At 55.1% G+C, this 70,304-nt stretch overlaps 1 protein-coding gene across 3 annotated transcripts; it reads right to left on the bottom strand.

The window, feature by feature from the left end:
- Positions 1-14,312: 14,312 nt before the first annotated feature.
- On the bottom strand, positions 14,313-65,710 carry CD82 (CD82 molecule). Of its 3 annotated transcripts, none has more exons than XM_036861199.1 (9): positions 65,590-65,710; positions 38,905-38,987; positions 33,722-33,794; positions 28,687-28,811; positions 28,457-28,531; positions 19,446-19,547; positions 16,300-16,509; positions 15,912-15,995; positions 14,672-15,595 (listed from the first exon to the last, which is right to left on the bottom strand). In XM_036861199.1, the coding sequence occupies exons 2-9, from the start codon at positions 38,965-38,967 to the stop codon at positions 15,518-15,520; spliced, it is 810 nt and encodes a 269-aa protein (XP_036717094.1). In that variant the 5' UTR covers positions 38,968-38,987; positions 65,590-65,710; the 3' UTR covers positions 14,672-15,517. The 3 variants fall into 3 exon arrangements, with proteins under 3 accessions (XP_036717096.1, XP_036717094.1, XP_036717095.1); XM_036861200.1 differs by having other exon boundaries at positions 38,905-39,035; positions 65,590-65,706; XM_036861201.1 differs by lacking the exon at positions 15,912-15,995 and having other exon boundaries at positions 14,313-15,595; positions 65,590-65,706.
- Between the last annotated feature and the right edge of the window lie 4,594 nt (positions 65,711-70,304).

Raw genomic sequence — 70,304 nt, 5'->3', positions numbered from 1 at the left:
CATCCCAGATTTCCTGAATCAAAAATCATTTTTGGTCTCTGCTAGTTTTTGTTTTATAATATTTTATCTGGCTTGTTTTAGTTGATGTATTTAGGAGGGAATGTCAGAGTAGCTCACTCTTCATATGACTTGAAGAGCCCAAGCATTTTACATATATAAACTCACTTAATATTCTTAACAAACCTGTATATAGGTACTATTATTATCCCCTTTTACAGAAAAGAAAACTGAGGTGTAGGGAAGTTAATTAATGTGTCGACCATTGCACAGCTAGCAGTGCGGAAACGGAGATTTTAGCCCAGGGACTCTGGCTCCAGATCCATGCACTCAGCCACTGTGCTCCAGCTGCCTCTAAGTGCAAGGGAGGACGAAACCAGTGGCAGCATCCAGACGGAAAAGCTCAAATGGAAATTACTTGAGTCATCCTGAAGCTCACCTATACTGGCTGCCATTAGGTGACATGTTCTTTGGTAATAGCCACAATTAAACCCTCAATCCAAACTTCTCAATGATCCAGAGTTGATCAGGTTCATGGACGCTGATTCACACCTACCACCTCCCAAAGGATGATGTATAAATCAGAATGCCAGCTGGTAACGTACATAATCACAACTGCCTGTGTGTCACCTTCCCACTAGGAAAGCCAAGTCTCCAGACGTTAGCGTGGGGAAAGGGGAGCTAGATGTGTGATTTGAGTGTGCACTAGTTCCCAAAGTATACTCTGAAAGTCACCCCTTCTACAAGATTAGTGTTACGGATGTCAGAGGAGTTTGACAAATACCAAAGGAGAAGGAAAAAAGGTAAAGCCATTTTTTTTACTGAAGTATAGGTGATTTACAATGTTGTGCTGTTTTTTAATACCAGAGCTCATTCGTTCATTCATTTACCACTCAAAAATATTAACTGAGCATCTACTGTATGCCTGGCTCTGTACTAGACACTGGGGACACAGCGAAGAAGAGCAAAGCAGACAGAAATCCTTGCCCTCGTGAAGCTGCCAGTCTAGCGAAGTACAGACGACAAACCTATATGCTAAACGATCCATAGCACAGTGTCAGGTGGCGTTTTGTGCTATGAAGGAAAACGAAGCTGGGTGAGGACAGCAGAGCATAACGTGGGGTGGGGGACTATCTAATTAGGGCGGGCAGGGAAGGCATCCGAAGAGGGGACATGAGCTGAACCCTGAGTGAACGGAGGAACTTTATCTTCAGTTTATATTTGTCTCCATCGTGTGAGCTTTTTACTGTAACCATGTGTTATTTTTATAACAGAAACTTAAAGTGTTCACCATGAAAAGCTAAGGTGAGGTTGGGTAGATGGGGGGAGGTGGGGAAGGTTTTTTGCCTTGCTTGCCGAATTTACTCAACCACATACCCTCACTACCATTATTTTACTGGTGGTGGTGGTGGCGGTGGCATGTGTGGGTGTGTATCTGATGAAGCACCTTGCAGGACTAGCATCCTGGGGGACACAGCTGAGAGGTGCTGGCTGGTTGGCACCTGCTGGGGCAGCCTGGGGGATCTCCTCCCTGGAGAACTCCAGGGGCAGCCAGAGGATGCGACGTGGGAGAGCGATCTCCCAGCGGGAGGGACGGGGAGGCTCTCCCCTCTCCCTGCCAAGCCAGCCGCCCTCTGCATTCGAATTCTGGGTCCCAGGTGGCAGGGGGTGGGGATTAAGAGCCTCACTGTGTTTCAGGGTCATTCCTGAATAAAACCTCCATCCAGGTATTTGCTCGGGAGTCACAATCCCCTTGATGGGAAGGATGAAGAGCCAGTGCTGGTATTGTAGCCTTGGCTCCCATTGAGGAGCAGGAGCTCCTGCAACCAGAGTGGGTCCGGTGCCGGGAATTTGCACACGTGGCCGTGCCTCACACTGGGGACGGCTGCTGTGGTGCCAGGAGGTGGGTGTTGAAAGCATGGGTGGGAGGTCCTTGTCGCCCAGATGGCCATGACAGCAAAGGACCAGACATTTAACTTTGAAATGGACCTTGCGGACTTAGGAATAAACATCCCACTGGCAACCAAGATGGCCCAAAGTTCCCCTTCCCCCGGGCAGGACCTTGATGGACATGACCTCATTTAAGCCTCACAATCTTCCTGCGAGGCAAGTCTGATGACTATCCCCGTTTTAGAGATGAGGCTTAAGGAGATAAAGTTACTTGTCCAGGGCCGCCCAGCTGGTGAGTGTAGGAGCCTGAGTGTGTATTTGTATCTGATGGCTCTGCCTTCAGGACCATGACTGCTCCAGCCAGACAGAGAAGCCTCCAGCTCAGAGGGGAGACAAGGCAGCCTGAGCACGCTGAGCCCAGGGCTGAGGACCCAGGGGACAGCTCCCTCCCCCACCCACTCAGGATGTGTTATACTCTCAGGGGCAGCCAAGGGTGAAGGGTAAGCTGGCTGGGGTGGGGTGGGACTCGGGAGGGTGACGTCACCGCCCTCTCAGTAATGCTTTGGCAGACCTGAAGCTCCCACCTTGGGAGGGAGGGGGGAGGAGGGGCAGCAGTGGGGCCAGCGGCCAAGAGGCTGCCAAGCTGGTGATCGGGAATGGGGACCCTGCCACGAGCACCCAGGACCAGGCCTCCTGGGCAGGGGGTCTCCGGGAAAGGAGAATTCCCAGAGTCTTGTGAGGGGACTCCGGAAGGGAGTGTCCACATCGGATTGAGTGTGGAGTGATGGTCTGTCTGTCTGGCCAGGCTGGCAGCCAGACATCCCCTGATCGATGCTCTACTGTCTGATGGCCTGACCATTTCATTCTCTGCACTGTGTGATGGGCTGTCTGATTTATGTGACTGACACTTGAAGATGGCGGCAGGGATGGGCTGAATCTCTGTCTACTTTTTTTTTTTTTATTTTTTTATTTTTTTTTATTTTTAATTTTTTATTTTGCCATATAACATACAGTAAGATATATTTTTTTAATGCTTTTCTTTTTTTTTTTAAATTTATCTTATTTATTTATTTATTTTTGGCTGCGTTGGCTCTGTTGTTGCGCGCGGGCTTTTCCCTAGTTGTGGTGAGCAGGGGCTACTCTTCCTTGTGGTGGGTGGACTTCTCATTGCGGTGGCTTCTCTTGTTGCGGAGCACAGGCTCTAGGCACGTGGGCTTCAGTAGTTGTGGCACAAGGGCTCAGTAGTTGTGGTGCACGAGCTTAGTTGCTCCGCAGCATGTGGGATCTTCCCAGACCAGGGCTCGAACCTGTGTCCCCTGCATTAGCAGGCGGATTCTTAACCACTGTGCCACCAGGGAAGCCCTCTGTCTACTTTTATGAAGCCTTGGGCTAGCCTCTCACAGGTGCCAGATGCCATCCTTTCTGAGCGCTCAGGGTCAGGTGGAAGGCAGGGAGGAAGTTAACATCCAAGGGTGGCCAGGTGCCAGAGGAACGGAGGTGAATCCGACAAAGGGCCTGCCCACAAGCAGCTCGCATTCTGGGAGGGGAGACAAATTCATACCCATGAGGACAGAAGCCAGTGAGCACTTGGGACAAGCTGGACTCATGGGGCGGACGTGGGAAGCAGCTTTACTCTTGTCTCCTCATGTCTCTTTACAATCTCTTCATGGGAGCAAGTTCTTCCCCCGTGCCTGGATGAAAACTCAGGCAGTTCCTCTAGTTTTCTGTCTTCCGTTAGGGGACAAAAATTCTTAGGTCACTTTAAGTTGCAAACATGAAGTCAAGCGAGCAATTCAAAGCATCTGGTCCCAGTTAAGAGTCACACCTTTGAACTTGGTTTAGATTTAATACTCCTGCCCTTGCTGTCCCCCGCTGTCTGCGAGCTGGAGAGGGGTGTTAGACCCTCCTTTACCCCTGCATGGGCCCTTGCTCCTCCGCCCTCTTCCCTCATCTTGTTTTTGAGTTTCAGAGGCTGCCAGAGCCTAGAGAGGAAGAGGCAGAAGTCGAGGGAAGGAAAGGTTTTATTTCACTGGTCCCTTTCTGAGCTGGATTCTGCCCTGCAGAGGGTAGGACTGACTCTGAGGGTCCTCAGGCCCTGTTTCCACCTCTCACGACGTGGCCATGTGCCTTCTCCATATGGTTGCTCCCCAGTCAACCTCAGGCTCTCCAGGGCCACACAGACTCTCTGTTTATTGTTTCTCGAATTTACTAGACCACATAATGGTGATGATGATGATGATGGTGATGATGTGCCGTGTCTTGTAAAACACCTCGGCAGACCAGGCCCGTGTGTGGACCACAGAAAACACACGTGTGTCCTGGACAAGCTCTGGAGTCCTGGGCCATTCTGCTCATCCCTAGCAGGTAGCAGCCGTTTTCTGGCCCTTTTAGATTCCCCTGGTGGGAGCCAACTACGTCTGGGCCACTATGTGCCAACCTACTGGAGACACACGTGACCATCTTCGTATGGTCCCCTGGGAAGCCTCTCACTATGCTGGAAGGAGGGGTGAGTAGTCCCACCTCTCCCCCCTTCACAGGGGTCAGAAATTCAAGCACCCCCAGATCTCCCTCTAAAGAAGTCCTTTTGACAAAATCTCTCTCCTCCTCTCTAGCCACCTGACCCATATACACCCTCAACATGGCATGTTGAAAACCTGTTTTCTGCCCAAGTTCCTGTTCATCATGACCCCTTATCTGTTCCCAGTCATGCCCCTCCTCCAGGTTCCCAAGCTTGTAAATGTCCCTTCGTCATATTCAGTTGCCCAAGCTGGAATCTGGGAACCTTCTCTGACCCTTCCTCTCTAACCCCAATCGGCCCCCTTGCTCTGGGGACTCACCCATCTTGGAGTGACCAATGCATCCCGTTTGCCTGGGACTTTCCAGGTTTTAGCATTGACAATCCCACATCCCAGAGAATCCCTCAGTCCCAGGCAGACCAGGATGGTTGGTCACCCTCTTCCATCTCCCCTGCTCCAAATGGTCCAGGCTGCCGACACCTCTTATTCGGACTACTGGTCTCCCTGCCCCTACTCAAGCCCTTCCAACCTGCTTTCTACACAGCAACCAGAGTTATTCTTCAAGGTACAACTAGGATCATGGCTCCCTCCTCTGACACCCGCCCAAATCCTCAATCTCTTGGTCCTCACTCACCTCTCCTCCCTCCTCTCTCTCCTCTCCCTAGCTCTGTACCTTCTGCCCCAACCGTGGGGCCTGGAAATTTCCATCGCTAAGAAGAGACTCAGGTGATCGTTAAATCAGGCAAGTATGGGGCACTGCTCAAAGGATCATTGCCTGAGTTCTTTTTTGCATCACCCTATTTCATTCTGGCATGGAAATTACATTATATTCATTCATTCAACAAATATGCATCAAATGCCTGTCTGTACCAGGCATTGTGTTCCAAGCTGGGGGCACGGCAAAGAACAAGCCAGAAGCCCCCTGCCTTCCAAGAACTTAGAGTTCAACAGAAGATACAAACTTTAACCAGCAATTACAATTTACTGTCACCAGAGCTCCAATGGGGAAACAGTGCCCGTATCTGGCGCTGAGAGTCTGCTCCTTGTTGGGCAGCAGTTCTATGCCTGCACATGTGCTAACTCACTCAGTCCTTCCAGCAACCCTTTGAGGTGGGACTATTATTAAGCTCATTTTTCAGAGGAAGAAACAGAAGGTTAACCCACTCACTGAGGGTCACACAGCTCGGGAGGGCAGGGTCTGGATTTGAACCCGTGGCCCATGTGTGGGCAGCCAGGAGGCCGTGCTATCTAGCCTTGGGAGGAGAGGGCCGTGGGCGAGCAGAGCAAGGCCACCAATGTCATTAGGGGGTGTGGTCAGGGAAGCTCCCTGAAGGCTGACCTGAAGGAGGAGCAGGGCCCCACAGGAGACCAGAGAGAGATTGTTTCAGGCGAAGCGGACTCGTTTCTGAGCGCGCTAGCACAACAGAGGAATTCAGGGCGCTCAGGGAGTACAGGGTCAGCAACAGTCCAGAGCACCAGGCAAGTAAGCGTGGGAGGGCCACCTGCCCAGCAGCTGATGAATCTGGCAGGGTGTCCACGCATTTGCAAATGGTACCTCCCCCAGAAGGGAGGCCAGCGGCCATGCGGCCGAGCCCCTGTGCTGGAAATTGGGGTGGCTCAGTTCAAATGCCCTGTGGCCACCCATTTGCCAGCTGTGTGACTCTGGGCAAGCTACTTAACCTCGTCAAGCCTCCTCAGTTTTCTCACCCGTAAATGGGGAGGATGCTAAGAATTTTTCGGTCTTAGGGTTGTTTGGAAAAATAACTAAGATACTGTGCGTGAAGTTCTGAGCACTCGCTAAACGTTGGTTTTAGCTTCTGTGTGTATGCGGCTCTGAGCGCTCTCTGTCCAGTTTAAAGATGAAGAGATGGAGGACCAGAGAGAGTGACTTGTCGACGGTCTCTCAGCCAGTGGGGGCCCCTAGTGCAGGGATCTTCCCGGCACCCAAGTTGAGCCAGGGGAAGAGAGCCACGTGTAGTTGGGGGGTATGAAATCCCCGCCATCGCCGAGAAGACCCTCAGGCCTCCTAGCCTAGTATCTCTGTACCCTTCCTGCTCCTGCAGACACACCTGGGCCACGCGAAGGCTCCTTGTAGCTAGACTCTGATCGACCAGGGCAGCTAGGTGAGGCCTGCTGCCAGCCTGGAGGAGACAGCCTTGGTGGGAACAGGGCTCTGGCAAACTTTGAAGGCCTACGGCTAAGCCCCCAGCCTGGGAGTGTAATCACCCTGGGGGGAGGAGACAGCCTGGACCGTCCCTGAATTCCCTGTTTGTAAACAGTTCAGCCAGGAGGAACAGGGCATTGTGCCCGGTGCCTGGTGCTGGAAGATGACTGCGGTCCAGCAGCTAAGCAGAGGGGAGGGGCTGGTGGGCGGGGGATGAAGGAGGGCTGGGACTTGTCAGCTGTGGACACAGGGGAGCAAGATGGAGGCTGTGGTTGTCTCTCCACCCCACCAGCACATGCTCCCTCCTTCCTGGCCGGCTACCGCTCACAGGGTTACCTGGGCCTGAGCATTGTGGCAGGGTGCCTGGCAGCTCTTGGAGTTAGGGAACTTTTTCCAGCACCCCACTATGCTTTCTTTCTCGTCTCAGCCTCCCAGTCCCCTATCTGCCATACTCAGAGCCCAGGGTAAATTTCAAAAAAGTCTTTTTAAAAAAAGCCACAGCTATGGTGATAGAGTAAGAAGAGGACCATCCTGAACTCAGCCAAATCTGGAATAAAATCATGTCCCAGCCACTTACTAGTTAGGTGGCCTCAGGGTGGCCACTTTACTTCTCTGGAACCTCAGCTTTCCCATCTGTAAAGTGGGGATGACCTTAACTACCCCAGTGTTGCTGTAAGGATTACATATACTAAGTGAGGGCCTGCCACACAATAGGGGTCCAGGAAATGTCATGAGAAAAAGAATGCTATGGAAATAGGCACATGACAGACCCTCAATAAATATTTTCTGATTAAATAGGAGGTTGAATAAAAAAGAAATAAATGACCCCAACATCTGTACCTTTGTCTTTCTAAAACACATGGGAATTAGAGGTATTGGCTGGGGTGAGAGAGGAGCAGGGTGAGACATGGCATAATTCTGGGGGAATGGAAGGCTGAGAACATTCTTAATGATGTCAGCTCCTGTGTGCAGAATACATTATGGTCTCAAGGGCTACTGGCTTGCTCTGACACTGAGGTTCGTCTAGGAAGGAGATTCAGAACTGAGTCCATGAAAACAGACTTTAGGTTCCAATCTTGCTTCTGCCACCGGCCGTTCAGGCAGGCTTGGATGAGGCCCATGTCTTCCCCGAGTCTCAGTTTTCTTGTCTGTAAAGCAAAGATCTGAATACCAATGCTCAGAGTTGCTAGGAGGATTAAATGAGGTGATCTATGTTGAGAGCTTGGTACTGGGCCTGGTGTACAGTAGGCTCAACAAATGGTAGCCATCATTATTATTACCTAAGCTCATCACTGTATCAGTTAGCTATTGCCGTGTAATAACTACCCCCAAATTTAGGGGCCTAAAACAACCACCATTTAGTTAGCTCACGATTCTGTTTAGCACATTAACAATTTAGGTGGGCTCAGCTGGGTGATTCTTTGGCTCTCCTCTTGCATCTGTGGCTGGCCAGAGGTGAGCTGGGCAGCTCTGCTTCCAAGGGGATGCTGGCTACCAGCTGGGGTTATGAGGTGACTGAGAGGATGCTTCTCATCCTCCAGCAGGCCAACCTGGGCTTCTTCACTGGGCAGTGGCAGGGTTTTGAGAGAGAGAGAGTGGCAGTGTTCAAAACTTCTTGAGGCTTGGGCTCAGATCTGGCCTGCTGTCCCTTCCCCAACATCCCATTCACCATAGCAATTCTCAAGGCCAGTCAAGATTCGGGGGCAGGGCAGGGGGGGAGCTAGCTGCACGGTCATGGTACAAAGGGCATTGACACAGGAAGGGGGAGAGCGTGACCATTTCTGGAAACAACTGACCACACAGTGCAGCCTATGAGGGGACCTCTGGGACAGGAACCAGGTCTCTTGATTCGCAGCGCAGTGACCCCACCTCAGCTACCTGCTCTGCCCTGCGACACCAGCAGCAAAGTCTGGTGCTTTCTCAGATGGCTCCACTGCTCCATGCCCCAGCCCCGGTCAGAGCCAGGTTGCCACCTTCAAATGCCTGCACCCTTAGGAGGTGGAGCCCAGGCTCTGCACAGGGCCAGCCGCATGCATCCCATTCATGGAGTCACGGGAACCTGATGACCTGCATCCCCCATGGAAACTCCATGGAGTCCCTGTCCCCTCAGTCCTCAGGGGAAGGAAATATACACAGCACACCTGGACATGCATGTGTCCTCTGTCCCTCCCCACAGGGCAGACCCAGCTGTATGCTAAATAAACTCATTGAACTTATCTCTGACGAGGTGTTTTAGACCATCGTAAGCTACCGATAGCTCCTCCTGCCCACGTTGCCAGGACAGGAGGGCATGTCAGTTCCCCTTGGGGGTAGGTGGTACCTGGTTCTCATTTGCATTCACATTTTGATTGGTTCCTGTGCATCCTCTCAGGTCGGCCAGCTTCCTGGTAGAGTGGCAGCCCTGCAGTGCTCCAGGCAATGAGGACGTCAGGTCAGATGGGCAGTCTGGGGACAGGCTTCTTCCATCCTCTGTGCATTTACTGGCAGGCAGAGACAGTGTCTTGGTCATATGTCCCCGATAGGGGGCACATTTTCCAGTTTATGTTTGTATTTATGGCCTGTGCCCCACCCTAGACTGTAAGCTCCACCATATCAGGGATGATGGCGAACCCCGATTCCTTCCACAGAGCCTAGCACATAGTGGGTGCCCAATAGTTATTGCACAGATGGATGGATGAAAAGTTGGATTTAATTGCATTGAGCCTCCTCACAGAAGGCTTACCTCCTCTACTCTTTTTCTGAACCAGGGGTCTTTATTCCCATTGGCCTTGAGGCCTAGTAGAAAGAGCCATGAACACAGAGCCACAGGCCTGGGGGCCAATCCCAGCTCCTCTGCTTACCGTGTGACCGTGGACATGAGGTGGTCATGTGCAGTGGTACTGGCTGTCCACTGCCACCTCCAGGGGGAGCCATTTATTTAGACTACAATGTGAATGACTCCTCCTGGGTTCGTGCAGTGGGGCAGGCCTGCAGCAAGCGACTTAGGTTTTCCACGTCTCAGTTTCCACAACCATAGGGTGCGTCTACTGTGCTGGGGTGTGAAGGGTAAAGGTTGACACTGAGTACATGGCGGCTGCTGTGACGGTGATGTTGACTGGGAAGGAAGCAGGTGCCAGGGAGATGCGCCTGGTCCGCACACCTGCTGGCTGCCCGCCCTCTCTCCTCTTGCCTCCCCGCCTGCCCCCTGTCAAGTCATGCCTTGCCCTGCAGAGTTGGCCCAGCTCTTATTCCCAGCTCCGCCGCCGGCCGGGGTCCTGTTCACAGCATCCTTCTCACCCTCGCCCTCCCGACCTCCTCTCTGCGGCTCCCCGGGTGAGCCTGGCCCTGTCCTCTCATCCTAGCAGACTCCAGGACAGGGACACCTCTGGGCCCCCAAGACCCTGAGTCCCCCAGGGACCATCACCAAGAGGGTCGCTGTCCCCCTGGAAGCCCCAGAGTGGGCTCACCCAGGTGTGTGATGCAGGGCAGAGGCCAGACCGCTCCACTCCTGTCAGCTGCCATCAGCCCCTTCCCGCCCCCGCTCCCCCCGAACCCCGGAGGCTGCTGGGGCCTCTCCAGCTCCCACCTTGCATCCTTCCCTCGCGCCAGCCCCTCTGTACTTGCAGCTGTTCCTGCCGATGCCCCTACGCCCCCAGCATCCTGCAGGAAGCCCACTCTTGTTCCCAGAGGGCGCTGCTTGAGGCATCTGAGGTAACGTTAGTGAGCGAGCAGGGAGCTTGGCTCTGGGCCTGACGTTCCCCCAGCCCAGAAGGCAGGTGCTGGGGAAGTGACTTCAGAGGGGGCAGCTGGGGTGGGGGGCGCTCATAGCTCACTGCCCTCTAGCGGCCCCTCCTACCCGCTGCACCTTCCCCAGAAGCTGGGAGGCTCCGCCCCACCGGGCAGGGGTCTGGACACAGATTCCTTCCTGCTGGCAGCACCTCTTGGACCAACCAGCAGTTCCTGGGCCGGAGGCTGCAACCTGCCTGTTCCGGTCCAAGGAGGCCCACCCCAAGGGGATGAGGAATCCCACTGAGGCCAAGGACAGTCATGGGAATAGGCGGCACGGGAAGTAGCTCATTATGTACCTTACATCATTTGATTCCCACGATAACCCTGGGAGTTAGGAATTATAGTCCCCATTTCACAGATGAGACTAAGAGAGGTGAAGTCACTGGGCCCATCACCCCTCAAGACCAGGAGGTGTTTTGCTTTTATTTGGTTTCAGCTGGAAAGGGGGCTGCCAGGGGAATGGCTGACTCCTGTGAAGTGTGACTGGAGCGGAGGGGGCTGAGTGATGAGCCTTCCACCCCCTTTCCTGTTTGTTCCACTCGCTGTTCATTATTCTACTTCCTTCCACAGGATGCCAGAGGCCTTGGATGGGCCCCAGGGGTCCCAAGCAACACTCAGCAGGGACCGTGCTGTCAGCAGCTGGCGGTTGTGTGCATGCACATGTAGGTGTGTGCAGGTGAGTGTACAAGACTCCCTACATTCACCAGAACACAAGTGCCATGTAGGTGTCTTCACAGCCGTGTTCTCAAGAGCCTAGAACAGTGCCTGGCACATAGCAGGTGGCCATTAAGTATTCATGGCATGAATAAATGAATGAATGAATGAGCCTTAGCCCACAGGTTCCAAAGACCCCGGGGAGCAGCGGGATATTTTCCCTGAGGCAGTGTGGTAACTTAGGTCTCTGTCCCTCTGCAGGGGAAGGAGGTGGTGGCAGTCCTGGCCCACAAGAAGGGCTGGTTGCTGGCCACTCCAGTGTCACGGTGACCCCCTTCACTGCTTCTTGGCCTGGGGGACTTGCTCACCTTGAAGACCCCAGGGCAGGGCCTGGAGGAGGCTCTGCCCTGAAACAGGCAGGATTGGGGTCGGCGGTGGGTTGCTCTGCCTGTCCTGGAATGTTCCAGGCTGGCAGACATTTGGCCTTTCCTGCCTACCACTGGCTGGCCACCCACAGCTTAGTCTGAGCAGAGAAGAGCTGGGAGTCTTCCCAGCCGGGAATGGACTGAGCTCAGGGGGTTTCAGGGCCCGTGTGTGTGTGTGTGTGTGTGTGTGTGTGTGTGTGTGCACACGCACGCGCACACAGGGGTGACGTCCAGCAGTACTCACCCATACAGCCATGCCAGTTATTAAAACACTGAAATAGTTCTCTACTGGTGGATGACAATCCCCCCGGGCCAGCCCCTAGGTGGCCCTGCACCGCCCGCCAATCCACACAGAAGGACCCTATTCCAGCTCAAGTCGGGCTTCCATTCCCATTGGTCAGTGTCCCTGCCACACAGCTCCAGCCTCCTGGACACTTCCTGGGCACTGCCATTGGCTCCCCCAAAACCCAGAGAGCAAGCTGGCGCCCACCTAGGTCTCCTGCCTGGCCCCAGGGGCTCAGCAGCCAGGCACCGTGGAACCCTTGGCCAGTCCTCAGAATGGCATGTGCCCTGGCCTGGACCCTGGTGGGAGAGACAGCGGCCCGGGGGTGGCCCCGCCCCACAGAAGGCCTGGCAGCAGCTCAGCTGGCCCAGCCGCCAGGGAGGGAGTTCAGAGGCTGGAAGCCCTAGGCCCCTGTGGACACATGACCAGCTCTCGGGGCCAGCTGGGAATTAGAGAAGTCGGTCCACAGCACCTCCCTGTGGAATTTCACAGGCCTGGGGCAGAAGCGGGTGGAGAAACTCGGTCCTCCCAGGAGGTAGGAGTGAGCGGCCAGCAGGTTCAGGGCGATGGTGACCAGGTTTCACAACACAACCCTGGGGTCATGCCAGGAAATCTGGGGCAGAGGGAGGCTGTGGAGGCAGGAGGAGGTCCTTAGAGTCCGCTCCATGCTGTTCCAGGCCTGGTTCTGGCACTTTCCAGCTGCCAGGCCAGCACGTGCCTCAGGAGGTGGGCATGCCAGAGGAAGCCGGCTGCGGGATTTAGCCCACCCCCTAATCACTTATGACATCTTCTCTGTCTTCTCTAAAATATTTTCAGGCACAGTTGTGAACCCACTCCTACTCTCTGTGGCACAGGGCCCGTGAGGAGAGGCCAGGTAGAACCTTCTATACTCCCCCATCCCTCCCCTTCACCCACTCGAGAGGGAGGTAGCCAAGGTCCCATTTAGGTCGGAGGTCAGCAGGTGGCCGGGACAGGAGTTAGCTCAGGTCTCGCTTGACCCCGCACCTTCTTGAGACTCCCCGCCTCGGCCCCAGAGCCCCAGGCATCGGGGCCTGACCCGCCCAGATGTCACGCTGTGTTCTAAGCCAGCTAACATCTGCTGTGGCTCTTTGGGGAAGGGGCTCTGGGCTTCCTGGACCATCCTGGCTCCCCCATTCTTCCACCCAGGACGAGGAGGGTGGAGGAGGGTTGTGCATGGGGAAGAAAGGGGCCCGAGGTTTCCTTGTGCCCATCTGATTGCTCGCCCCACCCTGGTGTCGTCCCCAACTCCTGGGTCCTGATGGATCCTGAGAAAGCGCCCGGGCAGAGACCCCTGTCTGCAACACCCAACACCCTCACACCTACTTTTCCAGGTGTCCCACTAGGGGCCCCATCCACAGGCGTCACTGAGGGGCAGGGAAGCGCTGCCGTCTGGCCACCTAGACTCTCCCGCCACTGCCTACAGGGACCCGGGCTCCTTAGCGCCCACCTCCTGCAGCCCCTCACTGTGCGTTGCCATCAACAGGTTGGGCAAATCAAATAAACTTGTGTTTATTTCACCCAAGTCCATACTTCTTCATAAATTTATTTTTCTCTAAGTTTTTATATTTTATTAGATGTACTTCCTTTGTGGAATGAGGCAGATCATAAATAAAATAAGCTGGAACAGCTTCACTCAGAGCCCTCAGTCCTCTTGAGCTTGGTAAGAGCTCCAGGGAGAGTCCCTGACTGCGGTGAACAGCCCCTTGGAGTTTGTTTTTTCAGCCCAGGGCTGTGCCCGGCACCTCCCACAGGCCAGAAAGCGGGTTTGCCCTGGATTTTAGCCGCAGAAAGCCTCTTGCAAGAAGTTAATTGGGTTCAGATCAAGAATTAGACTGTCTCTAAGGTGTACCCCCTCCCTCCTTCCTGTATAGACAAGGGCTATCTTTCCCAGGTCCACCCTCCAGCCCATCTCTCTTTGGGGAGCATCTGTAGCTACATCTTTTCAGAGCCTGAGAAACTAAAGCAACTTGATTCAGGAATTACCTTGGAGGGCTGCTAAAGATGCAGTTTCCTTCTCCCCAGCCCAGATCTGTTGAGCCCTGGAATCTGCACTTTCACCAACCCACCCGACTGAGAGACCCACAGGCCTGGAGCTGGTGAGGCACCTGGAGTGACCTGGCAACAACTCTGGGTTCCACCAGCTCCAAGGCTGGGGCAGCAGCGCCACCTGGTGGGTCCCGCTGAAACACCTCCACCACACTTCTCGCCCCACTTCAGGGAGACAAGTCCCCCACCGGCCCCTTCCTCTGCCTCCAGGGCCCCGGAGAAGTCGGAGATGGCAGAACAAGTGCCACCCTAGACTGGCCGTTCTGCCAGCCTTCCTTACCCACCACACATCCCCCCTCCCCACCCCAGGGAACTTCCTCCATCACACGTCCTAAAGTCGCCGTGATGGCAGAGCATCTGAACACCTCCTCTGGGCTTCGTGATGCCGGGCAGGGGGTGTGCTGGGGCTCACCCCTGTGCACAAGTAAGAGCTTCCTTTAAAGTCTCATCTTGCATCTTTAAAAACCTCCTGAATTCTGCACATCTTACTCCATCACATTTCTTTAATATGAAAATGTTTCCTTCCTTTGTGAAAAACAGATGCTCTAGAAAGAGGCGGAGTTTATTCTGTGGATTCACTGATCCACCCCCGCGGCCAGCCCAGGGGCACCTGTACCCTGGTCTCGGAGGCCGGAACCTAGGGGTACCATCTACACCTGTTTGAACACACAAATCAAACCCCAGCCACGCCGGCAGCCAGGCAAATGGACAAGAGCCAGGCGTCACACTTCTCATGGTCCCAGCTTGAACAGGGGACCAGAGATGCCCCAAAAGGGCCCCCGGCCCTGGAGACAGCAGTGAGGCGCCCACAACTCTCTCCTGCAGACCCAGCCACTCTGTTAACATTACCTCTGCCCTTTGGTCCTCCCCCAACCCAGGGAAGCAGCATCCCCACCATGGCAGGCTGGATTGTTACAAATCCTCTTTAATAATCAGTCATCTCTGTTTTACAGAACTGTACACAGGGCCCCTCCCCACTCCCCTACAAGGCACAGCCTTACCCACCCATTCCCCCGGGGGGACAGAGGACAGGAAAAAGCATCCTCTAGCTTCCCTGGACAGCTCAGGGTCCTGGAGAATGCAGGGCCAGCTCTGCGCCACACCCGGAGGGTTCACCCCTCTGATTCCCTAAGTGGCCCAGGGCCAGTCCAGACCCTCTGGCCCAGGCAGCCCCGCTCCAGCCCAGCTCACCTAGGCACTGCTCGCACAGCACGGCCCAGACTGATCTGAGCTGCCTGGGTGGGGCTGGCTCAGGCTGGGGAAGGGGTGCTGCTCCTCATGTCAGCTAAAGCCCCCCTCTCCCGCTACCTCAACGAAACTGTGAAAAGCGAGGACAGAAGCATCGCAGTGGAAACAAAGTTGACCCACGCAGTGGGCAGTCACCTGACAGCCCAGGGTGCCTTATCCACCCCACCCCCAAGTTTTTAATACACTTTCTCCCGTACAATGTACACAGCCCCCGAGGCAGGTAGAAGCCCAGCCCACCTGTGCAGGGAGCGTTTTCTCGGAGTTGCTAAGACAACCCTGGCGGACAGTGAGTGGAGGAGCCACAGAAGAGCTGGGGCTTAAGGCTGGCGGCAGAGAAGCAAAGGAGAGGGGTCCAGGCCCCAGGACGCCCCCCACTTCCAGCCAGCACAGGACGGACAAGGGGTCTTGGCAGTGAGGTGGGAGGCAGGCCTGGAGGGGGAGCCAGGGAGACCCCTAGGAGCCCTGAGGTTGGGGGACAGGCAGGGAGGTGGGGACAGCGGCCGCTTCAGTACTTGGGGACCTTGCTGTAGTCTTCGGAATGGACGTGCCGGCACAAGAATATGGAGAGGAGCATCCCCAGGAGCTGTCGAGGGAGAGGGCGAGAGTCAGAGTCAGGCAGGGCTGCCCAGGTCCCCAGAGGCCCCAGAGCAGCATCCCGCTGTCCAGGTCAACACACGGGACTTGACCTGGATGAAGCTGATCCTCAACTAGAGCCTCGGGACCAGCCTGTGGTTCAGGCGGCAGAGGGGCCGGCGAGGGGCAGTGGTCAGGCCAGGCTAGCCGCAGGGCCTCTAGAAGCTGATGAGCCTCAACCCGCCCCTCCCCGCACCGGGCGTCTGCGGAGCAGGGACGATCTGGGAGGGCAGCATGGGGAGGGTTGGAGGGGATGGGACCCAGACCTCGATGACAGCAATGCCCACACACACGCCAAGGATGATGCCCAGGTTCTCCTGCAGCCAGGCCTGCACCTTCTCCATGCAGCCCTACAAGTGGACAACACAGCCACGTCACCCCACGATGGGCCGCTTCACCCCATCACTCAGAATCACCAGGAGGGGCCACCCCCAGCCTGGAGGGCCGGCGGAGAGGGGTCTGGGTGTTCCTTGAATGGATACATTGATGAAAACATAGATGAAGGTGCAAATGACAAGCAAACAAATGAATCAAAGGCAGGTACAGCTCAGTGAAGAAAGGTCGATGGAGCAACAGCCCCGGCGAGCCGGGGGGACTGAGGGTCTGAACCCACTGCGCCCCGAGCCCAGCCCTACCCGAAGGCCATGCACGCACCTCCTTGTACACAGGCCAGTCATCGGGGTTGTTGCTGCTCTGGGTCCCATTGCCAACGGGGGCCTCGCAGAAGCCCATCTGCGGCAAAAGGCTGTTGTTGTCCTCCTTGCTCTTGTTCTCGCAGGAACAGGGGTAGGTGATGTTGATGCGACTCATGAGCTCGGCGTTTTCTGTCCAGTTGTAGAAGCTGACCCAGCCGCAGCACTGCACCTGGGCAGAGAAGGGGACAGGCTGTTCGAGCCCATCGCCCACTCAACTGGGGTCTCCCCGGACAGGAGCTCAGATCTGCCCCTTCTAGCTCCCCCCAACCCCGGTCTCAGCCAAACCACCAGGATTAGAGTTTAGGTTTCACTTTGGCATTTGTGAGCCACAAGGAATTTAAAGGGGCTCTCAGGATATACCATAAACTATGAAAACAGTAGGAAACAAAATCAGCAAAAATATAAAGCAGAGCAGGAGGGATGGTCAAGTTGAAAGAAGATGGTCAAGGTATACGGGACGTGAGGAGGGCAGGTGGCATACGGCTAAGAGTTTGGGGGCTGGAGTCAGGCTACCGGGTTCAAATCCCATTTCTGCCACCTACCAGCTACTCAACTCTGATCAAAGTGCTGACCTCAACTTCCCCATCTGCAAAATGGAGGGAACAAAGGTTCCTAACTCTGTCTGTTATAAGGACTAAGTGAGACGAGGCAGGCAAGGCATCCAGCCCAGGTTGGAGAGCACAGTAATTTCCCAGGTAAGGCCAGTTCCACTTTTAGGCTCTGAGAACATGCTGGAGCTGAGGTTTGGCTCTGAGCCTCCTGGTTGCCAGAGTGAAAGGGGAGACACAGTACATCTGCCTTTTTAGAGGAGAAAATGCTCAGAAAGCCTTTCTGGGCTCCATGGGGCTCATGAAGAGGACCCCGAGAGGCTTCAGATCACATGTGGGCTTGAATTCCCGACAGGACTGGGACCTCAGGGACTAAGCCTGTGCCGGGAAATGCCCAGGAAGGCAGAGCAGAGTCGGGGGAGGGCCCTTTCAATTTCTGGCCCTGCCCTGTGCACAGGCAAGCCGCTGCACTTCTCTGAGCCCCGGTTTCCTCACCGGAGAATGGGGTGATGACAGCCACTCTGCTAGGGCCCCCGGGAGGCTGAAGGGCTAGCATGGGAGAGCTGTGTGCCACCTTGCCCAGCACGAGGTCACTTCCCCACCTGCTTCCTTCCTATCTCAGCTGGGAAGTCCCTGACCAGCAGCCCGGTGGCCAGCAGGGGGCGTGCCAGGCACGCTCAGGCGTTCTCCGGCTCTAGACAGTTTCTAGTCTAGGATTTATTTTTTATGTTGCAGGTTCCTGGCTGCCTCCTCTCCAGCAAGAAAGGTTGGCACCTCAAACCTCTGAGGGGCACCCACAGGCCCTCCCACACCCGATCCAAATGAGGCAGCTCTCCTTGGTCCTTCGACTGTACCAGGCAGAGCCCCGCTCGCCAGGACCCCCCGCACTGACGCCCCCGGTGCCCCAGTGGTTGTGCCTGATGATTAAACATCACCACCCACATGCCACATGGTAAGTGCCTCGGGCTTTATAAGCTCATCTCACGTGAGCATGGGTCAACAGTCCCATTTTATACACGAGGAAACTGAGGCTCAGAGAAGGCCTGGCCAGGAAGTAGCTGAGTTTTGTATTTCAGCCCTGGGAGCCTGACTCACCGTCTGTTTTCTTACCACCATCCCAAGCAGCATCTGACAGACATCAAATCACCTAGAGGCCCTGCGTACTGCAGGAATCCCCAAGTCAGTCCACCACCTCCCATGACGGGGTGCTCATCACCTCCCCGGGGACCCACCTCTGCCCCCAGGCTCCTTGAAGGGTGACACCTGTTCATCCTGGGACATCCTGCTCCCTCTAATCTTAGCAAAGGGTCTCAGCCACTGCGGATCAAACCAAAGGTGGCACGAAAAAAGTCTTCCTGTGCGCCTGGAGCCCTCCAGATGACACAGGCCCCCTGTGTCACCAAAACTCTGTGAAGCACGCAGGCCAGAAAGTGTCACCCTCCCTTCTTCACAGCTCAGATGATGGACATGCCCATGTTGCCGGGACAGAGACCCATCTCTAGTCTCCATGCTCTCCTGGTGTCAGGCTTTCTGGTGCTGTCCTGTCCCCGCCCCTCACATCCCACAGGCCTCCCCAAAGGCAGCCGGCAGGCAGTGCCGGCAGGTCCTAAGTGATTGTTGTGTGCAGGGCCCTCTTGTGACAGAGCGGGAGGCTGCAGCCTGGAGAGAGCGGCTCCTGGCCAAGGGCACACAACATCTGCGACCACCAAAGGGGGGCAGCCGGGATCCCATCACTGAGGGCGCTTTGTGTGTGTGCTGATTGGTTCATCATCGAGGCAGGCTGGGAACCCAGTCAGTCAGTCAGTCAGTCAGTCGTCAGTTGTTTCATCCATCAGTCTGTCATTCATTCATTTAGATAATCAGTCAGTCATTCTGTCAGCCGGTTTGTCAGTCATTCTGTCAGTCAGTCTGCTTGTTGGTCAGTCAGCCAATCAGTCATTCTGTTAGTCAGTCATTCTATCAACTAGTCAGTCTGTTATTTTGTCAGTCAGTCAGTCAGTCAGTAAGTCAGTCAGTCAATCAGTCAGTCAGTCAGTCTCTCTCTTTTGCTTTAATTGAGGTGGAATACACACACACACCAAAGTGTACAAATTCAGCTTGATGAACTTTTCCACCCATATTGGCATAACCACCACCTGGATCAAGATTTGACTAGAACATTCCTTTCACCCCTGAAGGTTCCCACGGCTCCTCCCCAAAGGCAGCCTCCACTCAGACCTGCGTCAGCATCTCAGCTCTGGCACCCAGCTTCTTAACCTCCAGGGGGAGCTGCCAGCACGCCCCAGTCCGGCTTGAGAGGAGAGGGTCGAGGGCTACCCCTGCTTCTGGCCACGTGGGGAGTACTGTGAGCCCTGGAGCAGCCTCCAGGGCCCGGGGCCCCTGGGCGAGGAACTGCTGGGGGTGGCAGGAAGCAGCGCTGCTCAGGAACCTGCCCCCAACAGATACACACTGACACTCAAACCGCTAACATCTTCTGTCTGTCAGGCACACCCAGGCCCACAGATGACCAGCCACAGACACACAGACGCACAGAGCCCAGTCTCCCATGTCCCCTCACCTGAGCTTGCACGTAGTCCCAGGCCTCCTGAAGGCTGTCCTCGTGACCATCCGTGTAGTTCTGGATGAGCTTGGTCACGATGCTGCCCATCTCCTGCTTCAGCTGCAGAGGGGAGAGTGAGGACCGAGGTCAGATTCCCTGAAACCCGCACCCCAGCTCTGGTCACAAGTGCTTAAGCTGCCTCTCCCCCACTCCCCCCAAACACTGGGGACACGCTCACAGCTCAAAAACGTTTCGTCGCCCATTCCAACCAACTTCCACTTCCCTGGTACTTCCTGGGTACCTCCTCCCCCGGTCACCATGCTAAGCCCAGTGTGGTCAGGGTCAACCACTCCCACCTGACCGTCTCCTCAGCACTCAGCAGCACATGACCCTTTAGATGGGAATCTGTCCACGCCACTGCTAAAACCCATCCAGGGGCCTCTCACCACGCTCTGGAGAAACACCACCGTCTTCTCAACAGCCCATAAGGCCCTACACCATCTGGCCCTGCTCTTCCCAGACCTTGTTTCCTCTGCTCGTCCTCCCTCTATTTCAGTTACACAGGTCTTGCTGTCTTTGTGCGAGGCATACTCCTGCCTCAGGGCCTTTGCACTTGCTGTCCCCTCCGCCTAGGATGCTCTTTCCCCAGATATGAATGTAGCTCACTCTTCCACTTTCTTTAGAGCTCTACTCAAATGGCACCTCCTCAGAAAGGCCTTCCTGGACCACCCAGAAAATGTCAGCCCTTCTCTATCTCCTCCAAGACCCTCCTTATCCTACAAGGGGAAGCATGATATATTTTTCTTCATAGTCTCGTCATTACCTGCTCCTCTGTTTCCAGGATTTATGGTCTCTCTCCCCCACTGGAACATCAGCTCTGTGGGGGCAGGGACTGGGTCTGACCCAGACTGGCCAGAGTAAGTGTGTGGCGAGCACGGATAAGGAACGCGTGCGTAACCCCGCCACCTGCCCCGCACCAGGGCCCCACAAAGTTCACCTGTGCTGGGACTCCAGGGACCCCATGGAGGAAGAGAGAAGCACCTGCTTTCCACTAACCCCACAGAGAAAACAGTCATTTACAGTGAAGGCAGGCGAGGGGTGCAGGGATCAAAGGGCTTCGGCCCCCAAGGCCTCTTACTGGGGCTCTGAATAGAGGATCTCACCACGGCAGCTTTTCAGGAACAAGTCAGCTGTGCAAGGGAGGCAAACCTGAAACCAGCCTAAGAGCTGCAGACACGCTTTCCTCGGCCTAGAGGCTGGGCCCCACCTGCCGACTTTGCCCAGGGGCCTCCCCGGGTGCCCCAGCAGGGATAGGCTGGTCGTGGTCACCTGCTGTCCCTGCAGAACCCCGGGGCGAGGTGCCCGAGAGGGGTAGGGGCACCGAGGGGACAGCCCCGCACCTGGTCCTCTGCTGCTGAGAAAGAGGAATTGGGGAGATGGGATGGGTGCCTCCAGGCGGGGGCCTTCAGAGCCTGGCTCAGAAGCCCGTGAACGGGGCTTCCACCAGCTCCTCACGAATGCAGCGCTCAGAGAACCCACATCCTCCAGACCGACCTTCGAGCTGCGGGCCTGGCTCCCCGCCCCCACTCCCTTCACCAACCCTTCGAGACCAACCCCACCCCCAGGCAGCCCCACCCTTTGGAACTGCTCTCTGCCCCTCTCCCTTTCCATAAAACTCTTAGCGAAGCATCAATACTTCTTTGATATCACTCACACGGAGCTCTACAATTTGCAAAGCTTGCCTGTCAGTAACTAATCACAACAGCAGTAGCAGCTAACTTTGATCAAATGCTTACTATTACCAGCACCATGCTAAGGACTTTTAATGCAGTATTTCACTTGAATCCTCTGAGCAGACCTATGGCCTAGGTACTGACCTCGTTCCCTCATTATGGAGATGCAGAAAACGAGGCCCAGAGAGGTTAATTAACTTGCCCAAGGACTCACAGCCAACATGTGAAGAGCTGGGGTTTGGACCCAGGCTTGTCTGATTCCGGAACTCAAGTTTTTACCCATTAAGCTCTATCGGCATTTAAACCACATGGCCGTACCTTGCAGCAGGTCAGAGCAGTTTTAAGGAGGGCCCAGAGAAGCTCTGTGGTTTGCCCATGTCACACAGCGGGGGCTGTCTGCCTGCAGAATCTCAGTCTTTTTGCCCCAACTGTCTCTGCTCCACCTCCACTCCCCGGTGAGCAGATGATCCCTGAGCAGATGATCCCTGAGGCGTGGAAAGGAGGGGGTCCCCAGAGGCATGTGCATAGACAGCCATCTCCCCACATCCTCCCACCCACCCTCCTCCACCGACCTGGGCTCTATTTATACCCGGCATGGTTGCCACAGCAGCACAGACTTCCCTGTTTCAGGCCCCAGAAATGAGAAGGTCATGGAAGCTGGGTGGTTTCCACTGAGGCTGGGTGGTTTCCATGGAAACACCACATCCATCCTCCAGCCCAGAATGGGGCTGAGAGACACAACTGGGCCACGATGGGGACCATGGCTGCAGGGGCTGGTTCAGCTTGGAGCTGAAGCAAATGCCCAAGAGGCGGTGTCAGGAGCCCAGGGAAGTTACCCTGGCAACCAGGCCATTCCTGAAACAAGAAGGAGCAGGGAGGGAGAGTGAGAAGGCACTCACCATCTCACTTCAGCCCTGCAGCGGCCTCTCTGTGGTTTCTGCCTGCCCCACAGCTACTCTCCCTTCTTGAAACAGCAGTTCCCTTGCTTAGCAGTAAGCACCCCTCAATCCCTCCCTGTGGCTGGGAAGCCCTGCCCCCTTGCTGCCATGGGCAAAGACCCAGGCTGCCACTTAGTGCCTTCCACACCCTGACCACAGCAAGCGGTCCAGGGATGGGCATGTGACCCGAGGTCACACACATGGGCCCTCTATTTCTGCTAATCTGGTGGGATGAGGACCTGAGCTGTTGGTGGCCACCCCAAGAGCCACTGGGGATAGCTGACCTGAGGAGGGAGCCAACGGAGGAGAGCAGGGCCGAGGATGGAGAGGGACGGTCTTGGTGGCAGCCTTTAGAAACCTGGATCCAGCTGAGCCTGCAGCCAGATCTGGCCAGATCTGGGTTACTTTCACATGTAATAAAGAGTCTTGCCCAGGAATGGCCGCATAATTTACAGCCCAGCGCAAAATGAAAATGCAGGACTCCTTATTTCAAAGTGATTACGAATTTCAAGACATCAAACCAAGCACGGGACCCTTCTAAGTGTGGGACACTGTGTGGCTGCTCAGGGTACACACCTAGGAAGCCAGTCCTGGTCCTGCCCAATACCATCCTCCCCACTTCCCAGAAGAGAAAACCAAGGCTCAGACAGTGAGAACAACTTCCCAAGATTAGACAGCCGGAAAGCAGATGAGATATGACCATAACCTGCCATATGCAGCTCTGGAACCCTGAGATTCTAATCATAGCAAGCCACCCACCATCTCCACCTGGCCTGAGATCCTGCCATCCTCTGGCATGACTCTCTTCCCCCCCAACCCCATGCTGTGCTTTTATGTCACCTTGTAGTGTGACTTTTCGCAGAGAGGTAGAATTAGAAGACACCTTTGAGCCCAACATATCATCCAAATGTAAGAGTCCTCCCCATACTTTTCCAGGCTCTGCTTAAATGCTCCCTGTGATGGGGAATTCAGTACCACACAAAATAGCACATTGCAGGTTGGGGAGGCTCTTGATACAAGCAATTCATTTTAAGTTGAGCCTAAATGACTTCTACCCATTAGTTTTTATCCTCCCTCTCCCTCCCAAGTCCCAGCTGGGACCACAGAAAACAAATCAAATTGTTCTCTCCCAGGACAAACATCATTCAGATATTTGAGACTCAACCACGTCTCCCTTTACCCCCTCCTCCCCAGGGTAAGTCTCCAGGCTTTGATGGCTCTTTGGGATGGTGTTCAGCCCTCTCTCCATGCTCTAATGTGTCAAATTGCCTCTTACAGTGAGGTGCCCCCGTGCAATGTAAGGGACCCACACCTTCCTGTCCCCTCCCCGGTTTCCCACAGAAGGTGTTGCCAATGCTTTGAGGCTTCATCCTGGGATCCTGGCAAGAAATAAGGACCCTTCGCCCTGGTGAATGTGGAGGGGGTGGCATGTTTACTTTTAGTGACCATCCAAGTCTTTTCTGAGAGTCCGGCTGCAATCTACATAACCAGCTACCCCAGATTTCAGCAGGAGGACCACGTCGTGTGCTCCCTGCCCCGCCCCCATAGGCTCCCTGAGGGTGGGGCCTGAGTCAGGTATGGGAGCCAGGCACGCAGGTGCTTGAGAGTCTCTGCCCATTGCTCTCCACATTCCTTTCCAGAAGGACAGCCTGGACTCCTTCTTCCCCCTTCCCAAAAGGGAAGAGAAAGATCACCATCGCCTCCCCCTGTCCTGGCTCCAGCTGCCTCCCTATGGCAGTAGAAACCCACGCTAGTGGATCAGGAAGTTTCCATCGCAGGGAAACAGACATCTCAGATGTCTCACAGAGCAGCGCTGTCCTCAAGGAACACGTTTTACCACCTGTGCGCTCAGTCCTATGCGCATGGCTATTTGGCTACTTTGGGCTTCTTAGGTGGGAGAGGGAAGGAGGAGGGAGGGAATCACAGTTCTCCTGGCTGGCCACCCTCTCTGGGGAGCACACAGCAGTCCGGCCCAGCCAAGGTCACCACCCCCAACCCCAGGCTCCCACCCAGACTCTGCGAGCCCTTTCCCTCCACGCTCTCAGCCCTCAGACCTTCTGCACAAGCCCCTGATATAACCTTTCAGAGCCTCAGCAGTCTCACACGTGCAGGTCAGCAGTGCAGCCTGCGTCACCAAACCCAGCTCCCAGCACATCCTGGGAAACAGTTACAAGTTCACCTCCTTCCTCACTGACCTCCCACCCTTCACTGCCTGGAGAGAACAAGTCAGAATCTCAGAGTGTCAGAGCTGGGAATGGCCCAAGAGGTCACCTGAGGCTCAGAGAGGCTGGGTAACATGTCCAAGGTCACACAGCAAATAGCGGCAGAGCTCCCCCCCCCCCAACCAAGAACACAGGGCCCTGAATCCCAGACCTGTCCTTTTCCCACTAAACGGGGGCTAGATAATGATCAGATGAGGAAACAGCCAGAGGAATCTTAACTCCACACCTAAATCCTGGTTCCCACAGCCCTTGCTAATACGAACATTAATACTGGTGACAACAGGAACAGCTGCCATTTACTGGGCCCTTACTAGGCATTAGCGAAGTTAGTAATGGTGACAGTAATAAACTCTTGCAACGATGCCAGCAAACATCTGCTCTGCACCAGGCGGACACTATGCCCTTCCCATCTGTCAATGCTCTCCATCCTTGCCACCACGCTATCAGGTGGCCTTTGGGGCCAGTGGGCTCTGGCACTGAGAAACGTTCAGATTTTAGGAAGGGCTGGGAGCTATGTGTCACACCCCCACAATCTCTCCCATTCATATTTCCCAAGGGGCACGTAAAGGGGGTAAACCATGGCCATCAACAAGCTCATTTCCATTCAGTTTCCATTTTGCCACCAAATGAGTTGCAAATGGTATTTTTGTTTTTCAAACTGTTTTTTGGACTTTGGAATCGCAGATAAGTGAGAGCAGACCTGTAGGATTACTGCCATTTGACAAAGGAGGAAACTGAGGCACAGAGAGGCTGAGTAACTTGCCGAGGGTGTCAGAGCAGGGCTCCAGCATGGGCAGTTTGGTTCTGGGGTCCAGGCGCTGGGCCACCACTCTATATTTTCTACAAGCCTTGCAGTCTGGGTTCCCTGCAACCCTGGCAGGGGTGGGGGCCAGCCAGGCCTATTCTCCTCCATTGACAGACGCAGAACCCACGGCTTGGAAGGCCTGTGCTTTGCCCAAGGCACCCAGCCTCCCCTGTTGCAGCCCTGGGAACAGTGGCTGCTGGGAGGAAGGACAGATGGTCGCCCTGGAGACCACTTCAGGGAGAGCCCAGAGGCTCAGTCCCTCCCACCCGCCCAGGAGGCCTGGAGAGAGAAGGAAGATTGGACCCATCGCCTTCCAGAAAGCCTTTTTCCTTTAGGCTCACACAAGTCCCACCTCCCCAACTGGGCCTCATCTGCAGGAATAAACACCACCAGGGCATGTTTAGTCTTCCACTGGGATTTACAATGCGCGAGGAAAGAAAAAATAAATCATTCATTCCAACTCGGGCGATCGAGTGGCGCCAGAACTTCCCCAGCAAAGCCAGGAAATTTCCCCCTGCTTTCCAGAAAAGGAGGTGGGCCAAGGTGAGGCCAGCTGGGACTGGGGGCGGGAGGTGTGAGGTGTGGAGCCTGGGGGTTGCGGGGAAGCAGAGGAGGGGACGGTGAGGTACCACGACAGACACAGCCTGGACTGGAGTCAGGAGAGTTGATTCTCCAAACAAGCCCTGCTCTGGGGCCGGGGGGCGCCTCTAAGGCATGGCTCTCTGTCAGCAGCCAGGCAGATTATACCAGCTCCAGGGGAGGAGCATAGAGTAGAGGAAGGCGCGGGCCTTGGGTCGGAGGGATGGAGATGGAAACCTCTGCTCTGACGCATCTGAGCTGCGTGTGACCATGGCCCAAAGTCACTGTTTCTCTGGGCCTCAGTTTCTTAAACTTGAAAACGCTCTCAAAACTAAAACATGCATCAAGTGACTAGCTCAGCTCCTGGGACACGGTTGGTGCTCATAGATGGGCACCGTCTTTATTACTGTGAGATGGGGAAACACAGGGGTGAAAAGGTGGACTGCCTGACACCACTGCCATGTTGACCAGCTTCTGATTCACAGGAACCCGCTCACTGGGGCCCACTTCTTAACCACTTTCTTTGTAATGTACCACTGACTGGGTCCCAGAGAAGCCCCAGGTGCCACAGGGTGGAAATGAAGACCTAATCCCATAGTCCTTGCACTGGAAAAGTAGTTTCCCTTCCCTAAACACTGGCTTTCTGTCTGGCACCAAGCGAACTTCCTTTCACCTACTAAACTGCTATTTCCCCTTTTGCCTTGGCTGCCAGGAAGCTCAGTGTTCAAGTTAGCTCTCAGCTGCTGTGAGTATGTTGTCCCCTAGCTTCAGGAACAATGGCCTTCTTCTGTCTCAGTGTGCATTCTGATCTTTCTCAGACTGATTTTAGTTGCTCTATGCCTATGTTGGAAGCCAGCTCCAATTCTCCTGGGAAACAGGCTGGGTGGATTATAAATAAGTAAAGCAGATTCAGGTAGGAACCACGACAACGAAAATTTCACCAGCATGAACCCAGAAGCCAGGCTGCCAGGGTTCAAATCCTGGCTTTGCCACTTACTAGCTGTGTGACCTTTGGCCCAGTGACTTAACCTCTCTGTGCCTCAGCTTCCACATCTGAAAATGAGGGTATTCATACCCGTGACCTCAAAGGCTTGCTGTGAGGAACGAATAATTAAATGCAGTATACGCAAAGCATTTAGTGCCAGGCTTGTTCTAAATTCTTTTAAGTATTAGTTGTTGATGTTGCTGTAACGTTTTCTCAGCTTCCTTCTAAGAGAGATCTGTGGCAACTTGACCTTCAAGTGGTAAAATGTAGGAGATCACCTGGCCGCTGGTTCTGCCAGCCCAGTCAGTAGACAAGAACTGTAGCCCTGGAGGAAGGCAGGGTCCCAGCCTCAGCTGAGCCATGGGTGAACTCCGACTGGCCTCAGGGAGCCTGGGCTCTCACCTGGTCGGGCCACTGACCACTGTGTGCCCTCACCCCTCACCTGCAGGATGAGGAGGTGAGGCTCAGGGAAAGAAGGAACGTAAAGGGGCTAACACTGCACCCAGTATCTGGTATGTGCCGAATAGGGATTAGGGATGAAGGGTTATCGTCACTACTACTGATGCTGTCGTTGTTATTCATCTCTCCGGGCAGCTGCTTCTCTGCCCGTCAACATAACACTTACACGGCAGAGCTGCTGGGAGGACGAGACAATGTGCGTAAAGCTTCTAGAAAATACCACGTGCACGGAGTAGGTGCTCCACAATGATAACTGTGACAGCCACAGTCGACTGGCAGGCCCAATAGCCATCGCCAGCTCCCTTCTCTCTTATGTCTCTGTCTTTAGAGCCTGAAGGCTGGATACTCACTTTCTCAGCCTCCCTTGAAGCTAGGGGTGTCTTAATAACCCAGACTGGGGGAGACTGTTGGGAGGCTTGCTTTTCTGATAAAAGGGGTGGCCATGGCTGGCACTACCCCACTCCCTTTCTTCAGGCCACAGCAGCACAGATGTTGTACCTGGTGCTGTGGCAGCCATCTCGTGGCCATGAGGTGAGTGGCAAGATGAAGGAAAGCCGTCGCAATAAGGATGCTGTACAGACAGCCAGAACCAGGGCCTCTGAGCTTCCAAACCTGACTTCTGGTTAAGTCAACAACAAATGTCCTTAGAGTTGAATCCCCAGTATGTCTGATTTTTTACTCCTCAACGCTGAGTGTCTTCCCTCTGACACGGGAATAATGTTTTCATTGACGGTCTCCTCCCTGGGCCTCATCTGTGGATGAGGTGCCGAGAACTGTGCTAAGTGTTTTGCTGAGATAAAGATCATCTCACTGAATCATCACAGAAACCCCGAGAGTTAAATTTACTAATGTCCCCAGTTTACAGAAGATGAAACAGGCACAGAGAGGAAAGCAGCTTGCCCACGGCCACACAGCTAGAAAGTGGTGGGATCGAGCCAAGATTTGGGCCCAGCAGCGACTCCACCGACCTGTACTGTCCTCTCCTCTAATATTCTGCCATGTGACCACAGGGAGCTGGAGGCCTGGGAGGCTGACCTGGCACCTATGGGTTTCCGGTTCTTTTTTTTTTTCGGCTGCAACGCATGGCTTGCGGGGTCCTAGTTCCCTGACCAGGGATTGAACCCGCACCCTTGGCCGTGAAAGTGTGGAGTCCTAACCACTGCACCGCCAGGAAATTCCCCACCTATGGGTTTCTCTGTGACAACTAAGAGGCCTCTTGTCCAGCCCCCATCCCCAGGCCAACCCTGCCCCCAACCCCGCGTGGCTGGTCCAGCCCAGGTCGGGGGGTGGGGACGAGGGGGTGCTTACCTTGCCCATGTTGAAGTAGAATAAGACCCCAGCAGTCACCTGGGCGATGAGGATCAGGAGGAGGAAGGCAAAGTACTGGGAACACAGAGCAGGCACAGAGTCAGCTGGGGGCTCCCACCAAGTCCTACGCGCCTCAGACGCCCTCACCCAGGCTGGGCCGGGGCAGTACTCAGGCCCCTCTGGGCGGGATGAGGCGGGCTGGGTGGGCGGTGGTGGAGGACCATACTCACCATCCCCAGCAGGCAGCGGACCTCATTGACAGCACCAATGCAGCCCAGGAAGCCCATGAGCATGGTGAAGCCCCCCACGCCGATGAAGACATAGGCCCCCGCCTTGAGCGAGGTGGACGAGGTCTCTGCGGGTGGACAAGGGCATCCGATTCAGCCTGCCTATCTCGCCCTTATTAAGTACAAAACCGGGGCAGGGCTGCTACCAAATCCCTGCCTTGGGGTCAGGGCACCGGGGTCAGCCATCCAGCCGGAAGCCTACTCCTTCACCAGCTTTGGAAGCCGCCTCCCCTAGATGTGCGCCCCACCCCCATCTATCCTATCCCCACCTCCCACCCGTCCCCGCTTTAGTTTTTCTCCTTAGCACTTACCAGGATTGAAAAGACTCTCGTTCTACTGGCCTATCTTGCTCATTGTCTGCTGCCTCCACAAGCCTGTGAGCTGCACGAAGGCAGGGACTCTGGTCCCTGCTGAAGCCCCTGCCCCCAGAACTGTGTCTGGCACAGCAAAGTGCTGTATGAATAACTGTTGAATTAACGAACCACAGTCTGGCAGGCTCCGCTGAGGCCCCAGACGCTGAGGGCCTGCCTTCCTCCTTGTCCGTGAACAAATGCCGGCCTCCCTTGCCCACTCCCTATGCCTCAGGGGCTTCACATGTGCCGTCTCCCCTCTGCCAGAACTCTACCCGGTAGGGACCAGCATGGCCATCTCACAGATGAGAAAACTGAGGCTGAGAGAGGCACACCAGCATGGGCCAGAGCTGGGATTTGGAGATAGGCAAACCCCCAGTGCCACACTCTTTGCACTGAAGCACCGGGCACGTGTACTGACACAGGCGTGACACTCATTCATGTGTTCAGCCCCCAAAGATTTACCAGGGGCCCACCGTATGCCAGGCGCTGTGCCGCCTGCTGGGGGTACAGCCGTCAGCCTGCCGAGGGCCCCACGCCATGAAGCTGGTGGGGTGAGGAGTGGATCTTCTGGTTGTGTGAAGGGTCGGGAAGCTACTGAAGCCGGCTAAGGTCAAGGACATGGGCAGGGAGGGGCCGGGGTGGTTGGGGAAGGCTGGTCTGAGCAGGTGACATGATCGCTCAGGTGAAAATGAAGAAGTCAGCTGAGCGAAGATCTGAGGAAAAGCATTCCAGGCAGTGGGAACAGCAGGTGCAAAGGCCTGAGGAAGGAGTAAGCGCAGCGTGTTTGAAAAATAAAAAGAAGGTGAGAAAGAATGGATCAGTGTGAGTGAGAGAGGAGTCTGACAGGCGACACGCCTGAGGCGGAGAGACAGGGGCCTAAAGGCAATGACAGAGCCCCCGGGTAGGTGGAGGTCAGAAGTTTCGTCGGGGCACTTGACCAGCATTTCCCGAGAATCCCAATCGATCACACAGGGAGAAGCTCATGTCCTTCTCCAGCTCCCCGGTGTGGGATGTGTGGGGTCCCCTCTACCCTGAGGCTGTGACACGCTAGGAGGACCAGGGTGGACACGCCCCCCGGCAGGCAGGGCACTGCGGGCTCTCTCCCCTGACAGCCCAGGCACTCCCGGGAGGCTGGCGCGGCACTCTCAGGGTGTGGGGTGTTTCCAGAAAGGTGCAGAACATCCCGGAGAGCCTCAGCAGATCAGGAGGACGTCTCAGGGATGCAGACTCCCGGGTCTGTCAGAGCCAGGCAGACTTTCCAGGAGACGGTCTGGAATCTGCATGTTGAATGTGCTTCCCTGATGACTCGGGCACAGCCAGGGCTGCCACAGTTGCCCGTCAATAGGCTGACTGACCACCATTTCCTGGGGGCACCTCAGAGGGGCTGAGATCCCCACCTCGACCACGGAGGGGGCGTTAGGGCCCTTAAGGAATAACGACAAAGTTGGAGTGTGGGTGGGTAGGAGAGTGTGATCCAGCTCCATCCACTTCCTGGGCACAGACAGAATGTTCTGGAGCTCAGGAAAAGCCCTGGCCAGACCACTCCACTCTCAGGCACCAGGGCAGGGAGGCCCCCGCTCAGGTCCTCACAGGAGTCCCCAGGAGCCGGACAGAGGCCCCGAGGGGGTGAGTGAGGGGGCTTCCTTTTTACTCCAGGCCCTCAGCACCGTGGCTCTCAGCCAACAACAACAGCAGCGGAAGGCCATCAAAATTTGCTTTTCTTAAACTTCCTGGGTTTGGGTTCCAACAAGCCCTCCCAGCAAATACTCCCCCCATCAAAAAGCAAGTGGCACTTCCTGGAAATGCACTGTGTGCCAGCCCTGAAAAAGGCCCTTTATCCAAACCATCCTGCTGAATTTCTGCCGTGGCCCAATGAGGGTGGATCTGCACCCTGATCTGTCTGTAAGGGCCCAGAGGCCCAGAGCAGGCAAGAGGCCGCAGATGGGGCCCAAGGGGCAAGGCTGGAGGCTGAGACCCCCCCAGTCGGGTCCTTCTCTTGGGAGGCCAGCCAAGCTGCGGTGTGGCGTCTCTCTTTTCTCAGAAAATTTCATCAATACCAGTCCCTGGCCTCCTGGGTCTCAGGCTGGCCCTGATCTGAGCAACCTGACTTAGGAAGGAGTGGGGTAGCCCGCCCACTGTGTACCAAGACCAGCATCTTCCTGGTTTTATCGGGCCTCGGAGGTACCAGCGAGGTGGGGAGGAAGTGGCCCAAACTGAAAGTGACTGAGGAGCACGAGAAGAGGGTGTCACTTCATCCCAGCTTTGCTGCTAACAGGCTCTGACCCCGGGCAAGCCATTTTCTGGGCCTCTATTTTTGGCTCCGTGAAATAAAACTAATTCCTACTTCTTAAAGATGTCCTAAGGTTCAGATGGTATTATAAACTAATTTAACAATCACTTACGTAGGGTTTACTACTTACTAGAAACTGTTCTAAACTCTCTTCACATATTAACTCGCCTCATTTCTCACGATAGCCTTATGCCATACTGTCTATTACTGTCTGCATTTCACAGATGAGGAGACACAGAGGGTGGAGTAACTTGCCCAGGATCACACAGCCAGTAGAGAGCAGAGCCAGGATGGGAACCGTGGCTGCCCAGGTCCACGGTTTGTGCTCTTAACCACTGTGCTTGCTTCCGCTCGTTACGGTGTGCATGCGTGGCGTGCTGCGGAGCCCTGTGGTACAGGGGATGGGGGCTCAGGAGCCATGCCCCCTGGTTCACGTCCCAGCTCCCTCACCCTCTAGCTGTGTGTGTCCCCTTGGACAAGTTCCTCCCCTTCCCTTCCATTTCCTCCATTGTAAAATGGGGTTAGTAATGCCTAGCCCCACGGACTCACGGAGAGGATTCAGTTGGTAAGGGAAGAGCCGTGTCACGCAGGCCTGGCACACAATAGGCCCTGGGTTCCCAGTTCTGACCCTCACTTGCTGTGTGACTCTTAGCAAGTCTTTTTCCTCCCCTTCTCTGAGCCTCAGTTTACCCAAGGGTATAGTGACCGGGCTAGCAGATTGGGGTTTTGGAACTCTGGCTGCCCGGGGAACCCCTGGGAAGATTCTTAAAAACCTCAGTGCTGATCTGGAGTCAGATCCCTTAGGGTGGGGCGAGGCCTTGGTATTTGTAAAAGCACTCGGGTGCATCCAGGGGGCCTCTAAAGCTTGGCCAGCTTGAGATTCTCAGCCCCGAACAGGGAGGAGCAGCAGGAGGTCCCCGGAGCCCCAGTCGGGGTGCAGAGGGCAAAAATGCAGTGGGCGGGCTGGGCCTTGAGACTTTGCTCCGAGATGCAATGCCCGCTGGGTGTGGGCCACAGCCCAGGAAGCAGGAGCCTGGGCCGAGCAGGGCCAAGGAGGATGTGTCGCATGGGGGGAGGGCGTGGGGCTGGAAACCTAAACCTTAGCCCCAGAATGAGGAGCAGCCCGTGCCCACCACCCCCCTGCCCCCCCCCCCCCCCCCCGCCCCGAGCAGGAGTCAGGACTGACAGCCCCAGACGGCAACGGAAGTGGCTGGAGGGCGGATCATCCTTGCTTCCCTTCGTGTGTGAGGGGAGGCCTAGCCCCCAGGGCCCCTCCATCACCCATCCTAGCCTGGTTCCGTTTCATTCAAATCAAGCAGCTGTCACCGGCCAGAGTCCAAACCTGCTGCCTCAGGCAGGGCAGCTGCTGGGAGGGGAAGTGAGCCAAGGTCGCACTTGCTGAGGGGAGTGGCATCTCTGTGCTCTGCCCTGCTTCCCTCCCTCCTCAGGACGTGTCCACTAGAGGCTAGCGCAGCAAGCCTGGCAGCCTTCCTGGAGGTGACTGTGAGTAGATCAGAAAGGCCTCTCATCATCATCATCGGGCTTCTTTTCCTCCAGCTTCAAGAGTGAGACAAGGGGCTTCCCCTACCATGTGCAGCATTTAGGACCAAAGCTCTGGGGGTTCGAGTCCCACACCTATCACTCAGAGGCTGGGTGAACTTGAGCGAGGGACATTACTTCTCTGAGCCTCATTTCTTCATTTGTAAGGCAGGAAGTTCCTACTGCACAGGGCTGTTGTGAGATTAAGACAGTTTATCTACGCCAAATGCTTGGCCCCATGCCTGGCACATCATGACCACAAACGATAGACACTGGGCCCGGCACCTCCTCGTCAGCACACTTGCCTGACCCACCTGGTTGGTGCCAGGCACGCAGTAGGCGCTTCACGCATACTTGACGATCTGCCATTCCTGGCCCTTTTTCTGAACTAGGAAGGGGAGGGGCTGTTGGCCATGTTTTGCTGAGCAGGCAAATGGAAGAACTGAGGATGTAAGAGGCTTTCTCAGGTCAGGGCAGAGGGAGGGGGCCAGGATGGAGAACAAGCCTCTCTCATCCCCCACCCAGTGTTCTCCAGACAACAGCAGCTTTGTTTGGGGAGCGAGAGAAAATTCCTTCTGGAAAGCCCTGCAGAGAGGCCCAAGGCGGAGCGGTCAGCATGCAGGACCTGGGCGAGGCCCAAGGCGGAATGGTCAGCATGCAGGACCTAAGCAAGGCCCTGAGGGCAGCTGGAAAAGGGACCGGTGTTGAGGTTCAAGTACTTGTGGGAGCAGCCCTGCCTGCTGCCCCGGCCCCCTTTCAGAGGCAGCTGGGGCAGGCGGCGCAGAGGGGTCCTTACGCAGGACAGAGATGAAACTGCTCCTGTCGGCCAGGATCCACACCCCGAAGCCCAGGATCACCGCCCCCAGGACCTGGAAGGAGAAAGGGGCAGTTAGTGGGGGGCCGCTCCCAGCTGCCCCTGCAGCCTGGCCTGGGGGACACAGGGGAGCTGCCTCCATCCCTGTCCAGCCCAGGGATGTCAGGGTGGCCTCAGGCCCCGCACCTCAAGTCCAGCCAATTCCAGCAACCCAGACAGCAGGGCCACGAGTGCGGAGGCCCTCTTGCCTCCCCTCTCCCCTACCCTATGCCCACGCGTGGTCAACCTGAGCATACCGGCTCTGGGGGTGCAGCCTCCTGCCAGGGGTACCCTCCTACTTACCTCCTGGCCCTGCCCCAGCCTGGGGGCTGGGAGCTTCCCCAACAAGCCAGGCTCAGGGTGGGGAAACCCTCAAGGGACATGACCGTCAGAGCCCAACCCGTCTTCCAGATCTCTCGGCTCCAAGGCCATCTTCCGCAGGAGGCTTCCTGACCCCCAGGCAGACTAAGGGGCCTCTACTGTGTGGCAACCTCCGTGGGACCCTTCTTTAATAGCCTTTCTTTAATAGCCTTTCCCTCTGGGTTTAACTCTGCCGCCTGTCTCTCTGGCTAGACTGTGAGCTCCCTGAGGGCAGGGCTGGGTTGCATGCAGCTCTGTGGGCCTGGGCGCACCAGGTGCTGAGGGCCCCGCGGATGAGTGAGTTCATGAACCAAACTGTGTAAAGGCAGGATTAGAAAAGCAAATGAATGGTGGTGGGGACGGGGTGGGGTGGCTGGCATAGGCCCAGGTATTCCCTGCCTCTCTTCCCTCCACCAGGGGGCAGACCCACAACTGGAGCCCACCTCCCCCAGCCAGGATCAGCCCAGCAAGATCCCATTAAGCCAGCCAAGGCTGGGGAAGGGCCTGTAGTCTGGGCAAAAGCACAGATTCCCTTGAGGGGATGGAGGTGGGGAAGCTTGCATCACCCCATAAGTTTGGCCTTTCCCTGGGGCCTGGCCTGGGTCTACCTGGGGGATAACCCACCTTCAGGGTCCCAGCATGTCACCACCCACCTTTACTACCAGCCCTGGGTCCCTGCCTCAGCCATCATCCCGGAAGCTCAGGTGCAAGCGCAGCAGCTACTGATAAAGCCCTCAGCCTGGGATGAGCCGCTCGGTCCCAGGGGTTTATCAGCCTTGCTCTATAGATCTTAAAATCCAGAGCTGGGACGCTGGGTAAGGTGAATGGGGCATTTGCCTCACATGTGAAAATTCAGGGGACACCAAAAACACTCAGGAACCAAGATAAATGAGTTTATGGCAATCATTTTTAAGAAATGAAAATTAATGGGGAAAAAAAATCCATCACGATGAACAAAATATCAAGCTTTTACATAAAGACAGGCTTGGTGTTCCTGATTTTTCCTTTTGAAAAGGAGCGGGGCCCCGATGTGATGCAGTGCCGTGCTGTTTCTGATCCCAAAGTGAGTGCCTCACTCGCCTCACCCTGGCCCAGGTTCCTTAAAGACGACAGCAGCTGACGACAAGGAAGAGGAAGGCACGAGGACCTCCCCGCATTTGTCCCCAGCAACTCACTTGTCCCCTCCTCTCTCCTTGTCAGATGGGCCCTGTTATTGTCCTCACTTGACAGATGGGGAAACTGAGGTCCTAACCTCACCCGAGGTCACCCAATTCACTCATCAGGGGCTCCAAGTCAGGTCTGACTATACAGCTACGCCAGATGGTGGCACATCAGCTGCAGGGATACTTCGGGTCTGTCCCGGGCCTTAGCCTAGAAAGCCAGTCCCTGGGGAGAGGAAGTGCCCACCCGCAAGTGGGGGCACCTCAGACTACACAGCTTGCTGGGAGGAAGGTGGGCTCTACAGGACCTGGCAGTTAGGTTCCCAAAGACTCCTGAACCCCTGCTCACCCCAGCCTCACACCTCACAGCACAGCTGGCCCGTGGTCTGCCCCTGCCACCTCAGACCCACGTGGCGGAGCCCCTGTCTGCTCACCTCCTGCGCTCACGGGGCAGGGCTGCAGGGAGAACAGTCCTCCCAAGTAGAGAATTCAAGACAGGGCAGAAAATTCCCTCCGGGCAAATATAATCCCAAAGAGAGTAAAATCCCAGACTGCCCGGCCAAGCTCCTCGGCTCGCCTCCTGGAACCCAGGGAGCGAAGTACCTGGCGCTGCCATTTCAGCTGCCCTGCACGTCTGATGACTGTGGCCTGAGCGCCAGGTACGGCTGGATCAGCGCCAGGCCAAGGGTCAGCCAGAAACGAGGCCAGGGCAGGGGGCCGACCAGACTCGGGGAGGAACCCCGAAACCCCCTTTCTCTGTGAACCACGACTGGGGCCGCGGGACGCACCCCACATTAACCCCCCCCCCCCCCCCGCCCAGACCCACCAGAATCTCCCGACAGGAGCCAGGAGTCTCACAGCCAGCGTCCTACCCCCAGAACGGCCACGGCAGCCATGGCCTCAGAGTCTCCTAGGATCTGAGAAAAGCTGACAACAGGGCAATTTTCTGGGGAGTTTGGGGTCCGGAGGGAGTGAAGGCGAGGATGTACATGTGTACCCGAGCGCATGCATGAACACACACGGCAACCAGAGTGATTCTGCCAGACCACGAGTTCAATCATGTAACCGCCTCCCACTGTGCATGAAACAAAGACCCAGATCCTTCCTGGAAGGGCTACGCGGCCCAAGCCCCGGAGAGGCACGGTCTGGCCCACTCCCCCTGTGCTGGACTTCCGCTCCTGCCGCCGGGACCCCGCTCTCCCCAGCCTCACGCACAATTCCAGGCAGCTCTTGCTGACCACCCTGACAAGGTCAAGTGCCTTATTATCTGCTCTCTCTTAGGGGCCATATCCTTCATTCCCAAGACCTCCTACAACTGCAATTTTATCATCCATTTGAGTAAGCATTTGATCGAAGCCCATCACCCCCCAGAACATAAGCCCTGTGAGTGAAGAAATCACGGCTCTTCTGCTGGTGAATGTCTAGCTGGCACCCAGGACGGGGTCTGAATACACAGGGGTGTCAAATACACATTTGGTGGATAAGTATTTGTGAATGAACACACACACACACACACACACACACACACACTGTCTCCTCTCACTCTCTCCTTTCCCTCTCACCCTCCTATAATAAAAGCTTCCCCTCTCCCCCACTACATCCCCTCCACCACCATCATGATGGGCCCCGTCCTGGGCCCCAGCACACAGGGAGTGAACACCTGCCCCCCAGGGCCCTGGAGTGGCTGGGAGGAGGCCAAGCGAGACCAGTCCCCAGAGCTCGGGTCCAAGGGAAGCTCTTCTAGGCTCCGGCTCCATAGGGGAGACTGGGAGAGGAAGGGACACCTTGGCCCCAAACCATCAACCCCTCTCCCTTTCTCCATGAAGTCTCTACCTCCCTCCCTCTCACTGCATGGGAGGAGAGGGGGTGTCTGTGCCCTTGAACCCCAAGCCCTGCCACCTCCTAGGCTATAGCCCAGACTCCTCCCTCCAGTCCCTAGAGCCCCAGGGACAGAACCACAGGGCTCCCACACTCCCCACCCCACTCTGGCCAGCTGGCCCTTAAAGCTGGACTTCAGCCTGGGAGCCAAGTGCCTGCCAGGAAAGGCGTGCCTGTGTGGGCAGCCGCTTTTCTCCAGAAGCCTGGCCCAGCTGGGAGGGACCTGACCTCCAAGCTGGGAAACCCAGGTGCCCAGGCCCGGCTGTCGTCAGTGGAGGGCTGGAGCTGCAGTGGGGCCCCAGCGCCATCCTTGAGGGGGGAGCTGGGGCCGGAGCCAAGGTGGACGACCAGTAGGGCAAGCAACAACAGGGCTGTCCACGTGCATGTGCGTGTGTGTGTTTGTGTGTGTGTGTGCACGTGGGCGTACTTGTGTGTGCCAGGAGCATACTTGTAAGTATCCGTGTGTTGGGTTAAAGTTATGAGGGGGAGTTTAGATTCTTTATTTTCCAAACTTTCTATAATCCTATGTAACTTGTAATGTAAAACTTTTTTTTTTCTACGAGAAACTCATGTCTGTTGTAGAAAATTTGGAAACTGCACAGAAGCAAAAAGAATAAAACCCAAATTCCCAGGAATCCCAACACTAACATTCGGAGGTATTTTCTTCTCCTCTCAAAAATATTCATGTATGTGTACATTTTTAAAAATAAAATTGAATCATAATAAATATCCTATTAAAAAATCTGATGTTTTTAACAGTATAGGGTGAACCAACACCATGAGAGGCCACAGTCCCCAGCAGCACTCCTTTGAAGGTCTCTCCAGGCCACTCTCCCCACAGCCCCACCCCCATCACACACACTCACACTCTCACACATGCACACTCATACACTCACACACACACTCGCTCACACCCCCACACCCATATACACTCACACATACACACACACACACACTCACACATAACCTCACATATACTCACACACATATATCTCACACACACACACACGCACACACACACACACACTCATTCCATCATCTTGGCAACTCCAAGGCAGGAGTCTGCCTTGCCAAACCAGAGAGGAAAATTGGGGCCCCAGGAAAAGCAGCTCCAGATGTGCACAGAGCTTATAGCTGGGCGGCCCCGGGGCTCATGACTGGGTGAGGCCTGCCAGGATGGGTCTGGGGAAGGGCCACTGTGTCCTCACCCTGGCCCAGAGCCCAGCCTCCTCTTGCCCACCCTCTGGGAGCTCGAGGGACACCCCCCACTGTGTAGGCGGGAGTGTGATGGGGGCAGTTGAGACCCAGACCTGTAACAGGCAAATTCTTCAGAGCCGGCGGAGGAGGATGGGGAGTCGGGATAGGACGAGAAAGATCCCAGAGGCTCCCCCTACAACTTCCTGATGAGGAGTCAGGGGATGCCCCGGGGGTTCTCCTCTCCCCACGCCCACCTCCACCTCCGGCCCTGATAGCCCGGGTGCTGCGGCCTCGACGCTCCAGGAGGGGGGAAGGCTGGGGGAGCCATCCAGTGCTCTGCCATCCAGCCAGCTGGGAACGCTGGGAATCTCCTCACCGCTCCCACCTGCTTCCATGTCCAACAGTCTGGCCTCAGCCCCTTGACCCCAGCCACACCCCACCATCATCCCCAGGCTGGAGGGTCTTGGACTGGGACGTGCCCGGGAGGAGCATCTCTTTTGGAGGCATCTGGGTAGCATGGGTCATACTTACAAAGAAGAGCAAGTTGAAGAGGAAGAGGAAGTACTTGGTGACTTTGATACAGGCTGACCCCATCGTGCTGGTCCAGGAGCTCCCTGGGGAGAAGGCAGGTTGGTCAGAGCAGGGCAGGACCTGGCTGGGGGCTGGGGGGAGGAGAGGGAATCGATGCTGGTGGGTACCCCAGACCCACCGGCCCCAAATCATCCCAGCTCACCCTCCCAACAACCTCATGAGGTAGGTACTAAGGTCAGGTCCTGTTTCAGGGGACCTGATCTAAGCCCAGAGAGCTTAGATGACTGACCCAAAGCCATGCAGCAGGGTGTGGGTGGTAGGTGGCAGCTGGGGTCCGGGTCAGCCACTCCACCAGGGCTCAGCCTAGAGGAAAATTATGGAGGAGACCCTCAGGCTCCCTGAGGCCAGAAAACCCAGGAATGGCCACAGCCCTCAGGTCCCACGGGGCTAAGGGAGCCAGCACAGGCAGCTGGGGCCGAGACAGCTGGACTGGGGCAGCTGTGTGGGCAGAGCTGGGCTGGGGGGTGGGGAGGAGCAGGCCACTGAGTAGAGGGAACGGAGGGCCCAAGGCATGGGCTTTATCCCTTCTTCCTCCTGCAAGGGTGAACGGCAGTCCTAAGCCTTGTGACTCTCCCCTGTCCACACGGAGGTCCCCTCACCCTTCTCGTATCATTTTTGCCAAGTGGGAGCCCAGCTTCGACTTTACACCTCCAGTGACCGGGGTAGGGGAGTTAAGGGGGAGATTGGGGCACAGCATGAAGCAAAGCCTCCAACGAAGGAAAAGACTGCCTGGAAAAGAGCACCCCGTCACAGGTGGCATGGAAGCAACATCTGACCGAAGACTTATGGGGGATTCAAGTGCTACGTGGGGAGATGAGACTGAACACTCATCCAGGCTCCAGGGTCCAAGGCCTGGGTCTGAGAAATGCGGGGACAGCAGTGACTCAGAACCAGGGAAGTCCGGCCTCAGCAACTCCACCTGGGGCTTCCCCCAGGCCCAGAGGGGGAGAAAACAAGGGCTTCCCCCCCGCCCCCCCGGGCCAGGAGATCCAGAGATCTGAGATCCTGAACCCAGGCCTGGCCCCAGGAAGGCCTGCTGGGGATGGTCCACAAGAAGGAGAGCTATTGTTTCCTCCCTCCCCTCCCAGCGCAGCGCCTGACAACCACAGGCTCTTCGTAAACCGGCGCGGAGCGAAACAGCAAGAGAGGAAAGAGTCTCTCACCAAAGGACGCCTGTTTTTCTTTCCTATCAGGGACCTGCTTGAGTCTCTCAGCCCCAAGCAGCTTATAGATAAATCATCATTTCCCCAGAAGAACTCCACCACAGCATTTGAGCGGGGTGCCCCAGGAGCGGGACGCTGGCTGCATTCTTGTGAAATTGGAGAAGTGTTGAAACAGTCCTTTGGCAACTGATGTCCGCCAGCAGCGTTGCACAGGCAAGGGAGTGTCTCCACTCTGCGGCTCCCACATCCTCCGCTCAGGCTGGGTGTCCAGGGCAGCCTTGCCGGGTGGCGGGTGCTCAGAAAGGGGCAGTTCTTAGGCAACAGTGAACACCTGGCCTCCCCATCAACAGCATCTGCTCTGGACAGCCCCTGGCACGTGTCATCCCTTTAATCCTCATGACCTGCCCAGAAGGTGAGGAAGGTTTTCCTGTCCTGGGGAGCATGGGACGGGGGGACAGCCTCAGAGAGAGATGAGGTAACGTGCCCAAGAAACATAGCTCGTTAGGCAGTGGTAACTCCCGAGGTCAAGATCTGTGAAGGGCTGCCTTCCGGGGAGTGGCCACGGCTGTATAAAGGGGTCTCTGGGGATGGCTGGGATTCCATTGTCCGAGTAGGTGGTGAGCACCAAGGTCACTGCTCAAAGGAGCTCTGGTTTGTGGGCAAGGAGGCAGAGGCTGCTGGGCTGGTATCTCCCGATTCTCCGGGCAACCCTGCTGGCCTCTTGTCACTCACACAAATTGTACTAGGCGTAGGGCAAAGAAAGCCCTTCAGCATCCTACAAGCAAACTAAAGCTCAGAGGGGTGAAGGAGCTTGCCCAAGGTCACGAGTACATGGACCAGCAAGGACAGACCCAGTCCTCCTGGCCCCTTAGGCCGCCTCCTCCTCTCCAGGAGGCAGCTGGGTGGGTTCAGACACTAACACAAGAGCCAGGCAGCCCCATGACTGGCAGGTGGGTTGGCCAATCAGGGCAGGCCCAGAGACTACCTGGGAATCACCTGAGGGAAGAGAAGGGGCTGAGAATCAGAGCCCGGGGTGGGTGGCTCCAGGGCCTGTTGGCCAAGATCCAGGATACAAAGTGTTTCTGCCCCGCAAGTGTTGACATTCCCCGCTCACAGCAACAGGGAGCAGGAGATGAACATGCTGTCCATACTGGGCAGAAGATGGGCGGTTCCACGAAGGGCTGGGAGTCAGCTCAGTTTGGGGACGACGTATCCAGGTTGCCCCATGATGGGGGCTGGCATCAACCTCAGGGAGCCCATAACCACCACCAAGCCCCGAGGAGACCCCAAAGTCGGATTCAGAGGGCCTGGGGTTACGCTCTAGCTCCACCCGCCCACCCTGAGAGGCCTCAACCTCAGTCTCCTCATCCACAACAATAAGAATAAGGGTTGGTGTAGGGCATGGATTAGCCAGTTGGGGCCTGTGGATCAAATCCAACCCACCGCCTCTATTCTGTACGGCTTGCAAGCTAAGAACAGATTTTTCATTTTTAAATAGTTGGGAAAAAATAAAAAGACTATTTTGTAACACGGAAAATAAATAAATAAGTTAAGTTGTATTGGCACCCAACTGTATTGTCCACAGCTGCTGTCACAGGCAACAGCAGAGTGGGCCGGTTATGACAAGAGACCACTGCCCCGCAAAGCCTAAAACATTTACTGCCTGGCCCTTTATGGAAGAAGTTTGCCAGCCCCTGGGGCAGGGGATCAGATGGTACACACACAAGTGTCTGTAAAAGGTGGCGAGGATCAGGACTTCCATTAGCTCGGGATCTTGGGGGAGAATGAGCTGGGTGGCAGGAATCGAACAGTCAGGAAAGAGAAGACACAGGATCCCTAGACAAGGGTTCGAATCCTAGCTCTGCCGACGCACAGCCACAGAGCAAGGACTCACAGGGCCTCGTTTCCCAACTGAACCCTGTGTTATAAAGAAAAGTGAGATCAGCGCCTGGCACAGTCAGGGCTGGATGAGCTGGAGCTGGGTAAGCGTCTTTATCGGCACTTGTGGAAGGAGTGAAGGGTGAGCGTTTCACTTGCTCATGAAATTAAACAAAGAGAGAGTCTCCCAATATTGTGCTCTACAGAAATACTAGAAGGTCTGCCCATGCTTTCCTGTGAGAATGTCTGGAGAGCCACAAAACAAGGGAATGAGATGCAAGCACATCTTATTTGGAAAGTTCTGGAACAGTCACTGACAGCTCTGTGAGCAGTAGGAAGGAGGTGCTGATTTTATGTTATACTCTATAGCAGGTAAACTGACCATTTCTAAGCAACTCCAATTTAAATTGTCCAAATACATAATTTTATGCCAAATCAGTTTATACAATGAAATTATTATACTACTAATATTTTACTAACTCCTGCTCATCCTTTAATACACACCTCAGACATCCACCTCCTCCAGGACACCTCCTACTCCAGCCACCCTTGTCACCACCATCAGGGCCACACGCTCCCCACCAACACACATGCTGGTTAGGAGCCCTCCCCCTCTGCTTCCTTCCAATGGCACTGGATACTAGAGCAGTTCCTGCGATGGGCTCTGGCATCAAACTGCCTGGGTTTGAATGATGTTCTATCACCTCCTAGCTCTGTGACCTTGGACAAGTGACTTAACCTCTCTGAACCTCAACTAACTCATCTGTGAGAAGAGGAAAATAAAACCTTTCTGGCAGATTTGCCCAGAGATTAGATTAGATAATGTGGGTAAAATGCCTGGCATGAAGTAGGTTTTCAATAAATGGAGGTTACTATTATAACTCATGATGCTGCACAGTAATTTTCTACTTACTTGCCCATCTCCCCCGTGGACTGTGATAGCTTGAGGGGAAAGACTATGTATTATTTACGAGGTCAAAGTAGGCTCCCAACAAATTTGCTGAATGAAAGACTAGATGAATGGATGGAGGAAGGGAGGGAGGGAGAGAAGGAGGGATGAGTACATGGATGAAGGGATAGATGGGTGATGAAGGGATGGGTGGATGGAGGGAGGGATGAGTGGACGGATGGTTGGGTGGATAGATGGAGAGGTGAAGGGGAGGGGAAGGAACTTCCACATAGAACACCAGGACTTTCAAGTGCTCAGTCACCCAAAGGGAGTCTGAGATCCACTGCCCCTAAATCAGCTGAGACTCTCTTTTCAGCCTTCTGTCTTCACCCAAGGGGTGGGGTGGGGGATGTGTAGGCTGAGCACTCTGAGCCACCTCTGCGTGCCAGGACCCCCAAGCACGGCTCCCTCGCCTTCCCCGGAGCCCCTGGGGAAGAACCCCTTCTTTAAGAGAACCTCTTGTCTGTGTTGGGGCTCTGTGAGTTCACCCCTGCAGAGTAGGAGGTTGGTTTATCCTTCACTTGAGGTTGGGGGAGGAGCCCTCCAGCCTGACCCCAGAACCTGGGTGTCCCTGAATAGCCTTGGGGAAACCAAGTGGTGCGGTGGTGCAGCCCCTCTAGAGCCAGAGTCCAGAGGTTCGTGCTCGGCGCCTGCTCTGATGGGACGTGCTGTTTGAGACCCAGCACAGGTGACTGTCCCCAGACTGTCCCCGGACCTCCCCGCCCCCCGCCCCGGACCTGCCTCCTCAACGGTCAAACAGCAGGCTGGGACCAGAGCAGCAGCATTTTCCAGAGTAGTTCTTCAGAACACAAGTCCTAGAAGACATGCCCTTAAGAACAAGAGTCTTTGCTGTCACCAAGTTTGTGGAGCGCCAATTCTCCCCGAGAGTCACTGTACATTAGGCGCTTAGTGTCTCCAAGACACCTGGCAGTAAACACTGCTGACTTAAAACCATCTTTCACTCACCAGCCTAACATCACGTGGAATACATATTAGGCTCTTGAGGGTCCCTTGGGGGCCAGGGCTCCTGGACTCTATGTGCTGCAGGATTCAGAGGAGGCGAGGAGATGCACGGCCCTTCGACCCACCAGCTGGCTCAGACCCAGCACCTAACAGCCATGCTCGGGTCTCTTCCTCATTCCCCTCATCCCACACCCCAAATGCGTCTCCTCCAATCCACCACCTCTCCCGGCCCCATGCCTCACCTCCCCCCTCGGCCAGTGCAGCTCCCTGATTGGTCACAGGCTCCACTCCTGCCTTTGCCAAGCTGTTATGCACACTGCAGGGAGGGCTCTTTGAAAAATGCAAACTAGATCTTGTCACTCCCTTGCCTGCAACCCTCCAATGGTGATGTAGCTGACACTTTGCTATAAAATCCAGACTCTTATGTGGCCAGCGGGGCCCTGCCTGGTTGGCCCTGTCCCTCCTCGGTCCTCAGCACCTCCGTCCTCCCCATCCCACCTTCATCCCTAAGGCCGCTCTTTCTTGTTGTTCTGTACACCAGGCCCCTGCCCACCTGAGCGCCTTTGCCCTCACGGTTCCTCTGCCAGGAGCACTCTTCCCCCAAAGCCCCTGGCTGGCTCCTTCCCTTCCTATAAGTAGACTGAGCTACTCCTCCCGGAGGCCCTACCCGAACACCTGATCTATACAGCAGGCCTCAACTCTAGCTGCGCGTTAGAACCAAAATATGCCCATGCACAGCCGCCTGTCCTCGCCCTAGGCAAGTCATCAGACTCCTGGGTATGGGTGGCTTCCCTGACGACCCTAAGGAGGAGCAGCTTTGACACCTGGGCCTGTCACATGACCCTGCTCATTGCAGTCATCCTACTGGTCCCCTGGGGTATCCGGAGCCCCCATTAGAATATGGTTCCTTCAGGGGAGGGGCTGCGTCTGCCTCATTTGCCCCGTACCCCAGAGCCTAGGACAGTGCCTAGCACGTGGTAACCCCTGGATGTGTATTTGCAGGAAGAAGGAACAGAAAGGGGAGTCTGGGGAGGTCAGGAAAGGTTTCTTAGAGGAGATAAGAAAAAACAACTTTGATCCTGCAACTGGAGGTTTCTGGGCCTTAAAACTGACATCACTGGCTTGTGGGGAGGGGGTTGCTTCCTCCCAGGACTGGATTTTAATCTCCTCTGGGTCAGAAAAGCCTGATAGAAGCCATGAACGCTCTCTCTATAAAGATGCATGAAGACAGGCAGGTACATGCTTTCATCCGGTTTCAGGGGGTCACCAACCCTGGAAAGACAGGACTTACTTTCCCCATCTCCCAGTTGCTTTAGAGCAGTGGCCCCCAGCCTTGGCCATACATTAGAATTATCCGGAGAGCTCTAAACTGTGCTGGTGCCTGCCCCGCCAATCCCCTCCCCCAAGCCCGAGATCCTGATTTAATTGGCCTGGGGTGCAGCCTGGGCATTGGGGTTTTTTTTTAAGCTTCCCAGGGGATTCTCATGTATTGAGACCCAGCATGGCCTGGTCCCTCGGCTCTGAGTGGGAGGCAGGAAGGCCTGGGGTCCCTGGTGCAGCAGGTCCTGGCCGGGGAGAATCTCACATGAAGCTTCCTGTACCTCTGCTCCATCCTCCACTTCCTGAAGGCACATTCCTGGCATCATTCACCAGAGAGCAATATCCCGCTGTGCAGAAGACTTTTGAGATCATTGCATTTCTCAGAGGGGCCAGAGAAAGCAGGAGACCACAGGTCACAGAGCAAAATCAGGGTTGCGCACACAGTGGAGGACCTGCAGATTCCTGGTCCAGGCTTTTCTCTTTCCATCTGCTGTCCTGCCCCAGCTCACCGGGCCTTCCGCTTAGAGATTTAAGGAGAACTGGACTCAGAGAGTCACACAGCAGCCCTTGGTTCCCACCCCTGGATCTGCTACATATGGGCCACGTAACCTACAGAGCTGCCTCCTTATCAGTGAATGGGGAGACTAAACCCACCCACCCCTCACAGGTGTGAAGGTGAACTGTAATCAGGCTAGCACATAGTAGGGCTCGATCCATGCTGGCACCCTGGCCCCCTCCTCCCACTCTCTCTGCCTGAAGATGCCAAAGCTGCCACATCTTACCAGCTGTGCGGCTTTGGGCAATCAATTCACCCCTCTGCCTCAACTTTCCCACCTGTAAAGTGGACTTAATAATGGGCTATGGTGAGGCTTACATGAGTTAGTATCCATAAAATGCCTGGCACCTAGTAAGTGTCAAGTAAAAGCCACCAATGATGATGATGATGATGATTATCCGGAAGTTGCTGATTTCCTGACCAACAGTCTGAAGCCCTCTGGGGGCCTAGATCTAGCCTCCAGATACATGCCCAGCCTGGAGGCTTCTGTGCCAGACAGTAACTACTGCTGCTCTCAGGCAAGGGGGGTGGGGTGAAACAGGGCAGGGCTGGGCCACCTAAGGAAGGAGGCCTCTGCCCTCCACAGGGGCGGGGCCTCTGTCCCTGAGCCTCTGGGCTGTGCCTCAGGGGCCTGCCTGAGACCTGGACGTCCAGCCAGTTTGGTGAGTCAGACAACTGATCCGTGGGAGCTCAGTCAGCTTGGATAGAAAGTGGAGTGAGAAAGCCTGGCCTGGCTGTCTACTCTGGAAACCTGCCTGTCAGCAGACACTCCACCTGCAAGCTGGTTCTTGGCCACCCAGCTCTGCAGTTCTCTGGACTTTGTCCCGATTGCCCATGAAAAGAGACTGGTCACAGGTGGCTGTGTTTGTTTTCATGTGTGACAGGTGATGTGTTTCCTGAAACCCATGCTGACTCCAGGGGCTGGCTTTTTGACCTCCCTACTACCTTATTTTTCAATCTTGGGTCTTACCTTTTCCCCTTGTTGTTAAAAGAGAAAAATAAAAATAAAAAGCTGTTACCCGGGACTTCCCTGGTGGCACAGTGGTTAAGAATCTGCCTGCCAATGCAAGGGACATGGGTTCGAGTCCTGGTCCGGGAAGATCCCACATGCCACGGAGCAACTAAGCCCGTGCGCCACAACTACTAAGCCTGCGTGCCACAACTACTGAAGCCTGTGCACCTAGGGCCCGTGCTCCGCAACAAGAGAAGCCACCGCGATGAGAAGCCCATGCACCACAACGAAGAGTAGCCCCTGCTCGCCGCAACTAGAGAAAGCCCGCGCGTGCAGCAATGAAAGACCCAACGCAACCAAACATAAATAAAAAAAAAAAAAAAAAAAAAAAAGCTCTTACCCTGGCAACCAGAAAATCAGGAGGCCATAAAGCATGATTAGGATCTCACATTTCCTTCAAGACTTAGGTTTGAATCCCAGCTGTGCTTCCTCTTGTGTGACCTTAAGCAAGGGAGTTACTGAACCTCTCTGAGGCCAACGTCTCATCTCTAACATGGGGATACTAGCAGGAACCCCTGTCTCGTAGGGTTGTTGCAGGACTGAGATGGGGCGAATAAAGAGCTCTGGGGGCACTGTCAGCTGCTCACAACACAAGTGAGCAAACCCCACCACCACCAACACCATGGCGTGGAACAAACACATCCAGATCAGACCTCCCCAGGAATCCCAGGATTTTAGAGCCCAAGGCCTCCTGTTTGTCTTACAGATGCCGAACCCAAGGAGCAATGAAGGACAGCCCCGTCACATGATCCCATGTGCCGGTGTGACAGGCTCCTGTTCTCCTGAGGACCTTAACAGCCTGAAGCTGGGACTGACCCCTGACATTTGGGGGAAGGAGGCCAGGGGTAGCAGAGGAATGCAGGCCACCAGCCACCCTGGCCAGACTATGGCAGTAGAGTGACAGCACTTTTTCATTTGTATAATGCCATTCCCACGGTCTCTCATTTAATCTCTGTTAACAACCCCCTGAGATATTACTACCCTATTTAGCAGATGAAGAAACTGAGACTCAGGTTCAGTGACTTGCCTAAGGTCACACAAGTAAGTGGCTAAGGCCTGATTGAACTTTAGGTCTGACCTGAGACGAGAGCTCCTTTCTCTTCACCTGCTGCCAAAATGAATGAGGTCAATGGTGGAGCCCACCCGCCTCACCCTGCCACACCTCAGTCTGCTTGCCTGACACCCCATCTTACCCCAGCTCTGAGGCCTGACTCTTGGCTTCCGTCAGGAAGGAGAAGATCAGCCCCACCAATCTTGGCCACACTGTTCCTTCACTGGCTGCTGAGGCCAACAGATGTGGTCCTTCCTTGCTTTTCTCTGAAACCCAAGCAATGAGACCAGAGGGCTTTCAGCATAGAGAAGGGGCCACTCTGACAGAGGGTGCAGTTTTGGGGAGAGCAGACACTTTGAAACTTGCAGCTTCCCCACTTGGCCCAATGCAGCCAAAGATTCGAGCTGAGGTTGAGCCATAGTCTCTGACCTCTCCCTCTCCATGGCTCCCTTTCCTATTTTTTGCAGGCTGCTTGGTCCCCATGCAAACCCTGCTCCCTCCCAATCCCAGGTTCTAAGGCTTGCACACTCAGATTCACAGTGCTAGAAAGGCCTTTGACATCACCTACTTCAGTCTCCATTTATACGATGAAGAGACTGAGGCCCAGAGAGGACCACGAATCCCCACCCTTCTGGGGAGTGTATTTGTACAGGGCAAGGAGGGGACTGGTTAGAGCCATCAGTACTTTCCAACATGTTTCACATCATGATACATGTAGAGAAGTACACATATTTGTTCAGCACCCTGATGTGGACAGACAACACTGAGCCTGGTCTGAGGTGACCCGCCCAGAGCTCTGTTCCCCGGGCTGAGGAGATAATCAGCCATTCGGGCACATCAGTTGGGAAGCCCTAAGTTAGAGGGATATTTAGGACTACATGAGAGGCTGCCCAGGAGCCCCACAGTCTAGGGGCCCTAACAAGAAGACCCAGATTGCCAGGTGGGCTCTCAGGGGTCGACTACCTTCTGAGGACCCCTCCCCAGCCCCGTGGTGGGAGGGAGAATAATGAACCAGTTCATAGTATGCACTTTGAATTGATAGAGAGACCTAAATTCTAATCCCATTTCACAGAGCTGTGTAACCTTTGGCAAGCTGCCTACCCCCCTGAGCCTCAGTGTCCTTATCTGTAAAATGGGGATATCAAGGCTTGTCCAGGAAGATGGTGGAATCAGCTTGCCAAACCCTAGAAAGCAAGCATGACAGAGGCAGGAGTCTCTGGGAAGAGGTCGTGTTAGGCAAAGAGTCCCTTCCTTACGTGGCAGGAGGAGGGTATGCATAAAGACTCTCCCTTAAGATGTGGGACACACAAAGATTCCTACAAACTGACCCTGGAAAGTTATCGACACCCAAGAACTTGAAATAGATGTCAGGCAGAGGGAGGACTGATGAAATGAATGTTAACGAAAGCATCCCCATGTGAGCGGTGCTTCACAGATCTTATCTTATTTAACCCCACATCCCCCTGCCATGTGGAGAGCATGGCTTCGTCATCTCTGTTTTTTGTTTGTTTGTTTGTTTGTTTTTTTAACATCTTTATTGAAGTATAATTGCTTTATCATCTCTGTTTTACAAGCAGGGTGTCTGGGGCTCAGGAAGGTGGTGGCACTTGCTCCAGTCACATGGAGGACAGTAGCCGAGCTGAACTTTGTCCTCCAGACCCTCTGACTCTGGAGTCCAATGTCCTACCTGCTTTGTGATACTGCTCCTTACTGCCAAGCCTTCTCACATGGGGTCACCCAGCATCAAAGCCCATAGAATCAGAGTACCCAGGAGTGGGGCCAGGTGTCTGCAGGTGTAACAAGCACACAGGGGTTGTGGAACTCTTACCCTACACCAGCCAGCTATGGCAGCGGTGGGTGCAGAGGGCCAGGCTGAACCACCAGGATGTGAGTGAACCCAGGCCTAACCCTCAGAGGCGACCTCAAGGGGGCAGCAAGCCTCCCCCCAGAACCGCTCATGGGTCAGAAGGCCTGAGGGGCTGCCCTCCCAGAGGGCTCCCAAGAGGCCATCTCTGCCCAGTTTCCGTCCTCAATCAATGCAGTTCTTTGACCCCCAACTCTGGCTGGGCCCGGAGCTGGACATAGGAAGTGGATGGATGAAACCCACCCCTGCCCTCAGGGAGTGCTCAGTCTGGAGAAGGCAGAGACAGGAAAGTAAGCAATTACACACCAGCATCATCATAAAGCAGCACGGTGATTCTACCCCGCCTCCAGCTCTTCCTCTGTGGGACAGGATGGGCTCTTTAGAACACAGCCCTCAGTATTGATAACAACAAAAGCTAATGTTTTTGCAGTTACTATTTGCCAGAGATTGTGCTAAGCGCTTCACATGGCTTACTTTATCCTTGCAATGACCCTATGAGGTAAGCACTGCTTTTAACCCCATTTCACAGTTGAAGAAACTGAGACTCAGGGTGAAGGGATTTGCCCATGGTTACACAGACCACAGGGCTGGGAGCTGAACCCCAAAACCTGACCCAGAGCCCCTGAGCATTACTGTCATGCTGCACTGCCGGCAGAAATGAAGTTATAAACAATAGGTAATTAAAATAACCTCACCAAGGCCCAACCTACATTAACTGGGTTTCACAGCCCAGCCTCCGGACCCAGCCAACTGAAGACACTCTGGGGAAGCACTAGGCATCAGGGACCAGCTCACACACCCATCCCAGGGCCTGGACAGCTGGGCGCAGGTGGCTAACAAAGGGTTACCCTCTGGGTTAGGGCGGCGGAGATGGAGGCTGGGAGCTGGGTGTGGGGAGGCTGGGAGCTGGGTGTGGGCCCTCGGCAGGGTGGCAGGGTGATTAGGGAGAAGGAGGGGGGCTCTAATCAGGGACCTCACATGGCAGCAGTCACAGCACACACCCTCCAGACCCTGGGCTCAGGAAGGAAGAGATGGGGCCACTGAGATGCCACCTCCTCCAAGCAGCCTTCCCGGAGCATTCTCCTACACAGACGCTCATGGAGCACTATATGGCAGCCCCAATCATCTTGGCATGAGTAGTTAGGGTGGGCATTGGACGGATGTGGGTTCAAACCCTGGCTCTGTCTACCCGTCACTGTCACTTAACTTTTCTGAGCCTCAGTTCCCTCATCTGTAAAATGGGCTAATACTTCCTACTTCCCAAGCTGTAGTTCTCAGCACCTTCCTAGGCTTAAGAGCTATTTTGGCTTTGGGGATATTTGATGAGAGAGAGACAGAGACAGAGAGGGAGGTGAGTGAGACACAGTAAAGGCAAAGTGCTGCACACACAGGTATACACAGGTACGTTTTCTCTCATGGGTCCTGGGGGGAAAACACAGAAAAGATGGAGAGTGAGGAGGGCAAGGGCAGGTCTGTAACTCCAAGAATTTGGAGGTGCAGGGTAGGGGGTAGAGGGGGGTCTTCCACCTGAGACCCAGCTAGAGGCCGCTCGGCCAGGGGAGGAGGGGACAGTGCAGGGCCTCTGGGCCTCCCCGCTCTTCCTTCAGTCCCTCCGCCTCACCAGTCTCCCCCCCTGTATCTGTCCCTCTCTCTGCTGGTGGCTTACCTCCAGCCTTCCCCTCTGCCCGTCTCTCCCTGTTTCCGAGACCAGCTCTCAGGTCTCTCCCTCTCACGTCCTGAGGGCCTCAGAGCATCCAGAGCGTCCAGGGCACTCACTCCAGACACAGGGCCCGGACTCCAGCACAGCCAGCCCTCCCCGTGGCGGGCACCTGGCTCCAGGAAGGGGTGGCCCGGGGGCCCCACTTCCACAGTCAGCTGCAGGGGTCCAGGCCCTCCGGGGCTGGGAGGAAGGGCTGCACCTCCCACATGGCAGGTAGAGCCCAAGCCCCCAGTTCCCAGGCAGGGCGGCGGCCATTTAACCCACCCAGACACCTGGCAGTTGGGGCAGGAAAGCGGCTCACAGAGGAGACCAGCACAGCCTGTCAGGGATCCCCGTCCAGGGCTCCCTGGGCCTCTTGGGTCCTCAGGGATTGCTAGGGAGCAGGGCTGGGACGGCTCCAGCTCCCCTAGACTGGGCTCAGCCAGGGTGGCCTTGGGCCTCAACACCTGCTACACCCTCCAGAGATGCTCTGGCTTCAGAGCATGGGAGACTGATGGGGGCATTGGTTGTGGGGCAGGTAAAAAGAGAGGCAGGGGAGAGTGAGAGGTGCAGAGGCAGAGATGAGGGGAGAGAGGCAGAGAATGGCAGGCAGAGATGAGGGGAGAGAGGCAGAGAAGGACAGGCAGATCCCAGGTGGAGGGAGCCTCCCGTGCAGCCAGGGCTCCAGCCCACAGACCTCAGGCCCTCTCTCTGGTCTCCACGGGAAGCCCCCGGGGGGGGCCTGAAGCAAAAGCTCACCTGGCGTGCAGGCCTTGCTGGCCCAGGCAAAACCCCACCCTGGGAGCCAGCCCAGCTCCGCCCCGCAGCCCGCCCTGGGTGCTCACCACCCTCCCGCCCCCAGTCTTCAACAATGGCCCATCCCCTCCCCAGACCATTCTTCTTAGCCTTGGCCTCCCCCAGATGCTGGGAGTGCCAAGCGGTGCCCGGACAAACACACCCACCCACACACACGCACACACACACCCCTCTGGAGACTCCTGAGCAGGCTGGGTCTTTATCACCAGAAAGGTGCTGGAGCCACTCCCAGGCCCTAAGGGAGCTGAGGCAGGGTGAGGGACTATGACCTCAGCCCGCAGCGCCTAAGCCACAAGGAGCACCCAGGTCCCAAACAGCCCCATGGAATCCCCCCAACTCAAGCCCTGGGGAGGAAAGAGCAAAGCCCAGCCAGGTCCTCACTAACTCATTCCTCTCCCGTAAACCTCAGCTTCCCCCCCCTCAGCAATGGGGATAGTCCCTGTGCCAGCCCCAGAAGCAGGGATACTGCCCCCACCACCCTGGAGACCTAGGACTCCGCCACCCTCGCCTCCTCTCAGCCCACTTCCCACTCCCAACTCCAGGGGCACGCCTACAGCAAAATTCAGCCAAGAATACAAGCACCCACTGAGGGCTGGGGTACGGGGCTGGGTAGAGAGGTCGTGAGTCCCCACTGTGGGCTTTGAAAAGTCCTTTCCCCTCTCTGGGATGACAACAGTTCACTCCTACCTTACAGGGAGGAGACAGGCTTGAGGAATCAGAATGCTCTAGCACCATAAAGGGAAGTACGGTGATTATTATCACCGTGAGAAGGTTCCAGGCCACAGAGAGTTGGGAGAAGGAGTGTGTGCAGACAGACAGACAGAAATGGAAAGGAAAGGGGCTTGGTGCTACCGGAAGGGGTCTGTGTCCCCAGTGAGCCCCAGGGGCCAGGGGTGGTGTTCCGAGAGTTCTCAGCGCAGGGACCTTGATTCAGGCAGGGCTTCAGGCCTGGGCCGGCTCCCTGCGCTGCACAGGAAGAAACGAGCCCAGACGGATGGTGACCCCGCACGCCAGGCCCAGAGCCAAGAGCACAGCAGCCTGGTGAGCCTCCAGGTGGCCAGAGGGAAAGGGGGCTGTCTGTGTCGCAGCAGGAAAGCGGACACGGAAATGAACTGACTGGCCGGACTCCAGGCTCCTGGGAGGGAGCACGCAGCACTTCAGGTCACCTGGATTCCCACCCCTACTCCTCCAGCTCTCCCAGGAAGCCCTGTGTGACCCTGAGAACACAGGTCAGAGGCGTATGCCCCCCCCCCACAGACCTGGAAACTGAGGCCCAGGAGGTACTGTGCCCAGGGTCACAACGTGAAGCTGGCAGAGCCTGTTTGGAGCTAATTCTGTCCCTCTGCCCAATCCTTCCCCTGTTATCTGCCTAGAATACCTCCCAGCTAGAGAAGATAGAGTTCAGGCCTGACACCAATGCCCAACCAGACACGCATCCCAGGGGGTTGGGTGGGTGGAGGAGGAATGAAACCCAAGCTGACTGCAGGCAAGGGGAGGGATCTGCACTTCCCGAGCACCTCAAACCCACAAGATGTCAGCGGCAGGTGTTTTGCATATTGCATCTCACGCCAGCCTCACAGTGGCCAGTGAGGAAGAGAGTTTTCTTATTTTTATAAAGAAGCCAGTGGTCAGAGAAGAGAAGTGGCTTGCTTGGGGTGGGGGAAAAGTATGAGTCACAGGTCTGAGGCTGACCCTGAGGGACTCAGCTGTCCCCAGCCCATGCAGACCCAGCGCCCTGAGCCCCGCCAGCCTGACAGACCCCCCAGGGCTTGGGCCCAAAGGAACCACAGTCCCTGCTCTCATGGCCACCCTGGTGAGTTATCTAACCCTGCTAGCCAGTTTACCCGTTGGACAGAACCCAAGACAGTTGAGCTGGCTTGGCCACAGGGAAGAAGGCGGCTAGAACTGGGTCTGGAGGGACAAGGAAGACGCAGATCAGGAGATAAGGGAAGAGCTGAGGGCATTCAGGCAGAACCACAGGGCAGGGGCACCAAGGCCTGAGAGTCTGGAAAATTCTGTATTGTGTATCGGGAGGGCAGGCACAGTCCTCAGAGCAACCAGGAGCTGAGGTGGGAGGGGGACCTTGGCCAGAACCCCCTTCCCACCAGGGACCTCAGATGTCTGGGTCTGGGCAGGAACCGGTAACAGGGGCAGCCTGGACCACCCCATCTTCCTTCCCCACGGTTTCTGGCCCAGAGTGAGGATCTCCGGCCAGCCTTTCCTGGAGTCCTGGGCCCCTGGCACCCAAGAGCCACCACCCCAACTAAGAGCCCTGGGATCCCCAATCCTGCGCTGAGAATAGAGAGGAGCCCAGAGTTCTCCCTCCTTACTTAGGATGCAGCTTGGGGTGATGGACCAGGCTCAGGATGGGGAGCAAAGACAGCACAGGTTCAAGTCCTGGCTCTATCCCCTCCTTAGCTGTAGGATCCTGGGCATCTCACTCACAGCCTCTGTCGTGATCTGTAAAATGGGCTCAGTAATAATACCCTCCCTGCCTATTTCATAAGGTGCTGGGAGGCTTGCAGGAGTAAGTACGTGAGAAAATGCCCACTGCTAAAAGCTATAAAGCATAAGGTATCATTATGAGGTGAATGAAGCATGATTTGAACTGGGTCTCCTGGTGGCTGGGCCAGGGTCCTCCCACTGCAAGACCCTGAGTCCCAGGGGAGCCCTGCCCCTCGGGCTGATGTTCTTTGCATGGATGGTGGTGGAGCACAGGCTGAGTCTCCCACGTCCCAGCTCCTTCCGTCCAGGATCCGCTGCCACTCCAGACCAGGGGGCCCAGCCTTGGAGTTTGGAACTGAAAGCCCAGCTCTGCTTCCTTCAGCTGTGACGTTGGGCAAGTCATTTCAGCTCTGGGAGCCTCAGTTCCCTCATCTGTAAATGGGGGCTGATGATAACCTCTGCTGGGGGGAGGGTGCTGCTGGCAGGATGGCCTGACGTCACGGCTGCAAAGTGCCCAGGGCCGGGCCTGGCACACATCAGATGCTCAACAGGTGAGGAGGGTTCTCTCCCCTCCCTCTGCTGTGCCCGCCACACAGCACCCAGGCTCAACCAGAGAAAGTTTCTAGCCTCCCAGAAAAGCGGCCCAGAACAATAACTGGGAACATAAACTGGCTGGAGAACACTGGATCTCGGAAGATCACGTTGCTGAATGGTTAGTGGGGGTAAAAAGTAGAGCAAGACCCTGGCTCAGAGATGATGGGGAACCTGCCTTCCCAGCCCCCTCACTTGGAGTCCCCCAGGGCAGGCACAGGGTTCAGGGAAGGCACCTCTGCTCCTGCAGCACACCTGCATGAGGTAAGCCCAGAGAGTGCGTGTGTGTGTGTTGGGGTGGGGTGGGGGGAGTGAGATTCAGGAGGAGCAGGGAGAGGTGACAAGGCCAGGGGTCCTGTATTAGCGCTCCTGCCGGCTTTCAGAGCATCCTTGGATCTATCAGATCGCCTGTCAGAGCCTCAGTTTTCCTTTCTGTAAAATGGGGATGGTGGTAATCATCTTATCCTCTTGCACATGGCTATATAACAGTGCGTACTGGAGAAGGGGTGATGAAGTGAGGGTAGGAGGAAGGTGAGTTCAGATCTCACATGAGCCTTTATTAAACAAGGCAAGGTTCCTACTGGCAGCAGCCCCAGGAGCTGAAATTCACTACACAGCCTCCCCTGCCCCAATCCACTACTCCATTGGTTCTCAAAGTGCGGTCCCACACCCAGAGCAGCGGCATCTCCTGGGAACATGTTAGCAACACACATTCCTAGGCTGCACCACAGACCAATGGAACCAGAAACTCTGGGGGTATGATCTGTGCTTTAACAAACCCTCCAGGAGACTCTGATGTATATCAGGGTTTGAGAACCACTGGGCCAGCCCATGACCCCCCAGCCCTACTCCAGAGAAACCTCCTCCTACCGACTCATCTCACTTTCCCTGGCTCCCAGAAGGCTGCTGGGGAGGAAGGAGTCACCATGGAGAGAGGTCATTAAAGAGTAAAGATCCCATAATTAGTTAATGACACCGCAGGCTCCCGGAGAGGAGGAGGGTCCAAAGTCAGACTACAATGGAGGAGGAAAAGCTCCTCCATATCTGTTCTTCTCTTTCTTTCTGACTCCTGTGCACCCACACACGCCCCAAGAGCCTGCCCCCCTCCCTCCGTGAGCTTGCTAACCAGCACCGAGGGACAGACAGTGCCTCTCGCCCCAGGAGAGCTGGAGCTACATGTGCGGGTACACGCTGGTGCGTATCAGGGAAAGGGCTTTTCCCCAAGAATCTGGTCCTTGGACCTTGAGTTTAAAAACCATCTGACGAGACAGCCACTTTGAAGAATTCAGTCCGTGAAGATCATTAAAGTTGAAAACAAAACAGACGTATGGACCAGGTGGTCATTATAGCAATGTGGGTACTAATGAAAAATTCTAAACAGCCTAAGTGTGCAACAGCAGGGGAATGCTTAACTCGGTCATGGCAGATCCACGTGGTATGATACTAGGGAGCCGGGAAACACGCTGTGGAAGAATATTGAATAACGTGGAAAAATCCTCCCTCTACAATGTTAACCTAAAAGTGGCAGCACAGGAAGTGGTTCATAGGGTATGATCCCAATCGTGTGTGTGTGTGTGTGAGTGTGTGAACACCAAACTGTTCACAGGACATCTCTGAGTGGTTATTTCCTCCTTTGCATCTGTTCTTCACCCTCCAACTTTTCCCACAAAACTATTTCTTCAATGGGCCTTTTTTTAAAGGGCCCATTCGTTCAGGTAGAGATGAAGGCTTTTTTAAAAAGTTGACAGAAATGGATTGGGATTGACATACACACACTACAATATATAAAATAGATAACTCATAGGAACTTACTGTATTGCACAGGGAACAGTGCTCAATACTCTGTAATGACCAAAATGGGGAAAGAATCTAAAAAAGAGTGGATATATGTATAACTGATTCACTTTGCTGTACATCAGAAACTAACACAACATTGTAAATCAACTATGCTCCAATAAAAATTAGTAAAATAAACAACAACAAAAAGTTGACAGAAATGTCTCTTTGCTACATCAGAATCACTGGCATGAGGGTGGGGCAGGGCGCTACAAGGGAGGTCTGGTTACCCTCCCCCACACCCAGAGAGCCATCATACTCTACATGGTCCCCAAGTGGTCCCCAATGCATGATCAGGACCGACAAGTAGAAGGGATAGTGGGTTTGTTCAAATTCTACACAATATTTTTTAAGAGTCAGATATGTCCAGACATGAAAGGTAGTGAGCTCTCCAAGCCTTGAGGTGTGCGAGCAAAGGCTGGATGTCGTCCATGGGATCGGACCGAGTAGGTAGGCTGACTCAACGAACTATAATGCTGCCCACAAGACTACGATCTTGTGCATCTAGTCACAAGCCCCCAACTTTGCCCTCATACTAAGCCAAAAGCACCCAGGTCGAGGCTGGGCTCAGACAGTCTTATAGAGGACCAGGCCCATAGAGGTCTAAGGTCCTCCTGACCCCCAGATCTCCAAACAGCTCTGGAAAGCTCCTTCACTCCGGATCGGGGACCTCGGTCTTTGGGGAGGAGGACTCTGTCATTTCCTCAAAGGGGTGGAAGGCACAGCCTTGATTCATCACTATCACCCTCATCATCCTCTGGCTTGTATGGAAGCAGTATTACGTGCTGGGCCCACCACTAAGCATTTTACCCAGAGCCGTTATCTCATTTAACCCTCATCGAAATTGGTGAGAGAGGGGATCAGAGGGGCATTTGAGAGCCCCTGAATGACACAGCCTCCTGCCGCAGTTACTCCTCTGCTGTGAGTTCAGAGAGGTCAGAGGGTCAGGGAGGTGACTTGCCTACGTGACCGTCAGTGACCCAGGGCCTAGCTAGCCACCCACTCATTTGCAGTGGGATCTCAGACAAATCAATCATCCCCTACCCCCACTGAGTTTCTATTTCCTTTATAAATGAGGACGTCTCATCATGTCCCGTTGCAACAACATTCTAATATTCCATATCCTAAGACAGTGGGTGGGAGAGTAATTTTCCAACTTCAGTAGTAGAATTACTCATTGCTATCATTATTGTTAGCAACGTCAAATTAACATTGAGTGTTTGCCTACCAGGCATCATTGGAACCGCCCTGTAGTTACGAGGAGGAACACATATTCCTCTCTCCGCTTGTTTCCCTGAGGAGGGACCTCTACGGGGAGAACACTTCAGGCCTCGCTCCACCCACTTCTTCAGTTCAGGCCAGGACCCCAGCAGTGGGTTATCTGATTGGTTCATCTGGGAGACGTACTGGGCACGCTCAGCGGCTGCCCGCAGGGAGTGTTCATTCTGAGCTGCTCCTCCGCATAATACCAGCCCCTGCAGGGAGGCTGGCTCCTGGTCAGAGTTGCCTGTGACCGGACCGTAACTATGCCAGTTCCAGGGCAGACGGTTAGCCAGCCCTCTGGGGACCGGATCTAAAGCCACGTTCTCGGGGCTTCCTTTGAAGCTCCATCTTTGTCAACTGTTCTTTTCACTTGGTTCCAAATTCAGAAGAAGAGGGCTTCCCTCGCAACTTAAACAAGTGTGAAGCTCCTTTAACCTTCACAGCACCCCTCTGAATTATGTATTATTATTATCCCTATTTTACACGTGAAGAAAGTAAGCCCGTCGGCGTCAAGGATTGTTGAAAAGCTTTCTAAACATCAGGCAGCACTTGGGGTGTGTCCACCACGATGGAAGCTGGATTATGCTCCCATTCAGAATCTGACTCTTGTCTCCCTCCAAAGACACTCCCTCAGTCTTGTGAGGCTTGACAAATTGACACATTCACTTCAAACCAACACCCCACCCCCTTTTGAAATAAATATGATTTATTAACAACAATAACTTCAATATGATCCCAAGTTCATATAATGCATTTTTGTTTAAATATATATAGTATGTTTTTTGATAGCTTTATTGTAAAAGTGTGTTCTTTCTTTCTTTCTTGAGCATAAAAATAATATGGGCTTACTGCAGAAGATTCAGAAAATGGGGAAAAGTAAAAAAAAAAAAAGTCTGTAATTTGATCTAGATAATCCCATTATGTGTTTATTTAAATGTTTCACCTACTTTTTAGCCTTGTTGAGTGCCATTGCGGGGGGCTGCCCTGTCGTTCTGTGTCTGCAGTACCTCTGTGACAGTGTGGGAACCTGCCCACCTACTGTGGCTGTCTCAGGGCAGGAGAACAGGCTGGGCACCCAGAAGTCCTTTCCCTGAATAAAACCCTGCAACTCCGCACTGTGATATCACATGTGCCTGTCTTACAAAAGCCAAGTGCAGCAAATGCAGGATAATAGAGTTTTGCAGCCCAAAAAGGGCTGCAACTTGCCCAAGGTCACATGGCAAGTAAAGGATGAGCTGGGCTCAGAACCCAGGTCTCCAAATTCCCAGACTCAAGCCATTCACCAAAGACTGCCCCCAAAGACTTAAATCCTGCTTCCTATTAATAATAGCAACACTATCCAAAACATCTGGTACATATAAAGCACTCACTATGTGCCAGGCACGTCTCACAAATGCTTCACATACATTAATTTGTATCATTTTCAAACAACTCTATGAAGTAAGTATTATAACCAAGTTTAGATGCTGAAACTGATGTACAGAGGGGTTAAGACACTTGCCTAAGGTCTCACCCAGCAGGTAAAGAGCAGAGGCAGAAATGATCATCCTTGGGCAGTTTGATTCCAGAATCCACGACATTGCCTATGGTTCGTCCTCCACTCTCCTGGGCCAGGGCCAGCTGGACCCCAGGCAGGCTTCTGGAGCATTTCTGCCTGAGGAGTAAGCAAACTGGCCTAGGGGGTCACCCCCCTGGAGCAGCTCACTCTGCAACTTCACAGCGGAGCCAGGAGCCGAACCCAGGCTTCCTAAGGCCCAGCTTCCGGCACTTCGTCCACTTTTCTGCATGGGTCCTATGAGCCTAGGTCCAGAATCTTCAGGAACTCCCACCCCAGATCACCTCTTGACACAGCAGGGAAAGTCAGGGGTGGGGCCCAAAGAAAGGCAGAAGCTCCTACTTCCAGGAAAGAAGCCAGAGGGGAGAGTGGCGGGGCCTCCCAGAGCTGCCCACCTGGTGGTCTCCAGGGATAATGTCAGGGGTGGGCCTCCTGGAGGGCATCTTCCCACCCCCCAGCCCTGCGCCCACGCCTCACGGGGCAGGAGCACCTTCCACAAATAACTGCTGACTTAACGTACCTTTTCTGGCTGAGTCAGGGTTCATAAGGGCCAGAGTGGCTCCCACAAGGCTGGGGCTGGAGGAAGTTGGGCTCTTCCCCTCTCAGGAGGGGAAAGGCTGGGCCTCAGGAGGGAAGCCGGAGCCCGGGCTGAAGAAATCCCAGGCCAGCCACACCATTCCCACCTCCGCGGACCCCGGCTGCAGGCACGGGATGGGCAGGCCTGAAGGGCAAGGCAGGGGCATCCAGACCCTGCTTCCCGGCTCCGCCTTTGCCAAAAGGAGCCACCGAGGATCTGGCTCTGAACTGGGTCCTACTGGGCCACCCTGAGGAGAATCACTTATTCATTCAACCATCATTTCCTGAGTGCCCGCTGTGGGCCAGGCCTCGTACCAGGAGTCAGGACACAGAGATGGATGGGGCAGTCCCTGGCTGGGACGGTTCACAGAGATAACTCCATATGCCACCAAACAGCAGCAAAGAGGCAAGTACTCAGTGTAGGCAAGCGCAGAGGAAAGAGGGGAAGGGAAAGGAGGGGTTTTGGAGAAAGTCTGCCATTGATGTTCAGACCTACTTCCCTTCAGGAAGCTCAGTCACGGCGGGGAGACCCAGCCACCCCCAGGAAGAGCACCACACAGGTGGAAATGACTGGTGTCTTGGAGCACGTACACACACGTTGGAGAGGCACAGAGGGCCCATACGGAAGGCTGGTGCTCTGGGGGATGTCTCTGGGGGCCTGAGAAGCAGCCTAGTATAAGCCTTGAAGACTGGCCAGATGCAGAAAATAAGGACACCAGCAGCTCTCATTCATGGAGGACACACCATATGTAGGTAGAAAATTGCTAAGCACTTCACATGCACTGTTTTGTTTTATCCTCACGTCACCCTATGAAGTAGTTACCATTATTATCCCCAATTTACAGATTCAGAAACTGAGGCCCAGAAAGGGTCAAATAGCTAGGAATGGCCAGGGCCAAGATTTTGCTCCAAGTCCAACTCTTCACCACCATGCTGTACCATCTCCCTAATCTGTGGACAGGCAGAAGGTAGACAAGGGTGCTTCAGGTGAGGGGTAGGCAAGGTTAGGAGGTGGAATTGTCCAGTTCCACTCTGTACTGAGACCCTGTGTTGTATGTGTGTGTGTGTGTGTGTGTGTGTGTGTGGTGTGTGTGCACTCACATGTGCCCAACAGAGTCCACGTTACAGAACCCCCTGAGAGCCAAGTAAAGAATAGGCCATTAGCAGAGGAGGGAAGGAAAGCCCAGAGAGGAGAAGGAACTCATGAAAGGTCACACAGCCTGTAAACAGAAGAGCTGGAACTAACTCTAAGAACCAGAAGACAGGCCTCTTCCCTCCCCTCAGCTGCTTCTCCATGTCAGCACAGAGTGAATCAGCTGCTGACAGGAAAACCACGGTGTAGGGGGAACCCCAGGGGTGAGTCAGGAACCAGACAGCCCCCAGACACCAGCGGGGCCGTCACAGAGGCCCTGGGCCTGTGGCTGGCCTCCTCACAGGCAGCATCAGGGGGTGAAGGGAAGAGGGAAGCAAGCGTAGCATGAAGCTCGGCCAGTGTTTACCTCTAGGCTTCCCTCCTGGCTCCTCAGATCCAGGCTTAGAGGAGGGGAAGCCGGTGGGCAGGGCAGTTCCTGCTGAGATTAAACCAGACCCCCAACCCCAGCCCCGGCCTGTCACACACAGGGGCCCAGGCTCTTCCCTCCCGCCCGCCTCTCACAGAGCCAACTCCTGACTGTTTGATTCTTCCATGAAATCATAACCGCCCCCTGAGCTTCCCGTGGGGTGGAGGAAGTGGGTTTAAAGATTTGGAGCAGGGGGTCAAGGCTGAGCCAAAACCAGGGGGTGCCAGCTGGCCCCAGATGCTCTAAATCGAAAGGAATGCTCGGGGCTTGGGGCTGCTCTGCCCTGGGCCAGGAGGGGCTGTCTGGTCCTCAGGGTGAACAGGGGCTGCGTCCCCAGGGTTGGAGGGTAAGAAAAGGGGGTGAGGAGCTTCCAGGAAGTGGTTCAAAAGTCTGAGGCCACAAGAGAGAGGGGACTGCCCCACATTGCAGAAACTTCAGAGGAGCCCTGGAGGAACCAAAAATCCACCCCCTGCCGCATGTGGGAAATTTGTGCCCCCTCTGGCTAACCTCTCACCCTGGCCTTCCCTGGGCTGGGACTAGGAGGGGAGAGCTGCAGGCACTTCTTTCCAGCCGCCCTGCTCTCCCGCCCCCCCAGCCCCTGCTGACTGGCTCAAGTTCCCTCCACTCGGCCCAGAGGCCTCCCCTTCATGGGCAAACACAGAGCCTTCTTGGGCGTCTCCCTCTCTATCACTCTGTAGCACTTGTCACCCTCCCCAGTGCCTTAACCCACCCAATCCAGTCACCTTCCTGAGCACCTGCTATGCACCAGGGTCTAGGCTCCATGGGGGATCGAAAGAAACAAAGGGCACCCACTGGGGCACTTGCTCCCTCCCCGACAACAGTGCCTTTCCTATGCCCCAGCTGCAGACATCCCCAAAGCCCCCCAGGCCCCTCCTTCCCCATCATCACAGCCATCGGTTCGTTATCCCTTGACCACTGGGTCTTGCACCCCAGCGCATCTGGCAAGACTGTCTTTCCAAAAGTGCCACCCTGACTATGTCACTCCCCTGCTCAAAAACCTTCAGCAGCCCTCACTTTCTACAAATCAAATCCAAACATCTCACCTTGGCATTCAAGGTCCTCCACAAGTTGATCCAACCTACCATTCCCCCTTCCCATCCCTGCACAGTCCCAGCCCTTCAGTCAGATTGACTGATCAATCTAGCAGTTTCCTAAAAATCCCCTGAACCCTCTGGTTCCCTTTCCCATCGGATCTGAACCCTGATCTTGGTGGTTGTAAAAGTACCGAAGCTGTGCTCACAGTGTCTGCTATATAGTATGTGGGCTACTTTCAAAAAAGGTTGAAAAAAAAAAAAAAAACCCCTGAACACACTGACCTCCTTGCCTTCCCCTAGGCATCCTCCTCTTCCCAAAACACTATATTTGCTGTGGCTACTGAAACCTTTGCAATCCTTAAGGCCCACCCAAAACTCCACTTCCTCCATGAAGCTTTCCTGAAGAACCCTCTGACCCTTCACCTATCTCCTATCAGAGTCCCGTTGTCTAAGTTCCTCACCAGACGGTAAGCAACTAAGGATGGGGTCAGTGTGTCATCGTCCGTCATTCATCACGTGGGGTAGAGGAGTGGTAGGAGGACTTTCCAGTAGATGTTTACTAAGCACTGTTTGAAATGAGCATCTCCTCCTTGCCCCCCGCACAGACAACACCTACTGACCCCTCTCCCTCCCCACCAGACCAAACTCTAACCTTAAGCCATTCAAATGCTTGGAGAGGGGAGTCTGGGGCCCCAAGTTGATCCAAGCCCAACCAGGGATCCCAGGCAGAAAGCCCTGTTCAAGTCTCACCACCTCCCTTTCTCCCGTGTCTCACCTCCCCTGAGCACCATCCTCCCATACATACACACGCTGTTTCCTCCACATAGCACAGCCCTCAGTCAAACTCTGTCCCATAGTGCTTTCCAGCTGGTTCCACAGTGTAGGGCTCATCTCCCCAGGAGAGGCAGGGAGCCAGCCACCTTCAGTGCCCAACCCTGATCAAACAGATAAAAGGTGCCCACACTGCCCCTCACCTCCACCCCGAGCCAAGCATGCAGTGCAAGAGCCGGATTCTGGCCACCAGAGCAGTACAAACCCATGAGATCTCATCTGGCCTTGAGCTCTGGGTATGAGTTATCCTCTCCAGCAGAGGCATGGTGGGGATGGGGACCTCACTGTCAGCAACTCAAAAGGAGGGTAGAACCCAGAGGCTAGCTCACCTCTGTATCACGTAGCTCCAGCTAATATATAGTAGGTGCTAAGTAAACATTGGGGGTTTATTTAACTGGACACCTAACAACTGCAAGCAATATTACTGAAAACTCAGCTACTCTTTGGTCCAGATGACACATTCCCCAACCCCAAAATGGACAAAGTGATGCTGGTGGCAGGTGGCAAGTTTTGGCTCTCACAAGGTCAAGAGGAGCTGCAGCCAGCCCTCCAAAAACAGTCTCATTCCTAGGCAGGAAGCCAGTCTATCACCTGCCCATCCACATCAGAGCAGCTGTCATACAATGAGGCCTCACTGGGTGCCTGGTGCCTTGCTAAGCACTATATACACATTATTCTATTAAGTCCTCACTACTACCATTGAGTACCATCACTACCCCCATTTAACAGATGAGGAAACTGAAGCTTGAAGGGGCAGTGGAATCCAAAATTGGTCCCAAGTCCTTGACCACTGAACTACGCTGCCCAACTGCTATGGCCCTGGCAAGAGCAGCTACCACCACCAGGGTCAGAAACCTCCAGCCCAAGGAAGGAACCCTGGGCATGCAGCAAGAGCCCCGGCTCTGGGCTTGACTCTGGCCCAATGTTTGCGGGGTTTTCCCTTGTCTTCCCCACTCACCCGGATAAGAACTTGTCCCCTAGTTTCCGCCAGGGGCCTCCCAAGCCAGCTCACTTGGAAAAGCCCTGGGAGGGGGATAAATGCCCTGCTGAGTTTCCCACCCCAAGTCTTACTGGGCTCTCAGAGTTGGGGGGAAGGGGAGGCTGAAACCTCCCTGACTTGGGCATCCATCCCACGCCCCCGGCTCTGCCCCCGGTTCCCAGGCCTGTGGGTTCAAGTCCCACGCGAGGAACTAGTGTGACCTTTAAAGCAATTCGCTTCACCCTCGCAGAGAGTTCGCTTTGCTCAGTGTCACTCTGCAGGGAGACAAACTGTAGTCTGGGCGACGCAATCCGAACACCTGTTGAGTCCGCTCTCACCTGCCAGCCTCACCTTCCGCGGTTTCAGTGAGAAAGGGCAATAAGAACACGGAGTCCACCTAGTTCAACCTCTTCCTTTTACTGGAACCCGAGAGGTCCAGGGCAGGGTGGGGGGACGCGCCCGGGGTCACACAGCCAGAGCACGGCGGAGCCGGAGAACTGGGGGTCAGGACTTGGGAACTTAAGCTCCTTCTCACCCACCAGCTGCCTTCGTGGCCCGACCTGTCACTTGTTGCGAGAAAGCTGCCCAAGCGGGCTCTGGAAGTGGGGACGAAAACTAACTTTGCTCGTGGTTGCCGGCAAGCCTCCCCCCACCCCCTTCTCACCTGCTGGCTCTGCTTTTTGCTCGGCGCTGCAAGCCTGGCGTCTCCCGCTCGCGCCCGCGTCCGACTGCGCAGCCCTGGACTCAGTAGCTCGACCGTCCCCCTCCCGGCAGTCGTCGGGGAACGCAATGGCCTCGGCCAGGCCCCGCCCCCTGAGCCCCCGCCCCCCAGACACGCCCCCTCGGCCTCCTGACTTAGGCCCGCCAGCCCCACCCCCAGGCCCTGCAGGAATGTTGACTGGCTTCCAGCCGGATCGGGCTCTGTCCGCTACGGCCTCCCTCCTCTAACCGTCCAGCCCCGCCTCCCCTCCTCTAACCGGCCAGCCCCGCCCCGGGTCCTGCGGGGGATGGACCTACGCCCCTCGCCCCGCCCCGCTACGGCCCAACTTAACGCTGTGGATGGGGCCCTCCCTGGGCCCGCCTCCTCGGCCGGGTCCTCTGCGCCCCTCCAGGCCCCGGGCCCTGCCCGGATAAAGCCTTGTCTGCGTGGGCATGAGCCTCATCCCTGCCGGGTGGGAAACCTCACTCTCAGCGCTTCCTAACGGTCCCGCCCCTCCTCGGCCTTCCTCAGCCTTCCCACGCTCCTCCCGCGCCGCTGGCCACCTCCCTAGGCCCTCCCACCACCCCCGCCTCCGACTCCCTCTCCTCCGGGCTTATCCCCGCCCCCGGCCCTCCTAGCATGAGGCCTCTCCCCAGGAACGCCCCTTCCTCGCTTCACCGCCTCCCTAATCTTGCCCTGCCCTACCCTGGCAACCCTACCCGAGGCAGGCAGGCCTCCGGATACCCACGGTGGCATTCCGGGGCGGGTGTATCCGGGTGCAACCGGGGAACGGCGTGGGAGCGGTTTGCGTTCCAAGTCCGGGCCTCTACCAGGAGGCGGCTTGGGCCCAGGCACTTTTTGAAAATACTAACAGCTACCACTGATTGAACTTTCGCCAGGGACCAGGCTGTGTGCCAAGCTCTGGCTTGGAAAAGTACTTTAAAAGTACTGGCCGTTGAATTTGCACAACTCTATCCAGATGTTGCGCCCATTTTACCAATGAGCAACCTGAGGCTTAGAGAAGGGAAGTCACGGCCTCTGAGTCTCACAAGGGTGGTGAGCAGGACCCAGTCCCAGGCCGTGAATCACAAGGCTTGATGCTGCACCAGCTTGCCTGGACTGGCCCCTGGAGGAGTAGCCCGGACCAGCCGTCTGCTGAGGCAGTGCTAGCAGGCTGCCAGAGGTAAGGGAGGAGGCGTGGGTTGATGAGCTGGGGGGCAGGAGGGGCTGCTGGTCCATCCCTGAGAAGCTGGCTTTCTCCCTTGAGAAGAAGTGGCTCAGAATTAAGATGGGCCGCAAAAGATCTCCGGATGGCTGTGGTACCCCCACCTGCATCCCAGCCCTCCACACTCCCAGATCCCAGGGACCAGCCTCAGGTCCCTGCGTTATGACCAGAGCCATTGAGCTGTGCAGCTGACAAAGCTCTTTCATTCCCATTATCTCACTGGCATTTCACAAGGACATCATTGTGGGGAAGGTATGATTATGCCGGTTTTGCGTGGGTGGAGTAGGGTGGGGAGCTGGATCCCCGCCCAGCAAGGTGGTTCCCAAAGCACGGTCCTTGGACCAGCAGCATCTGGAAACTTGTTAGGAATGTGTGTTTGGGGGCCCCATCCCAGATGTACTGAGTAAGAAACTCTGGGGGATGAGCCTAGCAGTTTGCTTTAACAAGGCTTCATGGTGATTCTGAATCACACTTCAGTTTGAGAACCACTGTTTAGCATAAAGGTGAAGAAGTCAGGGTGCTCTGAGAATCACACAGACCAGGTAGCCTCCTGGGAAGCCTTGTGACCCAAGGCAAGGCAAGGAAGGTACTTAACCTCTCCAGACTGAGCCCTTCAAAGGGATATCATGATAATAAAAATAACACCAATCTTGAGGGTGGCTGTTGAGGATTAAATGTGGTAGCACTCGTGAAGTGTTTGTCCGCTCTTGGACACCGTGCATGCTCAATAAATAAATGTTTTCTTTCCAGTAAAAAGTCCCTTTCATAGAATCTCCACATCAAGCCGGAGGAGCTTGGGGATGGGGCTGGGGAGTTTTTTAAGCCCAGAAGTGTTCCATAGTGTTGTCCTTCCCACAGAAGGACACCATCTTTCCTGCAAGGGGCCAAGAGCCTAAAAAGCTCTGGACGGCGTTGATGCTACTGTTCCAGGGACCATACTTCGGGAACCACAGTGCTATTCTGTCTTGGCCTGGACTGCAGCTCCCCACCCTAGCCAATCCATGCAAAATGGGCATAAAATACCTTCCTCTCCTACCTTGCTCCGGATCCGCTCCCCTCAAGCTGGGGGTGTTGGTGATGGTGATTGGCAGGTGGCAAAACAGCTGGATTCCATCAGCAACCCCCCTTCCCCCAGGCAGGCATTAGATCACATGAGTCCCATCTGCCACCCCTTCCTGTCTCTGTCACTCCAGATTAGAGATGGAGGCAGCTGGGGCAACATGCAGGGCAGTCTGCAGGCAGCTTCTGGAATCTCTGCCAGACTCTCCCACCATCCTCTGCAGCCCATAGAAGAGGGTGTCCTATAGGAGTTACAGCCTGGGGCACTGGTCCTGTTCCGCAGAGCTACTCTGACATGTTGATAGCGAAAACTGAGGCCCACGTATATATCTAAACATTTAACAGACTGTAAAATAAAATATGTCTATTCTCCTGCCTTGAGAAATATTCTTTATAATGACCGAGAAGGCCATGTTGAAATTTAGAATTCTTGTACTCTTTGTAATTCTATGCAGGGACATGGTGGGTGTAGGGATGAGTCAGCCGTGACCCCAGTCTTCAGCACACCCACCCTAATTCTCTTCCTAGCACCATCTGTGTCCTGTGTCACAAGTAGCCTAGGACTCAGGCCTGTGAACACCCCAGCCCACATGCCCAAACTCTGTCCACACACCTTGCCTATAGCTACCACTCAAGTCACACCTCTAGGGGTGCACACGGGGGCATGTTGTACCCTCAGACAGATGGACCTGGAGAAGTCGCTTGTGTAAGCGCTAAAACTGGGCTTGGGCCATTTAGGCAGAGATTTCTAGGTTTTTAGATACCTGAAGCATGATGCAGGAGGAAGGTGGGGTGCAGGCTTTGGGTAGACACAGGTGGCTTTCCTGCCAGGTCCGTGGGTGGCACTGCCATTCAGCTTTGTCTTCCCAGCACCCAGCATAATGCTGGGCACACAATGGGAGCTTAAGGGACAGTCAATGAATAGATGTGTGTCTCAGTTATTTACTGAAATGTCAAATTGGGTTGGTTTTTCAGCGTTTCCTCTCTTCCAGCGGGAGTCAGGCTTCACCGTGACTTACCTCGGTCATTTTTCCAGGCAGAGAGCACAGCCACCTCTAGTGAGAGATTACTTCCATCTTTTGGGAAATTCTCCAGTCCATTCCAGAGGTGAAACCAGGAGTTTTGGAGGCAGGAAAAGGGGCAAGAAGAACCACTCTAAGGAGATCCCTGGTGGCCTAGTGGTTAGGATTACAGGCTTTCACTGTTGTGGCCTGGATTCAGTCGCTGGTCGGGGAACTGAGATCCCTCAAGCCACATGGCATGGCCAAAAAATATCAAATGGCCAACTTGGAGGTAGGGGAGATGGTGGTTATAAGACCTCAAAAAGGTATGGCCATGGGGTTCCCAGCCTCCCAAAGATTCTCCACCCCAAAGGTGGCAAAGCAGGAGATCTGAAGGTCCTTGTGGGCAAGAACATGGGTGTCAGGGTCTCATCGGTGCCTGGGCCTAGGAAAAGCCCCAAGACTCTTGTACAGCTCTGGGAGGAAAGAGGAGGAGAGGGATGGGGGAGAGTGGTACATCTGTTTCCTATTGTTATGTAACAAACCACCCAGTCATTTATTTAGCCCATAAATCTGTCATTTGGGGTATGTTCAGTGGGGAAGGCTTATCTCTGCTCTAGGCAATATCAGCTGATTCAGCTGGAGGTTGAGGATGCATTTGCAAGATGGTGCACTCACTCAGCTGGCTAGCAAGTTGGTGCCGGCTGTCAGCTGGGAGCTCAGCTAGAGCTGGCGCCCAAGGCCTCAGTTCCTCTCCATGAGCCTCCTCTCGGCAGGCTGCTGGGGCCTCTTCACAGCAAGATGGCTGGGTTTCAGGAGCTAACAGAGAACAAGATAGAAGCATATGGCGTTTTATGACCTAGCCTCAGAAATCATGTAGTATCACTTCCTTTGTATTCTATGAGCGGAGGCAATTACAAAAGCCCACCTGGTTCAAGGGGAGGGGACATAGTCTCCTTCTCTGGATGAGGGGTGGCAATGTTCTAGAAGCGCTTGCAGGGCAGAAGATACTGTTGCAGATATTCTAGTTGGTGGGAAACTCAATCAGGAAAACACAGTCTGTCCCAAGTGGGACCTCAGAATGACTGGAGTAGATATTCCACTGGTGGGAACTGAGAGTCTGAATTCAGCTGATTTAAAGAAAAAGGTACCCAATATTTTCTTACACAACCATTTGTGCACAAATGAATCAGAAGTCTGGCAGCAGACACTTAGTCCTGAGTGTATAGGTTATTTAGGATCATCCTTCAGAGAGTCCGCAGAACAGATTTAGCACCTCCCTCCCTTCGACCTGCATGGTTTCCTTAAAATTATAAACTTAAATAGCACCCCTGGATCCTCATAACAACGACCCTAGGAGGTACATACTATTACGATGCCCATTTCCAAGATGT

This window comes from Balaenoptera musculus, chromosome 8, assembly GCF_009873245.2.
Source record: "Balaenoptera musculus isolate JJ_BM4_2016_0621 chromosome 8, mBalMus1.pri.v3, whole genome shotgun sequence".
NCBI lineage: Eukaryota > Metazoa > Chordata > Mammalia > Artiodactyla > Balaenopteridae > Balaenoptera > Balaenoptera musculus.
The sequence above is the reverse complement of the archived record's forward strand: the minus strand, read 5'-3'. Positions and strand labels throughout refer to the sequence as shown.

Coding starts and splice junctions, on each gene's coding strand:
- CD82 (XM_036861199.1), bottom strand. CDS start 38,967: ATGGGGTCAGCCTGTATCAAAGTCACCAAGTACTTCCTCTTCCTCTTC. Junction 16,510..19,445: donor GGGACTACGTGCAAGCTCAG/GTGAGGGGACAT, acceptor TTCTCTGCCCAG/GTGCAGTGCTGCGGCTGGGT. Junction 15,996..16,299: donor ACTGGCCTGTGTACAAGGAG/GTGCGTGCATGG, acceptor GTCCACTTGTAG/GGCTGCATGGAGAAGGTGCA.